The sequence below is a fragment of the Nicotiana tomentosiformis genome, chromosome 1 (genome assembly GCF_000390325.3).
Source record: "Nicotiana tomentosiformis chromosome 1, ASM39032v3, whole genome shotgun sequence".
Classification (NCBI taxonomy): Eukaryota; Viridiplantae; Streptophyta; class Magnoliopsida; order Solanales; family Solanaceae; genus Nicotiana; species Nicotiana tomentosiformis.
The window spans coordinates 66276748-66348836 of NC_090812.1; the positions used below are offsets into that span (position 1 = coordinate 66276748).

General features: G+C 40.5%; 2 protein-coding genes across 2 annotated transcripts; both read left to right on the top strand.

Moving 5' to 3' along the window:
* The first annotated feature begins 12844 nt into the window (after positions 1–12844).
* On the top strand, positions 12845–15314 carry LOC138906695 (uncharacterized). The gene is made up of 3 exons (XM_070196152.1): positions 12845–13397; positions 14329–14988; positions 15139–15314. Exons 1-3 carry the CDS (start codon positions 12845–12847, stop codon positions 15312–15314), a joined length of 1389 nt encoding a protein of 462 aa, XP_070052253.1.
* A 47469-nt stretch (positions 15315–62783) lies between these two features.
* On the top strand, positions 62784–63284 carry LOC138906696 (uncharacterized). Its single transcript, XM_070196162.1, has one exon. The coding sequence runs from the start codon at positions 62784–62786 to the stop codon at positions 63282–63284; it is 501 nt and encodes a 166-aa protein (XP_070052263.1).
* The last annotated feature ends 8805 nt before the right edge of the window (positions 63285–72089 follow it).

Genomic DNA, 72089 nt, shown 5'->3' on the forward strand with positions numbered 1-72089 from the left:
ATAATAACATGATTCATTAATTTTACAACTGCACAAGATTTATTCAAGACACAATTTCTATGGTGCACGTACGCATGCTCGTCACTTATCGCGTGTGTCACCTCCAAGCAATTTATATCATAACAATTTCGAGGATTCATACCCTCAGAACCAAGTTTAGAAATGTTACTTACCTCAACCCGTGTAATTTCTCACTCTGCTATGCCCCTACCTCGAGAATTGGTCTCCGAAAGCCTTACATCTAGTCACAAATAACTCGATTCAGTCAATAAAAATTATTGGAAATAATTCCATAAGAAAATACAAAATTCACAACAAAATCCGAAATTTAGCTCAAAAATCGCCCGTGGGGCCCACGTCTCGGAACCCGACAAAACTTACGAAATCTGGAAGCCCATTCGACCTCGAGTCTACCCATACTAATTTTACCAAATTCCGACATCAACTCGACCCTCAAATCTTCAAATTAAACCAAGAGGGTTTTCTAAATCTTCCCATTTAATTCACTAATTAAATGTCAAAAACAACCATGGATTCGGGTAATTTAACCAATATTGAGTTAGAAACACTTACCCCAATGTTTTCCTTGAAAATCTCCCAAAAATCCTCTCTCTAAGCTCCAAATCGGTAAAAATGGACGTCCAATTTTCAGAACATAAACTCTCTGCCTAGTGATTTCTTCTATGCGATCGCAGACCAACTCACGCGATTGCGAAACACAAATTTTCATTGCCCAAAAATAACTCTACGCGATAGCAGAAAATTCCTCGCGATCGCGAAGCGCAGTCTCTGCAAGCCTACGCGATCACTAACCTTCTCATGCGATCACGAAGCATTAAGCGTGTGGCCCAACTCCTCCCTCTGTTCCTCTTCGCGAACACGGCCTAGCCCATGCGTTCGCGATGCACATCCTAGCCAAACCTACACGATCGCGGTTAACGTCACGCGATCGCGAAGAACAAAAATCAACACTACCTCAAAAAGCCTACGCGATCGCCAGTGCCTTCATGCGATCGCATAAAACAAATTTTACCTCTGTCCAAACAATCCTATGTGATCGCGGACCTTCTCATGCGATCGCATAGAAGGAAACCAGTGACAGAAAACCAGCATTTTTAGCAGTTTACCAAGTCCAAATTTCGATCCGTTAAGCATCCGAAACTCACCCTAGGCCCCCGAGACCTCAACTAAATACACCAACAAGTCCTAAAACATGATACGAACTTAGTCGAAACCTCATATCACATCCAACAACGCTAAAACCATGAATCATTCCCCAATTCAAGCCTAATGAACTTTGAAACTTTCAATTTCTACAAATGACGCCGGAACCTATCAAATCACGTCCGATTGACCTCAAATTTTGCACACAAGCCATAAATAACATAATAGAGGTATTCCAATTTTTAGAATCGGGTTCCGACCCCGATATCAAAAAGTCAACCCCCAATCAAACTTCCAAAAAATCCGACTTTCGCCATTTCAAGCCTAATTTCTCTACGGTCCTCCAAATAATTTTCCGGACGCGCTCCTAAGTCCAAAATCACTATACAGAGCTATTGGAATCATCATAATTAAAATCCAAGGTCGTTTACACATAAGTCAACATCCGGTTAACTTTTCCAACTTAAGTTATCAATTATGAGACTAAGTGTCTCATTTCACCCCGAAATCCTTCCAGACCCGAACCAACTAACCCGATAAGTCATAAAACAATTGTAAAGCATAAAGTTAGCAGTAAATGGGAGAACGGGGTTATAATACTCAAAATGACCGGCCAGGTCGTTACATTCTCCTCCACTTTAACATACGTTCGTCCTCGAACGTGCCAAGAGTTATTTCCAAGCCACCAAATCACTATTCCATCTTACCACGCACGAACTCGGGGGTGATCCCACATCATCCTATTATATATAGGTCTGACAACACAATACAACTGAAAATCATTAATTTAACCTTAGCCCATAAACTTAGAACCAAAATTTCCGACATCTAGAATTCTTTTCAAGACACGAATCTCATCTCTACACATTGTATAAGTCTGAACAAGCTGTATCAAGCCATAACCATAACCCCATATATAATCACGTAACATACTACACAACTCACATGCTCGTAACACCATTTCTAATCACAGTAACTACTCAAACCAACCAGTTTTGGTATTAACCCCACATCAAACAAAACCTCATTACAAAACCTTCGTACACTGCTGAAAATGAAAGACGCGCGCGAAATCTCATAACCCTTTATCAGATCAACAAGTCGTGGAGCTTTCTTGCCCCAACCAGAATCATAATCTCCTTCTAAGACGAATTTCAATATTATCCTCCCAATAATCCGTAATAAATTCCGATAGTACCCATTCTTGGTCCAATGACCATATATTATTAAACACAACTATCCCACTGACATGCCACACAAATATAACTCAAGCAACAACTGTCCAACCTGGTACCCAAAATGGAAGATGTCTCAAAGTAGAAAACTATATTACAAGTTCAACAAGAACCACCACAACTGTAATGCTATAAGCTCATTATATATAGTGGAACCAATACACACAAATTTAATAATAGTAACTAGCTCTTCTAGAGCTCACATTAACATCACTCGCACAGACAACTCACGTGCTATAGTATCATTATCAGTATATGGATTCGTACGGACAACTCACGTGCCAATAATATAATATCTAGATCTGCACGGACAACTCACATGCTGCATGGACAACTCATGTGCTATAGTATAATATTTGGATCCGGACGGACAACTCACGTGCCATAACATAATCAGCCCGATATAGTCCCATGCCTCCATTCCAAACATATCATATGGGAGCATTTAAACAGGTATATATGTATAAGCTAAATGAAATAAGATTCACATACTCCTGGACTGGTATAAATAACACACTATAGTGTAGGCGCGAGCAATTGTGCTATCACAGCTCAAATCGGTAAGTTAACGCAGAATTAGTAACTACCCAATTTAATTAGTGAATTAGCCTCTTTGTAACCTCAAGTATAGTCCAGATAGTTCTCAACAAAGGTACGAATACGGGAAACATTATAACTTTAATCTTAACAATCAACTCTAGGCATATCATAACCTAACCATTTTTTTTCCGAGTAGGAATACTTGCCCCGATACCCGCACATGGGCTCCAACCTCACATATATGTGCACTCATAACGCGTAGCTATCACAAATAATTAACGCAACTAGTGCCTCCACTGAGTTTAAATAAAATATTCACCTCAACCAGGTCGCAACCCTGAAATAATATGCTTCTAAGAACTCCCAGTCTCCAAATTCGTATGACACATGAGTCACCGTAGTTGATCCCAACTCCAGCACTCGAATGACTAACATATCTTTCATGCACGATCCTCCCACTAGGAATACTTCCAAAATTCTTCCGTGCCACATAGCAATAATTTCAATATCAACAGTCTATCAACCAGGTGGGTACTACAATACCAATGAACATCCGTAAGTCAAAACACAATGCACCTTTTGAAATGCGCACCCTTCTCACGGATTATCGAGCAATTATAACATTCATCTAAATATCTGAAACTGACCATTCTGTCCAAAATTCGTGACCTTCCCTTCAAGAATGAACTGCCACCTTGTACATGTAAATCTTAATCCCGCACAACACACCACACCTATCGTGCCATCATGTGACAAGCATAAGAATCTCATTATCATCTTTGAGTCACCAGCAAATTACATAACCTATTAGTTAGAAACCTTTCTATTGCGTCTTTCCAGGAGGAAATCACAATACACAACACGTTCCCCAAATCGGTAGAAAATATCCGGTTTAACCATGGTAGAAACCATCAAGAACACTCTGAAATCCATTTGCACATAACCAAGCTATCAAAATTAAATTCCTCTAACTCGACTAAGCCACCCAGGTTGCCAAATCCGAGAGTATTGCCACAATACACATGTAAAGCCCCACCTCATCATAAGAACCAAAAGAAACGAGCATACCATTACCATACTGATATTGCATGTTACTCATTTGTCCTATTTTCTCTGAGTTTCTTCTGTACCCTCAAGTTGACATTTCTCCTTGTCAGAACGCTACTATCCTTACCCAAAGCTCATTACAAGACATCCTAACATAATACCACACCGCCCTAAGGCCCGTAAGCCATTGTATTCTTATTAAGCGCCTCTATAAATACCACAACCGTAACACTCTATCTGAAAATACCTTATGTGAATTTAAAATTATTCCTCTTTCCTTTTTTATACAGAAATGTAGAATTCATAGTCAAATAGAATTACCGCACGTCCCGATACCATGCAATGTAAGTAACCGATTCTAGCGATATACAAATTCGAAAGAATTTCAATTGCCACATATACATTTTGAATGCCTTAGAACCCTCTCGAGAGTCATCCACTCTGCTGAAATCAAATTTGCTCTGCCCCAAACGGGTCGAAAGACATGTACTCCTTTAGCACAATCAACACTGAAAGAAGTAACCATGCCTTAACACAACCAATCAAATTCATACTTCGTGCGCACCACATCTTCAAAATAACAACTTAATCATTCCATAACTTTCATATTTTCATAAAGTGCAATGTAACCTGTATCCAAGAATTTACTTACTCGAGTCATCCTCGATCTCCACCTCTGCAAGTCATAACTAACCCAAAAGTATGCCTCAGACCAAAATTAAAATTTAACATATATCCATGAAAATGAATTGTCAATAGCAGACTCCCCCACTTGGCTCAAAGCCATAGAACAAAACACTCGATAACTCACAATACCCATACTTTATTACTGCCATATACTGCAGTCAGTTCAACGAAAATTCTTCTCAAGCTTATGCAACACTCACCATAAATACCTCAATCATCCGCTAATTTCGTATTTATTCTCGTGACAGTCAAGTCAACTTTCTCAACATGATTCAAATATAAATATCAACACATACTCCTAGCTGGTAGAAAAGAAACTCTCCACTCAACATTTTAAGGAACACACCTACGTAGATTACTCCACAGGAGATAACCCACCTGCTTAGCCTCAAATTGGCATATTGCTATACACTTTCGCAGCCACAATTACCACGGAATCACTTAATATTTCTCAGTTTGAACTCATCAACACGACATAAAAGTCTACTTCGCTCCACAATTAAACAACATGATAGATCCCTCAACGCACACACAACTCAAGATTGTACGTCACATCAAACGGGAATCAAGTACCCAATAGCAAACTCTTAAGTCACAAGTTAAATTTATTTGTCTCATTCAACTCATCTGAACACATCCCGCATTCACATCATACTTATCATATAGTCATTCAACCACTCATCGAGCCACAAATTTCACTCATAGGAATACTACAGAACGCATAAGTCGAATTGCACAAGTTCTCACAACTAAAACTATCGAGCTTAAGCTACAGTCTAACTCCGGCCTCAAGTCCTCCAGACTGGCCCATCAACAGAACACAGAATACTCATCTCGAACCTCGTTCATGAAATCACAAGCCAGTGATACACAACTGATACTGAGCGCTCATATGCGCACATGAATGCGTGGAAGGCATTCAAAGAGTTATGTTTCAAGCTAAATCAATTTCGCACGATAGAATACAAGAAAGTGAAGTTTTACTAAGGGATTGGCAGCCTCTCGAATATAAGTACAGACGTCTCTGTACCGATCCGCAAGACTTTACTAAACCTGCTCATGACTCGTGAGACCAATATAACTTAGACCTCTGATACCAACTTGTCACGACCCAAAATCTCACCTTTCGTGTTGGTGCCTATCTCAATACTAGGAAAGCCGACAATCTCAATAAACCACCATATCTTTTAAATTTAAAAACATAATTATTAAATTCAGCGGAAGAAAACCTCACAAACACTCCCAAAACCCGGTGTCACTGAGTACACGAGCATCTAAATTAATACAAAGTCTAACTGATAAAAAACATCGCTGTCTAAAATATAGAACAGTACAATAAATAAACATGAAGGGAATCAAGTCTGCGAACATCAAGCAACTACCTTGATAGTCTCCAACAGAAATAACTCCAAAATCTAAGCAGCCGTCGTATCCGGAAGTACCTGGATTTACACACGAGATGCAGAGTGTAGTATAAGTACAACCAACTCAATAAGTAACAAGACTAACCTCTGGGGTGAAAGTAGTGACAAGCTCCACAGGTACAGTCCAGTATAAATAATGGTACAAAAATGTAGGCATGCTTTCCAGTTCAACAGTTAAACTCAGTACAAGTGAAATGGATCAATACTGCATGATATGAGGAATATGACATCTCAGTAGAAAGGCCTCATGTAAATACTGGTCACAAATTATTCGGTCACTCGGTACTGTTTATGGCCAATTCAGCCTAGGGATATTCCATCCCGTATATATATACACATCGACTGACAATCAGTCACTCAGTACCGTATAAGGCCAATCCAGCCGTGGGGTAATTTATCCCTTATGTAAATGATACGGACAAGATCCATGTCCGGGGAAAATTCATCACAACATATAAATAAGTAAGGCAAGTCCATGCCCTGGGAAGTCCATCTTGAATATATATAATCATCTACGCTCACTAGGGGTGTGTACAGACTCCGGAGGGGCTCCTTTATCCCAAGCATGATATAAAGCCTATATGGCCTACTGCAGGCGGGCAGTCCCAATTTGTATAATAATTAAGCCTTTATGGCATGCTGTAGGCGGGCAGCCCCGATCTATAAAATAGTAAAGCCTATAAGGCCTGCTGCAGGCGGACAACCCTGATCCATATAATAATAAAGCCTATAAGGCCTGCTGCAGGCGGGCAGCCCCGATCCATATAATAATAATGTATAAAGCCAATATGGCCTGCTGTGGCACGCGGCTCGATCCCATAAATATCCTCACAATGGATGAATATGACTGAGTGTGAACTGTATATTTTTTAAACAATTAATTCAATAGCAACACGACCTCATGGGTCAAAAAATATTGGCACGTAGCCTAAACATGATATTTAATAGGAGCCTCAAATCAATTTCTCTAACACGTGGAACATGTTCAGATAATAACATGATTCATTAATTTTACAACTGCACAGGATTTATTCAAGACACAATTTCTATGGCGTACGTCCACATGCTCGTCACCTATTGTGTGTGTCACCTCCAAACAATTTATATCATACCAATTTCGGGGATTCATACCCTCCGAACCAAGTTTAGAAATGTTACTTACATCAACCCGTGTAATTTCTCACTCTGCTATGCCATTGCCTCGGGAATTGGTCTCCGAAAGCCTTGTATCTAGTCACAAATAACTCGATTCAGTCAATAAAAATTATTGGAATTAATTCTATAAGAAAATACAAATTTTCCAACAAAATCCAAAATTTAGCTCAAAAATCGCCCATGGGGCCCACGTCTCGGAACACGACAAAACTTACAAAATCCGGAAGCCCATTCGACCACGAGTCTACCCATACCAATTTTACCAAATTCCGACATCAACTCGACCCACAAATCTTCAAATTAAACCAAGAGGGTTTTCTAAATCTTCCCACTTAATTCACTAATTAAATGTCAAAAAAAAAAATCAAGGATTCGAGTAATTTAACCAATATTGAATTAGAAATACTTACCTCGTTGTTTTCCTTGAAAATCTCCCGAAAATCCTCTCTCCGAGCTCCAAATTGGTAAAAATGGAACTTAAACTCTCTGTCCAGTGATTTCATCTATGCGATCGCGGACCAACTCACGCAATCGCAAAACACAAATTTTCATTACCCAAAAAATAACTCTACGCGATCACGGAAAATTCCACGCGATCGCGAAGTACAGTCTCTGCAAGCCTATGTGACCGCGAACCTTCTCACGCAATAGCAAAGCATTAAGCGCGTGGCCCAGCTCCTCCATCTGTTACTCTTCAAGAACGTGGCCTAGCCCACATGTTCACGATGCACTTCCTGGCCAAACCTACGCGATCGCGGTTGACCTCATGCGATCATGAAGAACAAAAATCAACACTGCCTCAACAAGCCTACGCAACCGCGAGTGCCTTCACACGATCGCATTGAACAAATCTCAACTATTTCCAAACAAACCTATGCAATCGCGGACCGTCTCACGCGATCGCAAAGAAGGAAACCATTGACAGATAACTAGCATTTTCAACAGTTTACCAAGTCCAAATTTCGATCCGTTAAGCATCTGAAACTCACCTGAGGCCCCCGAGACCTTAACAAAATACACCAACAAGTCCTAAAACATGATACGAACTTAGTCGTAACCTCAAAACACATTCAACAACGCTAAAACCACAAATCATACCACAATTCAAGCCTAATGAACTTTGAAACTTCCAATTTCTACAAACGACGCCGGAACCTATCAAATCACGTCCGATTGATCTAAAATTTTGTACATAAGTCATCAATAACATAACAGAGGTATTCCAATTTTAAGAATCAGGTTTCGACCCAGTTATCAAAAAGTCAACACCCGATCAAACTTTCAAAAAATTTGACTTTCTCCATTTCAAGCCTAATTCCTCTACGGACCTCCAAATAATTTTCCGGACGTGCTCCTAAGTCCAAAATCACCGTACAGAGCTATCAGAATCATCATTATTCAAATCCGAGGTCGTTTACACATAAGTCAACATCCGGTTAACTTTTCCAACTTAAGTTTTCAATTATGAGACTAAGTGTCTCATTTCACCCCGAAATCTTTCCGGACCCGAACCAACTAACCCGGTAAGTCATAAAACAACTGTAAAGAATAAATTGAGCAGTAAATGGGGGAATGAGGTTATAATACTCAAAATGACCGGCCGGGTCGTTACAATTATCCTCCCGAATATATCGTAATCAAATCTGATAGTACCTATCCTAAGTCCAATGACCTTATACTATTAAACACAACTATTCCACATACATGTCACACCAATATAACTCAAGCCACAAACTGCGCAATCCGTGTGCCCAAAATGCAAATTGTCTCAAAGAAGAGAACTGTTTTCGCAGGCTCAACCAGCACCACCACAACTGCAATGCTATAAGCTCATTATATATAGTAGAACCAAGACACACGAATTTAATAACAGTAACCAGCTCTTCTAGAGCTCATACTAACATCACTCGCACGGACAACTCACGTGCTATAGTATCAATATTTGGGCCCGCACGGACAACTCACGTGCCAATAATATCAGTATATGGATCTGCACGGACAACTCATGTGCCAATAATATAATCCGCCTAACATGATCCCAGGCCTCCAGTCCATCATATCATACATGAGCAATCAAATAAGTACACAATGTATATGATAAATGAAATAAGATTCTCATGCTCTTGGATTGGTATAAATAACACTCCATAGAGTAGGCAGGTGCAAAGTGTGCTATCACCACTCAAATCGGCAAGTTAACGCAGAAATAGTAACTACCCAATTTATTTACAAAATTAGCCTCTTTGTAACCTCAAGCGTAGCCCAGATAGTTCTTGACAAAGGTACGAATACGAGAAACGTTATAACTTTATGCTTAACAGCCAATTCTAGGCATATCTTTACCTAAGCATTCTTCCGAGTATGAATACTTGCCCTGATTCCCGCACATGGCTCAAACCTCACATATGTACGCACTCGTAGCGCGCAACTATAACAAATAATTAACGCAATTAGTACATCCACTATTTTTAAATAAAATACTCACCTCAAATAGGCCGCAACCCTAAAACAATTTGCTTCTTAGAACTCCCAGTCCCCCAAATTCATAGAACACATAAACCATCGTAACTGATCATAACTCCAGCACTCAAATGACTATCACATCATTCATGCACGATCATCCCACTAGGAATATTTCCATAATTCTTCCGTGCCATATAGCAATAATTTGAATATCAGCAGTCTATCAACTAGGTGAGTACCGCAATACCAATGAACATCCGTAAGTCAAAACACAATGCACCTTCTGAATGCGCACCCTTCTCAGGAAGTACCAAGCAGTTATAAAATTCATCTAAATATCTGAAACTGACCATGTTGTCCGAAATTCGGGACCTTCCCTTCAAGACTGAATTGCCACTTTGTACATGTAAATTTTAATCCTACACAACACACCGCATCTATCATGCAATCATATGAAAAGCACGAGAATCTCATCATCAACTCTGAGTCACCAGCAAATTACATACTCAGTTAGTTAGAAAACTTCCACTTGCTCTCATCCAGGAGGAAATCACGATACACAACATGTCCCCCACACCGCTAGAAAATATTTGGTTCGAACCATCTATCTTTCCTTCGACTCTTTGAATTCCTTCCACGCATTCGTATGCGCATGTGAGTGCTCGGTATCAGCTGTGTGCTGACGGCTTGTGATTCCATGGTTGAGGTATGAGATGTGATTTTGGCATGCTGATGATGGATCAGCCTGGAGGACTTGAGGCGGGCTTTTGAAGGTGGCTTGAGCACGGAGATTTTGATTGTGTGAGCACGTGCATTTGGACTTATACGTCCGATAGTGTTCCTATGAGTGAAATTTGTGGCTCGATGAGCGGTAAAATGACTATGTGGTGAGTATGATGTGACTGCGAGATGTGTTCAGATTGTTCGAATGTGACGAGAAGAGTTTACTTGAGATGTAGCAAGGACTACAGGGTGTTTGATTTTTTTCTTGATTTGGTGTATGGTCTCGAGTTATGGGTGTGTTGATGGATCTCTCATGTTGTTTAGTTGTGGAGTGAAGTAGATTCTCATGTCTTATTGAGTAGTTCAGAATCAAGAAGATTACGTGATTGCGTAGTAGTCATGACCGTAGAAGGGTATAGATAGATGTCAGTTTGAGGCAGAGCAGGTGGGTGATAAGTAGGAATTTTGACTACTTATTTGCACTCTTTTACTTGATTTTTAGCTCAAAATTGCTCAAAGGTATTCCCAAAATCTAACGAAATATGGTTGCTTGCAGGAGTGTTAGAATATGAGCTAAAGAAATTAAAATCAACTCAAGAAGGAGTAATATTGGAGAAGGACAACAACAAGGCTAAAAGGGCACTATGCGGACCGCACAATATTGAGTACGACCGCAGATAATGAAGAAAACCTTTGACAAGAAATGACATGTAAAGTGCGGACCGCACAATTCTGGTGCGGCCGCAGAAGACAAAGATCAGAGAGATGGGATTTCAAGTTCAAGAAGAAATGCGGACCGCACCATTTTTATGCTGTCGCATAATCAAGAGCGCGGCCGCACTCATTTTTATGCGGTCCGTAGAAGTCTCACACATCCAGAGCCTAAGATCAAGGAGTGCGGACCGCACTATAATTGTGCGGCCGCAGAAGTAAGAGTGCGGCTGCACTCACAAATGTGCGGTCAGCAATAGTTGAAGGAGTGCGGCCGCAATCCAGAATTGTGCGGCTGCAGAACTGGAACCTATCAAGACAAGTCTCGATGTGCGGACCGCACACATAATTATGTGGCCACACAACCTATACAGGGGCATTTTTGTCAGATATTTTCAACTTTGTATAAATAGAACTTTTTGTCATTTTTAGGGTAAGGTTTGTTTTGGGAGAGCACTTGAGCCGTTTTTCTTTACTTTTTTTAGTAATATTGTACTAGATTAGCTTTTAAACATTAGATTTTCTTTCCCTAATCAATTATTATGCATTCTATCTTAATTTCTTCTTGTATTTCTTCATTTTTCATGAGTAGCTAAATTTCTAGCTAGGGTTGTGGCCCAACCCTATTGTGGGTACTAAATGAGTATTTGATTTAGGGCTTGTTTGTGATTGGGTTAGTGATATTTAGCCTAGTTCTTGCTTGAATTCATTAATTAATGGTTGCAAACATTGATTCATGCCTAATTGACTTAGTCCCTACTTGAGAAAGAGAGACTAAGTCTAGGAAAACTTGACTAACAAGAAATTGGGGTGAACTCAAGATATTGTTAGCCCCAATTAAAGGGTTGAATCTGGAGATAGTAAGAACCGACTTGAGCATTTATCACTTGTTTTGTGCAATACCCATTTGGACTTGAGAAAGCCAAATTGGGCAAAACCACTCAAACTACCGAGAGGTATAGAGTGGGTAATTGCGTGTGATTTCTATATTACAACACCGACCAATCAAGCTTGTCCTAGAGTTTCCAACCCATTAGGTTACACCTAGGTGGAAGTGGCGACCCTAGATCTTTTATCATTTGGAAAACAACCAAAACCAAAAATATTGTCTCCTAGTTTTTTAATTGCAATCAATAGTTTAAAGTAGAAGTAGAAACAACAAACAAGAATGTGGAAGTGTAATCTAAGGAATACTGTACAATTACACTAAATATAAACCTAATCCCAATTCTAACTCCCTGAGGAATCGATCCCGACTTGCGTTGGGTTTTATTATTGGTTCGACCGCCTCACTACATATATTTGTGGTATGAGTTTGGGCGACATCAATTTTTGGTGCCGTTGTCGGGAGTTAAACGGATTTAGCTATATATCTAGGTTTTTGTGTGATTTGTCTTCTTTTCCTTATAAGTCACTAATTTTGTTTTTGAATTGCTTATAGGTACGAGAATGGCTCTCAACAATGAGCCCATTGGTAATTTGCCATTGGGGGAGGAAGTGGACGATGATCAAAAAGATGAGGTTCATCCCGAACCTCAAGCAAATAGGCAAGAACGACCGCCTCAAGATAATGTTCCCGTCCCTCAGCCACCTCTACCAAGAGCGGTAGTGCACCGGGTGTTTCCGAATTAGGGTTATCCAAGTGCTAAAGTCCCGCCCATCATTAAGGCTGGCAACTTCCAAATCACCAACCTGATGCCTACCCTACTTGAGCAACGGATATTCTTCACTGGGGCTCCAAATCAAAATGCTTACAAGCATCTCAAGGGGTTCATCGATACTTGTTGGCGGAGCAAGCAAACCAATGTTATTAAGGACGCACTGAGGTTGAGGCTATTTCCCTTTTCTTTACCGGGAAAAGCATTGGACTGGCTAGTGAGATTGCCCAATCATTCCATCCATACATGGGATGAGTTGGCCGAAAAATTCATTGCCAAATTCTTCTATCCGGGGAACATGGCTACACTACGAGATGAAATTCTAGCGTTCAAGAAAGAGCTCAATGAGCCATTGCACGAGATTTGGGAAAGATATCACACGATGGTTAAAGAGTGCCCAAATAATGATATGACTGAGGCCATGATCCAACAAACCTTCTACAGGGGGGTCAACTTAACAAATCAATGTGTGGTAAATCAACTCGCCGGCGGGAACTTCATGAACACACCTTATGCTGAAGCTTGTGAAATTATGGATGAGATGGAGGATACCTCATCGGCATGGCAAAGTAGGGATAATGTTCCGCAAGGTGACCCTAATATCATTCACCTACACAAGGAACTACATGATCTTGGGCAAGCTATCGCAGAGTTAACAACCACAATGAACTAATTGGAAAAAGCTCAGCTACAACAAGTTCAAGGGCCGAAACAAGTGAATGTGATGGAAGGTGTAAATATGATGATGAACAAGAGATGACAAAAAGGTCAACAAGGACAAATCCGTCTGGAACAATTCATGCAAGATGATAGTGAGTATGACCAAGGTGATTCGTATAATGAGCAAGAAGAAAAAGTGCAATACGTCACCAATTATCAAGGTCAAAGAAACAATGCTCAAAATCAACAACAATGGAGATCACAAGGAAATTGGAACAACCAAAGCCTCCAAGGCAATTGGAGTGGTGGCAACAACAATCAAGGCAATTGGGGAAATAACAATAATCAAAGCAATTGGAATAATCAAGGAAACCAAGGCAATTGGGGTGGCAACAATCAAATTAATTCGAGAGGTAATCAAGGAGGGTGGAATAACAACAACAATCCGGGGGTCGGGTTTTCAAAGGCCCCCGGTGTTCCAACAACCGAGCAATCCACATCCTTATCCTTCTCAAAGCCCTAGCTCTTCTAACAATGAGATGGGACGGATTGAAAATATGTTCCAACAAATGATGGAGAAAAATGCCGCCTCTGATGCTCAATTAGCATCCCACAACACTTAAATCTGCAATTTTGAGATTCAACTTGGAAAAATCTCACAAACATTGAACACTCGTTCTAAGGGGGCACTACCAAGTGATACAGTGGTGAACCCAAAGGGTGGAAATAATATGGGACATGCTAAGTCCGTGACTACGAGAAGTGAAAAAGGTGGAGATGCGACCACCTCAAATCAAAGAAGAATTGTGGACGATGATGTTGTGGTTCAAGAAGATGAAATTCCAAGCAATGTGGTTTAAGCTAATGATGAACTGAGAATTGATATTGATGAAAATGTGGAGGAGACGCAAGAAGAGGTGAACCCATCTAGGGAGCACATGACTGACATAGCGGAACTAGTAGTGCCAAAGGCTAAGGAGGCAATGCCATGGCCTCCTCATACATACCCTCAAAGGCTTGCAAAGAAAAATAGTGAGAACCAATTCAAAAGTTATATTGACATGATAAAGGGTTTGTCTATCAATGTACCATTGGTTGAGGCATTAGAACAAATGTTGGGTTATGAAAAGTTCATGAAGGACTTGGTCACCAAGAAGAGGTCGATGAATTGTCAAACTATCAAGATGACACATCAAGTGAGTGCTATTGTGCACTCAATGGCTCAGAAATTGGAAGATCCGAGTGCGTTCACAATCCCTTGCACTATTAGGAGCACCAACTTTGCCAAAGCTTTATGTGATTTGGGGGCCAGTATCAACTCGATTCCCTACTCTGTGTTCATAACTTTGGGAATTGGGCAACCAAGACCCATATCTATGAGGTTGCAAATGGCGGATCCGACTATGAAGAGGCCATTGGGAATTATTGATGATGTGTTTGTCCGAGTTGATAAGTTCATCTTTTCAGCGGACTTTGTGATCCTTGATTGTGAGGTTGACTACAAGGTGCCTATTATCTTGGGTAGACCTTTCCTTGCTATGGGGAAGGCTATTGTTGATGTGGAAGCCGGTGAGCTCACTTTCCGGGTGGGTGACAAAAAGGTGGTTTTCCATGTGTGCAAATCGATGAGGCAACCAAATAGCAACGAAGTATGTTCGTTCGTGGATTTAGTGACCGAAGTAATTGTTGATGATGCTAGTGCTGTGATGAATGTTGAGGATACCTTGGAAGTTGTGTTGCTCAATCATGATGATGATGAGAAGGAAGGCTTTGTGGAATGTGTCAATGCTTTTCAAGGAATGGGGTCAAATACTTATGAACCCCGAAAATTGTCTTTGGATCTTTAGAACCGGAAGACTCCTCCAACAAAGCCCATAATCGAGGAGCCTCCCTCTTTAGAGTTAAAGCCTTTGCCTTCACATCTCAAGTATGAGTTTCTTGGCCCTTGTTCCACTTTACCTGTTATTCTTTCATATTGCTTGACTAACGTGCAGGTAGATTCTACTTTGGCGGTGCTCCAAAAGAGGAAGAAAGCTATAGGTTGGACATTGGCGGATATTCGGGGTATAATCCCCACCTTTTGCATGCACAAGATTATTTTGGATGAGGATGCCAAACCTTCCGTGGAGCATCAAAGAAGATTGAATGAAACAATGCAAGAGGTAGTGAAGAAGGAGATCATAAAGTGGTTGGATACCGGGGTTATTTACCCCATTTCCGATAGCTCGTGTACTTCTCCGGTGCAATGTGTCCCAAAGAAAGGGGCATGATTGTGATAACTAATGACAAGAATGAATTGATCCCTACAAGAACTGTCACCGGGTGGAGAGTGTGCATGGACTATAGGAAGCTCAACAAAGTCACTCGGAAAGATCATTTTCCGCTTCCATTTCTTGATCGAATGTTGGATAGGTTGGCCGGACGTGCTTTTTATTGCTTCCTGGATGGATACTCCGGCTACAATCAGATTTTTATTGCTCTTGAGGACAAAAAGAAGACCACTTTCACTTGTCCATATGGTACCTTTGCATTCTCGAGGATGCTATTTGGGTTATGTAATACACCGACGACTTTTCAACGGTGTATGATGGCTATTTTCATCGATATGGTGGAAGATACTCTTTAGGTATTCATGGATGATTTCTCTGTCATTGGGAATTCTTTGATGATTGCTTGAACAACTTGGACAAGGTATTGGCAAGATGTGAGGACACTAACTTGGTTTTGAATTGGGAGAAATGTCACTTCATGGTCGAGGAAGGCATTGTCCTCGGTCACAAGATTTCAAAGTATGGTATTGAGGTTTATAAGGCCAAATTTGAAGTGATCTCAAAAATCCCCCCCCCCCCTCCTCCCCCACATCCGTGAAGGGAGTGAGGAGCTTTTTGGGTCATGCGGGGTTCTATCGCCAATTCATCAAGGATTTTTCTAAGGTGGTGAACCCTTTGTGTAAAACTTTTGGAGAAGAAGGCCAAGTTCCATTTCAATGAAGATTGCATGAAGGCATTCGAGTTGCTTAAGTTCAAGTTGACTACTACTCCTATTATTACTGCACTGAATTGGAGCTTGCCTGTTGGAGCGGTGTTGGGGCAATGTATCAACAAATTCTTCCATCCGGTCTATTATGCAAGCAAGACCATGAATGATGCCCAACTCAAGTACACAGTGACCGAAAAAGAGCTACTTGCTATTGTCTTTGCTATGGAGAAGTTCCGCCCGTACTAGATGGGTACAAAGGTGATTGTTCACACCGACCATGCGGCGCTTCAGTATTTGATGAGCAATAAGGATTCTAAGGCAAGGTTGATGCGGTGGGTGCTTATATTGCAATAGTTTGATCTAGAGATTCAAGACCGCAAGGGTAGTGAGAATCAAGTAGCGGACTACTTGTCCCGATTGCCGGAGGAGGGGAGGCCACATGATGGCCTTGAGATAAAAGATTCATTTCCTGACGAGCAACTCCTAGCCATTTATATGACCGAGATGCCATGTTTCGCCAATTTTCTTGTGAGTGGCATTATACCGAATGAGTTCTCTTCCAACCGAAGGAATAAACTCAAACGGGATTGCCTTGACTATTATTGGGATGAGCCGTATCTTTTCCGGATATGTACCGATGGTGTGATCCGACGATGTGTGCCGGATGAAGAACAAATGGGTATTCTTGAGTCTTGCCACTCTTCACTGTATGGTGGTTACCACGGTGGAGAAAGAATGGCAGAAAAGGTTTTGAGTTGTGGGTTCTATTGGCCTACTCTCTACAAGGATGCTAGTGAGCTTGTCAAGCAGTGTGATGAATGCCAAAGGGCCGGTGGGATCCCAAAGAAGAATGAAATGCCACTCACCACCATTTTGGAGATAGTTATTTTCGATGTGTGGGGTATTGATTTTATGGCTCCGTTTGTTAGCTCTTGTGGGAACACCTACATTCTAGTTTTGGTGGATTATGTATCTAAATGGGTTGAGGTAATTGATTTGCCTAACAATGAACCAAGGAGTGTGGTGGCATTCTTGAAAAAGAACATCTTCACGAGGTTTGGTACCCCAAGAGCCATTATTAGTGATGGGGGTTCGCATTTTTATAACAAGGATTTTGATACCTTACTCACAAAGTATGGTGTCACTCATAAAGTATCAACCCGCTACCATCCACAAGCAAGAGGACATGTTGAAGTTTCCAACCGGGAGATAAAGTGTATTTTGTCAAAGACCGTCAATGCCAACCAAACAGATTGGTCAAGAAAACTTGATGATGCTCTTTGGGCTTATAGAACGGCCTACAAAACACCGATCGGGATGTCTCCATACCGGTTAGTGTTCGAGAAGTCATGCCATCTTATGGTAGAACTTGAGCATAAGGCCATGTGGGCTTTGAAGAAGTTGAATCTTGAATGGGATGTCGCGGCAAATCTAAGGGTGTCACAATTGAATGAGCTTGATGAATTCCGGTATCATGCCTACACACGCTCGCCCCTTTACAAGGAGAAGATGAATTACCTCTATGACAAGTACATCCACAACAAGAAATTTAAAGAGGGTGATCTTGTGCTATTGTTCAATTCCCGGTTACGAATGTTTCCGGGCAAGTTGAAGTCAAAATGTTGTGGCCCTTTTGAAGTAGTGAATGTAACCCCCTTTGGTGCTCTAGCTTTGAAAAATAAGAATGACGAGGTGTTTAGAGTCAATGAGCACCAGGTTAAACATTATCTTGGCAAGGTTGATGATGGGCACATTGTGGCGGTCCTTCATTTCAAATGATTGGTAATCTGTGTCGTGCCGCGATGTTAAATCAGGTGCTTCTTTGAGGCAACCCATGTGTCTTTTTCTTTTTCTCTTTCTCCTTTGTTAGATAGGCTTTGTTTTGTGCTAACTAGTTTTGAAGTATATGCAGGAATGGGTGTGCATTGCAGGGACTAAGCAAGAAAAATTGGCTATGTGTCACAAAAGTGCGGATCGCACCAAAATTATGCAGTACTTCAATGATCAAAAGATGGAGCCGAGACAGTATGATACTAAGGTAAAGGCCAAGAAAGGCACATGGTACCACCTACAGGGTTCTGATAACCTGGAATTCAAGGGTAAGGCAACTACCTCCGCTGGCCACTCTGAGGAGCCAATAGTAGTAGTTACTGATTCAACTGCTGAGCCTTCCACAGATGCTATGCCTTCCACAGCAGCCGGACCTTCCACCGGGACAGCATACATGCCACCACCTTCTTCTTCCAGACCATTAGCTCCATTATAAGTGCCAGCTTCATCTACTTATCCACTGACTGCGCTACGAGTCTCCCACATATTGGCGAGTCTTAACAACTGGATGCAGGCAGCTAATTCAAAGCTGTCTGAGATATCTAGTGTTGTTGCAACACAGTCTTCTGCCCAGGCTGCACCACAGGTACCTCCGCCGGGGGAGGAAACATTGAAGAAGATTCTGGACAACCAAAACACCAGTATGGAGACTCTGGTGGCACATGGGGATGTCATTGAGGAGTTGGGAAAGCAGGTAAAGAAAATGCGGAAGTCTCAAGCTTTAAAGAAGTCGGTGGATAAGTTGACAACATCAGTTACCAATGTTGCATCTGCCGGAGATCTACCACTGGATTTACTCATAGAGACACCACCAGCAGTTCCAACAGCACAGGCAGCACCAGCAATACCCGAGGCGCCAGAGGCAGCTGCCGGCCAGTCTAAGGAGCCGGTTGCGACTGCCCACACTGCTGAGGAGATGATACAGATGCTCAGCAACCCTGTTGTCCCTCATCCAAGTGATGATGAGATACAACTAGAGGAGACCGAGGGTGCTGAGGATGCCATGCAGACTGAGACCACATAGGGAGTTCTCTTAACTCTCTACCCCTTCTTGTTCTTATTTTTGATAAGCATTGGGGACAATGCTCATATTTATTCGGGGGTGGTCTATTTTGATTGATTTGACATTGACATTTGGTCTGTAACAACTCTTATACTATTTTTCTTTTATCTTTATTTTCTCTTTGGTTATGTATATATTCTTCCCTTTCCCTTGATGTTCATATTCATTTTCCCCACGGTTTGTATATTCGTTTGCCATACTTTTCGTAGTTTTGCTTCTTTAGTTTGTCTTTCTTAATAGTATAACTTCTTACTTATTTTAGAAACTTCTTTTTGATTTGTTAGCTTCTTTTTTATGTTTGAGTGGACAATAAACCTTTGGTTTTCTTAATGCCACGATTCTTTCCAAAAGTGGATTTTGTGTGAACCGGGTAGCTCTTCCCAACGATATATGGCGTGACAACCTTCTTAAGGGATTGAGTTCGGTTTCTTTTATGTTTAGGAAAAAAATAGTAGTAATGAATAAAAGGGTCTCTAACATGCTTCACTTGGTACCAACACATTTACCCACGACCTTATGGTTAAAAACAAGTTGTTGGCAGAAATTAGCTCTAGTTGTGACCTTTTGACTCTTGTATTGACTTAAGCAGTCATCGAGTGGTTCAGTTGAGCCATTTGTGATTCGCAATCTCAACTAGGGTTATTGTGGGCCCTCGACTCCATTCCCTTTAGCAATCCAGCAGCGTGAGAGGTGATGTATTGAATTGCAAGTCCAAGTACCCGTGTTAATAGTCTAGAATTTGCCCCGAATGTTTTTCTAGGCGAAATTCTAAGTGTAGCTTGGCTTGAGAAATGATTGTAGGCTCTCCTTGGTCCAATTTGAAATTTGAAATCTTCCATAGCCTACCAATGTGATATCCCTAGTCAACCCATTTGAGCTTAAGCCCTTTTTCTTTCAATAACCACGTTACAAGCCTTTATCCGTTTGGTAATGACCCTCTCTTGGCACCTGATATTTCCTTAGTATTCTTGAGAAACAATTGGAAAATACATAAGTTTGGGGGGGAGACGAGGAGTTTTAAAGTGATATAAAGGTAGACAGAAGAGAAAGAAATGAAGTATAGGGAAGGCAAAGAAAAGAAAGAAAGAACAAAAAAAAATGCCAAAAAGAAAGTGAATAAAGTAAAAAGTTGAAGGGATTTAAAAAAAAGTAAGGATGAAAGGCATGGAGTAAATATAAAAGGAGAAAAATGAATGTCATGATCAAGAAAGAGTGACGTTACATCTCTCTAGTTTCCTCGAGGAAAAAGAAATTGACTCAATGTGTCGACAAAGTATGAGCCAAAAAGAGAAAATGGAGTGCTTAAGGAAAGATGAACCCATTCTAGTCCATGAAATCCTACCATGATCCAAAAAGCCTTCATTACATCCTAAAAAGGTCCAGCGTGATTTCAAGTTGAGTGAGCTTGCATTAGTGGTGATTTACATGAGGGAAAAGCCTATGGTACTTAAACCCCTACTTATGACATTCTTTTGAGAGAGATGAGCGAACTTTTCACTATCCTTGAATTGAATGTTTCATTCTAAAGTGAGATTTGCTAAAGGAGAGTAAAGGAGGAGGAGTTTGGGATCCACAATGACCTATATGAAAGAGCAAGCTTCCTTGATGAATAAAGTCAACTCTTGATGCTCTAGTGTCACATTAAAACTATGGTACTCAAAAAGTCAAATCATTGCATTGTTGATAATTCATTCGTGTTGTGAGTAATTGTTGCTCCCAATTGATGTGTGATTGATTCATCTTAGGCCAAATGAAAATAGCCCTTTTTCTAGTGGAGGTGGGAATTACCTTAATTGCTTGAGGACAAGCAAAAGCTTAAGTTTGGGAGAGTTGATAAGTAGGGATTTTGACTGCTTATTTGTACTCTTTTACTTGCGTTTTAGCTCAAAATTGCTTAAAGATATTCCCGAAATATAATGAAGTATGCTTGCTTGCAGGAGTGTTAGAATATGAGCTAAAGAAATGAAAATCAACTCAAGAAGGAGTAATATTGGAGAAGGACAAAAACAAGGCAAAAAGGGCACTATGCGGACCGCACAATATTGAGTGTGGCCGCAGATAATTAAGAAAACCTCTGACAAGAAATGACATGTAAATTGCGGACCGCACAATTCTAGTGCGGCCGCAGAAGACAAAGATCAGAGAGATGGGATTTCAAGTTCAAGAAGAAATGCGGACCGTACCATTTTTATGCGGCCGCATAATCAAGAGCGAGGCTGCACTCATTTTCATATGGTCTACAGAAGTCTCACCCAGCCAGAGCCTAAGATCACGGAGTGCGGACCGCACTATAATTGTGCGGCCGCAGAAGCAAGAGTGCGGTCGCACTTACAAATGTGCGGTCTGTAGTAGTTGAAGGAGTGCAGCCGCAATCCAGAATTATGCGGCCGCAAAACTGGAACCTGTCAAGCCAAGTCACGTTGTGCAGACCGCACACATAATTATGCGGCCGCACAACCTCCGCAGGGGAATTTTTGTCAGATATTTTTAGCTTAGTATAAATTGAATATTTTTTCATTTTTAGGGTAAGTTTTGTTTTGGGAGAGCACCTGAGCCGTTTTTCTTTACTATTTTGAGTAATATTGTACTAGATTAGCTTCTAAACATTAGATTTTCTTTCCCTAATTAATTATTACGCATTCTATCTTAATTTCTTCTTGTATTTCTTCATTTTTCATGAGTAGCTAAATTTCTAGCTAGGGTTGTGGCCCAGCCCTAGTGTGGGTACTTAATGGGTGTTTGATTTAGGACTTGTTTGTGATTAGGTTAGTGATATTTAGCCTAGTTCTTGCTTGAATTCAAGAATTAATGGTTGCAAACATTGATTCATGCCTAATTAACTTAGTCTCTACTTGATAAAGAGAGACTAAGTCTAGGAAAACTTGGCTAAGAAGAAATTGGAGTAAACTCAAGAAATTGATAGCCCCAATTAAAGGGTTGAATCTGGAGATAGTAAGACCCGACTTGAGCATTTATCACTTGTTTTGTGCAATGCCCATTTGGACTTGAGAAAGCCAAATTGGGCAAAACCACTCAAACTACTGAGAGGTATAGAGTGGGTAATTGCGTGTGATTGCTATATTACAACCTCGACCAATGAGGCTTGTCCTAGAGTTTTCAACCCATTAGGTAACCACCTAGGTAGAAGTCATGACCCTAGATCTTTTATTATTTGGAAAACAACCAAAACCAAAAATATTATCTCCTAGTTTTATAATTGCAATAAATAGTATAAAGTAGAAGTAGAAACAACAAACAAGAATGTGGATTACACTAAATATATACCTAATCCCAATTCTAACTCCCTGAGGATTCGACCCCGACTTGCGTTGGGATTTATTATTACTTCGACTGACTCACTACCTATATTTGTGATTTGAGTTGGGCGACATCAGCGGGTTACCTCCTGCGATGTGTCCTGAGGTTTTGTGGTCCTTATGATATTTTGTAGAGAGTTCTTTTTACTAGTGAATGATATATGTTGCAATTTGAATTTGGATCGCTTGTGGGAGTTGGCTTGACTATTACAAGGGTGAATGCAAGATTCACAGACGATTTGAGGTATTATATGGTTTGTGTTACATGGGCTTGTGAAGGATTTAGTTGAATTTTAGTGCGGGATTCTGGCAGTAATAGAGTATGGGTATCATGATGTTATCGACTGATTTGTTCTATGGCTTTGAGCCAAGTGGGGGAGTCTGCTATCGATGATTTATTTACATGGTTATGTGTCGTATTAGTTTCAGTTCGGGGTATACTGGTGAATCAGTTATGACTTGCAAAGGTCGAGATCGAGGATGACTCGGGTAAAGGAATTTCTGGATATAGGTTGTATTACGCTCTATGGGTATAGGGGAATCATAAAATAATTAAGTGGTTATTAGCGAAGGATGTAAGGTACATGGAGTAGGAATTTGCTCGATTGCTTAGGAGTTTGGACTACTCCCTTGGGTGTTGGTATACTAATGGGGCACAGGTCGTTCGGTCCCTTTTGTCAGTTCAATTGAGATTTGAGTAGAGTGGATGACTCTCGAGATTGGTTCTAATGAATTCAAGAATTATATGTAGAAATTGAGAATTTCGGATTGGTATATGGCTAGGATCTGATATTGCATGGGATGGTGTCGAGACTTGTGGTATTTTTATATCATTATGGATTATGCATTTTAGTATCAAGAAGGTGAAGGAAATAGTTTTAGGTTCACACAAGGTCACTTTAGAGTGGGTATCTCGGTTATGGTGCTTTGGGGTGCTTAAAAGGGAAATCGGCGGCTTGTGGGCCTTTGGGCGGGGTGGTTTTATACTAGGGCCTCTTGTGTGGTGAATTTTGGTTAAGGATCGTAGTGCTCCAGCAAGGAGAAGTATCAATTTGAAGGCAATTTGGAAGGGACTTGGAGAAATAGGACAGCGTGGTAGTAGGTTGGGTTAGCACAATAATGCGTATGATTGGTTCTTTGGATACTTATGACGTGGCTAGTCTTTACAGGTGTTTCGTGGCAATGGTCTTGGGCCTTGGTAACCTGCGTGGCTAGGTTGAGTTAGAGAGATTCGGTTCAGATTGCTTGGTTATGTGCAAATGGGTTTCGAAGAGTTATCAATTGTTTTTACCAAGGTTCGAGGGGTATATTTCCTGCTAGCGTGAGGAGCATGTGGTGTACAGTGAATTTCTCCTGTATGAAATCAAATGGAAGGTCCTTGGCTAATTGAGTATGTAGTTGCTTGTCACTCGGAGAAGACTATGAAGTTCTCATATTTTTCATATGATGGCATGATATATGCAGTGTGTTATGTGGGATTAAGATTTACGTGAGCGGGATCACAATTCTGTTTGGAAGCATGGACGGTTTTAGATGACTAGGTAAATCATATTACTATTTGCTATGGCTTGATGAGAGTATACATTTTCAGAAGGGGCAATGTGTTTTGACTTATGGATACTTTGCTGGTATTGTGGCACTCTTCTGGTTGATCGACTGCTGATATTCAAATTTTTCTATGTGGCACGGAAGAATTTTAGAAGTATTCTTAGTGGGATGATCCTGTATGAGAGATGTATTAGACATTCGGGTGGTGGAGATGGAATCAGATATGGCAATTCCTGTGTTTTATGGATTTGGAGGCTTAGAGTTCTCAGGATTAGATTGTTTCATGGTTGTGGACTGTGAAGTTATGGTCGAAGCTAGCCAGAAGATAGTACGTGTTCTGAAATGATCTATGAGTTACTCTTCTATGCTAGGAGGAGTTGTGATTTGTTGGTTGTATGCACACACGGTGCAGTTCTATTGGGGCCTTATGGCAGAATTTGCGTGAGATGGGTATTTGGGTGATGCATGATTGATTGCGCATTGGTTATGTTCTTTCGAGTTTGTGTGGCATTGTGTCATTTGTTTCTCCATGGTTATGATAGTGCACTTTGAGTACTTGATGTCTGACTGGGCGTGGTTATTGATTTTGAGCGCGGTGGCTGAGGTATTTCATATGGATCAGTGTTTGGATGGGGTCACGCATTGCAGTGGAGTTATGTTAAGATATGATTCCTTGTGTTAGATTCGTGTGTTATGGTTCTACGGTATGTGATGGGCTCTTACCATTGCATTGGGGTGGTAACCGTTGAGCTTGCGGGACGGTTCTCTTGTCTGGGGCATTTTTCCATGATTGAGTGCATTTGGAATGTTGCTTATTGGTGCACGGCTTGCACGGGTTGTGGCTTTAGATAGTATTGGTGTTGCATGTCAGTAAAGTAGCTAGTATTTTATAAGATGAAGTCGTCAGACCTAGAATGGATACTATCGGAATTGATTAGAGCATGGTTGGAAGGATAATATTGAAAGTGGTCTTAGAAATTTTCTATAGTTCTTGTCAAAGGAGACGGAGTACCATGACTTGTTGATCTGATGAATGGATATGAGTTCTGCATGTTTCTTCCATCATTGGCAGCATACGGAGGTTTTTGTTTTAATGAAGTCTTGTTTGATATGAGGTTTATTACCGGCATTGTGTTGTTTTGAGCAGCTACTATGATTAGAAATCATTGCTTCGAGCATTTCAGCTATGTGATATTTGAGTTTTGAGTGTCGGAGTTGTGGTTGTTGGTTTTGGTACAGCTTGTGTGTGTAGGTTGCGGGATTCACATCTTATAAGAAATTCTGGATGTTGAAAATTGGATTCGGAGGCTTGTGGGCTAGGTTGAATTGATAAATTTATGTTATGTTGTATTGTCGGGCCTGTATGGGATATGGTGATGTGGGGTCACCCCCGTGTATGTGCATGGTAAGGTTACATGGCAGTTTGTTGGCTTTGAGAACAACCCTAGACACGTTCGAGGACGAACGCATGTTTAATTGGGGAAGGATGTAATGACCCGACCGATCATTTTGAGCATTTGCACTTCGCTCGATAGTTTACGGGCATGAGTAGCTCTTTATGATGTATTATGACTTATGTGAATCATCAGTTTTCGTTTTTAGGTTATTCAGGACTGATTTGGAAAAATGATTCTCAACTAGGGATCTTTAAATTTTAAAGAGTTTACCAAGTTTGACTTTTTAGCATTTGACCTCGGATTGGAATTTTGATGGTTCTGGTAGGTTTGTTGGGTGATTTTGGACTTAGGAGCGCATCCAGATTGTGATTTGGAGGTCCGTAGTGGAATTTGGCTTGAAATGGCAAAAGTTGAAAATTAGGAAAGTTTGACCAGGAGTGGACTTTTTGATATCGGATTTGGATTATGATTCAGGGAATTGGAATAGCTTCGTAATGTTGTTTGGGACTTGTGCGCAAAATTTGAAGTCATTCCGTATTGATTTGCTATGTTTCGGCACGAGTTATTGAATTTGAAAGTTTAAAGTACATAGATTTCGATTAGAGGTGCGATTCGTCATTTCGATGTTGTTATGCGTGATTTGAGGCATCGAGTAGGTCCGTGTTATGTTATTGGACTTGTTGGTATATTCGGACGAGGTCCCGAGTGGCCCAGGTGAGTTTTGGACGAGGTTCAGATCATTTTCACTTCATGTGCAAAGCTAAAGGCTGGTGGTTCTGGTATGATCGCACCTGCGGTTGGTTTGCGCAGGTGCGATGGCCGCAGAAGCGACAAAGGCATCGCAGATGCGAGAATAGTGTTGGGCGAGGACGACCGTAGAAGCGGAGATTTCGGCGCATATGCGATGCCGCAGGTGCGGCAGCTCGAGCGCAGGTGCGGAGTTGGAGGGTGTCAGCTGAGGTCGCAGGTGTGATGGGATTTCCGCACCTGCGATGGCACAGATGCGGGAAGGGAGTCGCAGAATAAAAAATGGTGAGGAAGCTGGGCAGCGCGGCTACAAAGTGTTTCCGTAAAAGCAGTGGTCGCAGGTGCGACGGATTTTCTACAAATGCGGATATGGTGGGCAGAATGTTATATACAAGGGTTCGCGATTATGGCTTCATTTTTACTTTTTCAAGCACGGATTGAGGCGATATTTGGAGTAATTTTCACCATATGAATTGGGGTAAGTGTTTTCTACTCGGTTTTGGTTATATTCCATGAATCTATCTTTGATTTTAGCTTCTGGTTGATTAATTTTAAAAAGGAAATTGGGGGTTTTGGCCTAAAGTTTCATAATATAATTTTTTGAGTTTTGAACATCGATTTGGATTCGGAATTGAGTGAAACAAGTATTGTTGGACTCATAATTAAATGGGTTGTCGGATTTTGTGAGTTTTATAAGGTTCCGAGGCGTGGGCTCGAGTGTGATTTTTGGATGGTTTTAGGTTTTGATTGAGGAATCGATCAATATCATTTTGAATTGTTTCCTTAGGCTGCATTTGATGTATTTGAGTTTCTTTTGGCTAGTTTTGAGCCATTCGGAGGTCGCTACGCGTGTGATGGCATCTTTGGAGCATCGCTTGGCTTGCTCGGTATTTGGTATTGGCTTGTTCGAGGTAAGTAACTCTTCTAATCTTAGTGTTGAGGGTGTGAAACCCCGTAATACGTGTTATGTGATTGGTATTAAGGTGACACACATGCTAGGTGATGAGCGTGTGGGCATATACCATGTCAATTGGGACTCTATTGTTTCTATGGTACTGTATAGTGGTTCTATTTTGTTGATATCCGTGTTTTAACCGTATGATAAAGTAATTGAGTTGTCAATCATGCTAGATATTATGTTTAGGCATTATGCCGATACTGTTTGGACCCATAGTGATTGTTTCTTACCGTCATCTCATTGATTTCATTGATATTTCGTACTCAGTCATATTAATGCATTCATATCATATCTAAGTCTCAGTTGTTATTTATTGATACATCATATCATTTTTGTCGGGATAGTTTCAGGACATTGTGAGCCTGTGAGTAAGACTGGAGAGATTGATGACCGAGTGAGGCCGGGGGCCTATTGTGAGGATATTGATACTATAGCACGTGAGTTGTCCGTGCAGCACGTGAGTTGTACGTGCGGATCCAGATACTGATACTATAGCACGTGAGTTGTCCGTGCAGATCCAGATATTGATATTATGGCACGTGAGTTGTCCATGCAACATGTGAGTTGTCCGTGCAGCACGTGAGTTGTCCGTGCAGATTATAGTGCTTGGGTTGTAGGAGCCCCTCCGGAGTCTGCACACCCCTAATGAGCGCAGTCAACTATATATATGTTGATCGGGCTGCACGCCGCAACGGGTATTGTACGGCGCTGAGTGATTGAGTGTGCAGAGCATTTAGCATACTGAGAGAGGATGCGAGACAGTGAGATTGAGTACTCTGAGAGTGTGAGTACATGATTCATCTCTAAGATACATGACATTGCCATGCACACATGACATACATGCATATAGATGCATTTTGTTTTCTCATGTTGTACAGTATCACGCCATTCATGACTTTTTACACACATTGATATGTGGGCATAGAGAGGTATTTCACACTTGCTATCTGGAAAGAAAATGAAATATTTTATTTATTGTGGTAAGGATATTTGGAAAAATTACGGTTTTCAAACTTACTCGTATTTTTGGCATTTTCGATAAAAGATTTGGGTTTCACTAAGATACTTAAAAAGCATGACTATTTTCTGGAACTCTGAATGAACTGAGCATTTTATTTCTAAGATACATCTTTTATTACTTGTACTATGATGTTATGTTGAGTTGTGGAATATTGGTGTTGGATCCGACCTTCGTGTTAGCTCGTCACTACTTTCAACCTAAGAGTAGGTTTGTTACTTATTGAGTACATGGGGTCGGTTGTACTCATACTACACTTTTGCACTTTGCGTGTAGATATCGACTGCTGATGTTGCTGTGTTCGATGAGAGCTGGATTGAAGATGTACCTGCGTCCCGGTTGTAGCTGCCTCTTATTCGTGGTAGCTTTAGAGCTATAAAGCTCTGTTTATGTACTTTTCAAACAAACTATCTATTTGTTCCATTTCAGCATTGCAAACTCTATTCTTAGAAGCTCATGATTTGTACTACTAGTTCTTGGGGATTGTATTAGATTCAGATAATTTCTTTACTTATTTGCTTTATTTATTGTTATTGGAATTGGTTAGTGGTTAACTGGCTTACCTAGCGGGTTGGGTTAGGTGCCATCACGACTAGTTGGATTTTGGGTCGTGACAAATTTGAATAGATTTGAGCTATCCGGAGGATTAATTCAAGAAAGACGGCTATTTTGGAATATCAGCATAACTTCAAAAAGGTAAGTATCTTGCCTAACCTTGAGTGGGGGAAATTACCCCTTAGGCATTGAGTCTTATGTGTAAATTATGTGATTTAAAAGCGTGTACGTAAGGTGACGAGTACGTACTTGGTTTATATGTGAAAATTATATCGGTTGAAATTCATAGACTCCCTTATGCATTAAATTGGAAAATTGTTGGAACTTAGTAAATCCTTGAATTGTAATGCCCCATTTCTTGTTTGTCGAATTTGTATTTTTTATGATAATTTGGTGTTATTGTCACTTGGGCTTTTATGTGAATTCCATGTGTCGTTGATTTGATAATTTTCTTGGAATTAAATTCAATATGGAATCCTTATCCGCAAATGATTATTAAGAAAGTTTAAAATGAGGCATTAATTTATATTTATTAAAAATTTAGATTAATGAAGGTGTTGTCCTAAGCTGAGTTACTTTTCCATCTATGTTGTTGTTTTGAGGTTTTATAAACGTTGTATGGAGCCTTGGGCTATTTTTTTGAGAAATTTATTGATTTGCTATATCTTTGGAATTGGTTGTGGGCATTGGGTAAATTGTAATAAGAATTGATAGTGTTGTGTTGTCTTGATAATAGTTCGTGTAAATTATTGTGTGATTTGAGTTATTATTATGAGGATATAAGGATTGCATTCCACTGTTGATATTATTTGGGTATAAGGGTGGTATTTCACTATGGTTATGTGTGTTGGGATATTGTCTGAGTGGAGTGATAAGGGTGGCTATTATACGGAGTGATAAGCATGGCTATTGATATTATCAGGGCGGAGGGATAAGGGAGGCTATTATAGGAGTGATAAGGGTGGCTATTGTCAGGGATGATATGTGATGGTGTGGGGTTATTGTGTTGATAATTTTTATGTGATGATGTGGGGTTATTGCGTTGGTAATTTTCATGCGATGTTGTGATTTTCCTTGTGTTTATTCTTATATCTTGTGCAACTTGTCTTGTTATTTCAGTAAACTTGATAATAGTCTGATCTATGTCGAAATCGTGAGCCCATGGCTATTGCCGGGCAGATTATATTATATGGGATCGGGTTGCACGTCGCATCATGTATGATTAATGTCATATGAGATCGGGTTGCACGCCGCAACAGATATGAAAGTGGACTGAGACCCGTGTGTTTATGATTATGAAATGAGGTGTCACAGAGTGACTTTTATTTGAAAGAAATATCTTCGGAAGGTATTTATTCGAAAGAATTATATGTGAAAGATTTAAATTTTAAGGACTTGTTTAATTTGTTGTACTTGTGTTCCTTATTCATTTGAGTAATAATTATAGCGTTCTTGTTGCCTTACTGTTTATATCACTGGTTGATTTTTGTTGCTATCACTGCAAGTTATTTTTCAGTACTATTGTATACTGCTATATTGCACAGGTTATTTGACTAGTGAGTATCTTGAATGTACCTCGTCACAACTCCACCGAGGTTAGTCTTGATACTTACTAGGTACCGACTGTAGTGTACTCATACTACACTTTTGCACATTTTTGTGCAAAGCTAGGTATTCAAGGTAGGGTTGTTTTGTCGTCGTAGTCCCTTGGAGCCAGGTATTCGAACAATATTGTATATTCGATCCTTGGGATCACTGCATGTACTCAGTTAGAGTTTGTGACTCAGTATTACCAGTCTTGGGAGGTTGTTTATATTTGTTTCCGCTTTTGGTTTCAACACTTGTATTAAATTGTATGTTCTAAAAAAATGGATTAAATTGTTATTATAATCAGCTTACCTAGTTTTAGATACTAAGTGCCATCATGACGCCTGTGGTGGAATTTTGGGTCATGACAGAAAAATACCACAAGGGCGACTTCAGCACCACATAGTGTACAAAGTTCACTAGCCTTCTTGAAGAAACCAGCACGACGCTTAGAGAAAGTCACTTGCAAATTACTCTCGTTCTGCATCTTCACCATATCAACCTTTTGGCGACCCTTACTCCTTTTTGCCATTGCTAATTAAACACTCGAGATTGGAGAAACAAAGAAATTGGTGATTTTAAGTCTCAACACCAAGAGCTTTATGTAAGAAACTGTTATTTTTCATTCTCATTGTAATTGTTTTAGGTAAATGAATTCAAATAACTTTGGAGTCTAGAAACTTATGTTGTTTCTTTTTTTGAAGGATTTGAACCAACCCCATTTTGCCTCCATTCTTTGTTTCTTTGTCTCGCTAGCGCCAGTGTTTAATCATCATAATTAGACAATAAATATTTTCTTACTTTGAGTATTGCAGTTGGCCACCATTTTATTTGAGAACAAGATGAAAAATAATATTAAAAAGAAAATACTAAATGATCTGTATAACCTTTTGTTTTGATACGATGTTGTTTAACTAGGCTATTCTATTGTTTGAGGAAAATGAAATCAAATAACTTGGGCGTGCAAAAATTTATGTTCTTTCTTTTAAAAGGACTTGAGCCAAATGGGAACCAAACCCATTTGGCCTTCATTCATTGTTTCTGTCTCGACAGCACTAGTCCTTAATGATCATAATTAGACAATGCATATTTTTTCTTAATTAGAATTATGTTATTGGATTGCACTTGACCACCATTTTATTTGAGTAACAAGTTAAAAAATAGTTTCAGAAAAGAAAATATTAAATAATTAATATAACGTTTTATTTTGCTAATATGTTACTGTTTACCCTAAAATTTCGAGTAACAATTAAACTTATTTAGTGTTTTCAAGGATACGTGATTTAATCCAATACTAATTGATAAACAAGGAATTAAATAGATAATCTGAATAGTAAAAAATAGCGAACCAGTGTTCTGGCAGTGCTTTCGACTTCGATTCGAGATGGTCTTGAGGTTGGGTAAAAAGAATGATAAAGAACAAAAAATAAACAGTGATGAGCAGTAATAGATAGTAAGTGAAAGAAAGAAAGCAGTGTATGTGTATGTGTTTATCAGTGAATCAATCCCCCTTACAAATGAACGGGGTCCCTCTTTTTATAGTAGAGGAATCCTAAATAAGGTACAATTCTAATAACAGAAACAAATCCCATGATTGGCGTCAATAACCGCTTGATTCGATCTGTTCCGGAATTTCCGCCGAGATCTTCGGTTGGTTGCTAATATCTCGCCATTCGGTTATTATGCCTTACTCGAAGTCGGTCATGCTCGGTCTCGATCTTCAGCGAGAACTTCGATCTTCGTGCTCCATACTCTGCCATTGAGCTCGAGCCTGGTCTATTACGAGCTTACTCTCGAGGCAGCTCCTCGTGCCTATGAAATCGGACATGTCCGATTTCGACCGTATACAGATAGTCCTCGCGTTTCTTGAAAAAAAAATGATAAGAAACGATTTGAGCCTTGATTTTCTGAAACCTCGATCATGACATCGTCCTCATGACGTAAGTGACGGATGTGATCAAAACATACTGTCGGTTCAGTTTCCCAAATCATTAATGCCTATCAGTTAACGGTCGGCCACTAGCACCACCGAACCGTCGCTGCAAGCCTATAAATACTCGCTCCTTCATTGAATCAAACTTTACTGTAGAGCCACCTTCGTTAGCACCAAAACCACCAGTTTTTCATCTTCCTTCACTCTTCTTTACTTATACAAATGGCGAAAACCTCAAAGACCGTACCGCAGAAGGAGAAAACTTCATGCTCCTCTTCCCGGCCGTCCGGCGGCAAGGCGCCGATGGAACTGCTTCCCCACGAGTATGTTCCCGGCCTGTGTACACTAAAATCTAACTTCAAGATCGAAAACCCTTCATCGATCCAGGGCCGATGTGAGCATGTGTCGATGTACATGTGCTCAATAACAAAGAGCTATCTCTAGGCCATGAAGAGGGACTGGAACTGTGGTCCCGAGGTCGTGGTGCAAATTCCTGCTCCCGAAGAGAGCATCACCGCTTATGTGGAAGGGTTCCTAAGTGTTTACACTTACCCCTTCACATTGGGTCCCCTCGACCGAGTGATTATTGATATCTGTAAAGATATAAGGTCACCCTCGACCAAATTCACCCCTCTCTATGGAGCATAGTAATCATGTTGTGCTTCTTCTCTAGCAAGGTCGAGGGGCTAGAGTTTACTCTAAATCACCTCATGCGGTTGTACCGGCCTCGAATCTATGAAGGACTAATCAGGCTCCAATGCCGGGCAACGAAGGCATTGATCTCGAGCATCGACGAGGACAAGGATCAAGGTTGGATGAGCTGTTTTATATGGGTGAGGACCAGGGACATTATCCCGGAAGAGAAGATGAGGTTCCCTGAGAAGTGGAACTTCGACCATAAGTTATCTTTTAAACATTGTTCTTCGTACCTTCTTCGACTTTTCCTGATATTCCTTTTCAGCATGAAAATATTCCTTGGATGCCTCAAGCGGTACTTGACCTCGAAGATTGGGTTCGTAAGTTAGCCTCAACTTCCACTTATGTCGAACGCGCATGGCGTGATTTGGCAAGGGGCAGATGGGAGGCCAAGAACCACGGTAAGGATCTCCTTTTTCACGTTATGAAACACTTTTTATACTTTATTAGTCACTAATTTTCTTTCATGCAGGCCTGAAAATCGCTCTCATGATGCACTCGGTCCAAAAACTGAGAAACGAAGAAGAGGAAGAAGAGGAAAATGCCTCGGCACTGACGGTTCGACCTAGGAAAGCCGTCGAGGTCACCAAACCTTCTGAGCCGATAGCGGCCGCTAAAATCAAGCCTCGTGTCGAGGAGGCTTCCAAAAAGAAATCAGGTGAGGATCCTGAATTACCAGAGGTCGAGATCGTTTCTCGGCCATCTGCAACTACACCGGACGGGGCCGATTCTGAGACCCCGAAGATCGATCAGGGCATCCCAAACGACTTGCTCGGGACCATGACAGCAGGTCACTTACCTTCTCTTCTGACTTTTTCTGAGGAAGCACTAAGGGAAGCTCGAGAGTTGAAGACCCCTGATATAGGTGGAGGCTCTAGTGTAGGGGATCCCTTTCGGGATTTCTTTACTGGAGTCGATGATGCCTCTGATATCAGCGACACTTCTATTCTTTTAGAAGAGGCCCAACGCCTCTTATCTCAGGTAAGAATTAGTTTACTGCACTTCTTTTCTTTACTCTTTTTTTTTCTCTAAATCTGACTTGTGTTTTCCTTTTTTGTATAGGCTTCTCCAAGTTTCGAGTTAACCTCAACCAGTGTGAAACCGAGCTCCAAAAGGTCTCGGAGGAGAGGAATGCTCTGAAGCTTCTTTGCGGCCAAAAAGATGAAACTATAAAGGACCTTCATGCAGATTTGGCCAAGGCTCATGAGGAAGAGGCCGAGCTAGATAAGAAGGTGATCATCCTTTTGATAATGTATGGACTCGACCCAACTGTGGAGGCTAATACTTCACTATCTCAGCTGCAGCAAAAGGTTGAAAGGATCGAGCTGCTTTGGGGAGAAGTCGATCAGGTCAAGGCCGATTTGATCAGTGGAAGGAGAATATGGACCGCCTGGCTGCGGAAAAAGAAACTACCTTGGCCAAAGTGTCATCGGCCGAGGCGCAACTTTGGGGCATCAAAGAGAAAAGTTCGGCCCAAGCCAAGAGAATCAAGGAGCTTGAAATCGGGTTTGCTGAGGCCAAGGCGGAGATCGAGAAGACAAAGGTCATGGCGGAGAAGTCCATTTCCATGTACCGGGCCGATGCTGAGGCTGCTCAAATGTAGCTAAGGGAGGCTTCTGACCGATAGCAATGGATCATTGCTCAACAAAGTGTCAATCTCGGAGGGAAACCCTTGAGGAAATCCATACTCAAGGTTTTGACCTCTCCGAGGAGATAGCCCGAGCCAAGGTGCTTGAAGCTAAAGCCAGGCAGCTTGCCTCCTTCGATGACGAAGACGATGATAAAGAAGGCAGTCGAGGCGGATCCGATGAGGGTCCTGAAGGAGAAGTTGATCCCGGAAAAACTTCTTTTGAATGTCTTCTCAGTTTTTTGTTCAAACATGTTTTGTGCTTTTGCCTAGTGAAAATTTTGTTGTCGCAACCTCTGTAATCGAGTGAACACTAATTCGAACTTAGAACAAACCCTTAGGTTTTTTTATCAAATAATGGGTAATTTTCGAATTTATAGTAACATACATCTTAAGGTTTTATGGTGGATCCTTGAGCTAAATTCAAGTCAACTTTATTTGAACTCGGAATAGTGGAAACCTTAGGTCCGAGTTGAGTGAGAAAAAAGTCTCGAACTCTAAATGTATTGGCCCTTAGGCCCTTTTAGGTTGGGCCCATATGACCTCTAAATGACGGCTATTATTTCCCCCTTCGGCTTAAAAGATTTAGTAAACATTTCTTTATGCCTTAGAATGCATTTTTTACCCATTGGGGTTTTTGAGGGTCCGATATCTGTTGAAATCCTTTTGATTTTTGTGCCTTAGCACGTTTGTGTTAAAGATAATTTGATACCTCTTAAGGTTTTTCGAGGGCTGATTTTATCGAAGCCCTGTTGATTATTTACCGAGGGTAGCCTTTTTTAACCGGTTTTTCAGAGAATTTGAAGGCCTATCGTTATGGCGGAATTCGGACATCTCTTAGCTGCGTTATTTAGGCCGTAGCCTTTAGTTTGGCTACGGCCTTTAGTTTGGACGTAGCCTTCGGGTATGCCTCTTGGGCTTGTTTCCCAATAACATTTCGAACTTGTTTGAAATGTCAGTCCCCGACAATGGTGGCCTTGGCCTATAGATCGAGGGGTTCCTCTCTGAGATCTTATGAATTTGAGTTTAGATAACTCGAATATGCCTATCATCGATGGTAGTCCCCGAGTGTATATTTGCACTTTGGCTCTTGAGCCGTTTCTCACAATATCATAAGCATGAGGTTTGTATAGTAGAGGATTTTCTTCGAGACACAAAATATTTAAATGAGAATGCTTCTTGGAATAGTTTACATATGCGCACATGTTTTACCATTGGGGCTCGACTAATTTATATGGACATGGTTCACTTGACCGTTTGGCCCATTACAAAGCTTCCCTATCAAGGCCTTTTGATATGAAGTACTATTCTCGAGAATACAACATCCGAGGGTGATGCCCTCCAGTATTCGAGGTTTATTGCAAAGAAGCCTTGGATACTGTTGAATTGTCCTCAGGTAGCACATAATTGTTGTCTCGTTAAACACCTCGCCGGAAAAACCCATTTGGGATTAAAACCGATCTAAAGGAAAAAGAGTGAAACGCGTACTTTAAAACCCGAGATCTCGATGTCTTTGGTCGAACTCCTGAAATGAGTTAGCGTCGAATATATATAAACCAAAGAAGGGAGAAATTCATACCTTAACAATAATATCGTTTGAGAAGTGATATGTTCCAGTAGCTTGGCAGTGGTTCGACGTCCATCGTTTCGAGTTTATTAGACCCTTTACCAACTATATTGAGGACTTGATAGGGTCCTTCCCAATTCAGGCCGAGCTTCCATTCATTAGGATCTCAAGTGTTGATGGTGACCTTTCTTATAACTAAGTCCCCGACCATGAAGTGGCGAAGGTTGGTTCTTCTATTGTAGTACCTTTCGATTCGTTTCTTTCGTGCAGCCATTCAAACGAGTGCCGCTTCTCATTTTTCATCTAATAATTCGAGGCTAGTATTCATAGCCTTGTGGTTCGATTGCTACATTGCATGTCGAAACCTGGTGCTGGGTTCTCCGACTTCGACTGGAATCAAAGCTTCGGAGACATATACTAAGGAAAATGGAGTTTCCCTTGTACTGGACTTCGATGTTACTCGATATGCCCAAAGGACTTCGGGTAGAATTTCTCTCCACTTCCCTTTAGCTTCGTTCAACCTTTTTTCAGGTTTTGGATGATAGTCTTGTTCCTTGATTCGGCCTGTCCGTTCCCAATAGGGTGATACGGTGTTGACAATATCCTTTTTATTTTATGGTCTTCGATAAATTTTGTCACTTTACTGCTGATAAATTGTTTACCATTGCTGCATACTATTTCTGCGGATATCCCAAATTGACACATGATGTGATCCCAGATGAAGTCGATAACCTCTTTTTCTCTCACTTTCTCGAACGCCTGTGCTTCAATCCATTTAGAGAAATAGTCATTCATAAATAAAATGAACTTAGCTTTACCTGGGGCTGATGGAAGAGGGCCGACGATATCCATCCCCCATTTCATGAGTGGCCATGAGGATAGGACTGAATGAAGTTATTCTCCGGGCTGATAGATCATCGATGCAAACCTTTGACATTCATCGCATTTTTGAACAAACACCTTAGTATCTTTTTCCATGCTATCCTAGTAGTATCCTAATCTAATGATTTTGTGAATTAGTGATTCGGCGCGGGAGTGGTTCCCACAAGTGCTTTCATGGACCTCTCGTAAAACATAATCAGTGCCTCCTAGTCCCAAACACACTGCCAATGGTCCATCGAATGTTCTTCTGTATAATGTTCCATCTTCAGCCAATGTGAATCGAGCAGCTTTGGTTCGTAGGGTTATCGACTCTTTAGGGTCCGACAGGAGCTTTCCATTCTACAAGTATTCAATATATTTATTCCTCCAATCCTAGGTTAAGCTTGTAGAGTTTATCTCAGCATGACCTTCCTCGATCATAGATCTCGAGAGTTTAACTATAGTCCCCAAGCTGATCTCATCTTCCTCGACCGATGACCCCAAGTTTACAAGTGCATCGGCCTCACTGTTTTGTTCTCGAGGTACATGCTGTAAAGTCCATTCCTTGAAATGGTGCAAAGTTACCTACACCATGTCCAAATACCTTTCCATTCTATCCTCTCGAACTTCAAAGGTTTTGTTTACTTGGTTCACCACTAGTAAAGAGTCACACTTGGCTTCAATGACTTCTGCCCCCAAGCTTTTAGCTAGCTCGAGACCTGCAATCATGACCTCGTACTCGACCTCATTGTTAGTCAACCTAGAAGTTTTGATAGATTGCCTAATAGTACTACTCGTGGGCGGCTCCAAATGATGCCTAGCCCAGACCCCTTCACATTTGAAGCACCGTTTGTGAAAAGGGTCCATACCCTCGATGACGTACCCGATTTTTACAAGAGTTCCTTTTCAACTTCGGGTACGAGGGTTGGCGTGAAATCGGCCACGAAGTCCGCTAAAATATGAGACTTGATGGCCGTCCGAGGTTGATATTTGATGTCGTACCCAGTGAGTTCGACGGCCCATTTGGCCAATCGGCGCGACAGTTCGGACTTGTGTAAAATATTACAAAGTGGGTAAGTGGTTAATATGCATATTGGGTTACATTGAAAGTATGGTCTTAACTTTCTAGAGGCGCTTATCAGTGCAAGTGCCAATTTTGCTAAGTGTGGATATCTAGTTTCGGCTTCTCCTAAGATTCGACATACATAATAAATAGGAAATTGCATACCTTGCTCTTCTCGAACTAGGACACCACTTACTACGATTTTCGATAATGCCAAGTACAAGTAAAGCTTCTCATCTGCCTTTGGAGTGTGAAGCAATGGTGGGCTCGATATGTATCGCTTCAACTCTTCCAATGCCTGTTGGCATTCCGGGGTCCAGGCAAAATCGTTCTTCTTCTTGAGTAAAGAGAAAAATTTGTTGCTTCGATGCGATGACCTTGAAATGAATCGGCCTAAGGCAGTTATCCGTCCAGTTAGCCTCTGTACGGCTTTTACACTATCCACGATGGCGATGTCTTCGATGGCCTTGATTTTATCGGGGTTGATCTCGATCCCCCGATTTGATACCATGGAGCCAATGAACTTGCCCGAACCAACCCCGAAAGCACATTTCTCGGGGTTGAGCTTCATGTTGTATTTCCTTAAAATATCGAAGTTTCCTGCAAATGAGCCAGATGGTCCTCTACGTGCAGAGACTTAACTAGCTTGTCATCAATATAAACCTCCATTGATTTACCTATTTGTTCTTCGAACATTTTATTCACTAGGCATTGGTAAGTAGCTCCTGCACCTTTTAGCCCGAAGGGCATTACATTATAACAATATGTTCCATACTTGGTGATAAATGAAGTCTTTTCTTGGTCTTCCAGGGTCATTTGGATTTGATTGTATCCGGAATAGGCATCGAGAAAAGTAAGGATCTCGTGGCCAGCCGTGGCATCGATCATGCGATCAATGTTAGGCAGTGGAAAAGAATCTTCGGGGCACTCCTTGTTTAAATCCTTATAATCTACACACATTCTAACTTTATCCCCTGTTTTAGGGACTACAACTACATTGGCTAACCATTCGGGATATTTCACCTCCCGAATGGATCCTATTTTGACAAGTTTAGTTACCTCGTCCTTTATGAATGTGTGCTTTACTTCGGACTGTGGTATTCTCTTTTGCTTCACCAGTTTAAATCTAGGGTCCAGGCTTAGCCGATGTGTCGTTACCTTCGATGGAATCCATGTCATGTCTAAATGGGACCAAGCAAAATAATCTATGTTATCAATTAGAAATTGAATAAGATTTTTCTTGAGTTCAAGGGTTAATATCGTTCCTAGGTATACCTTTCACTCGGGAAGGTATTCGATCAATACAACCTGTTCCAGCTTTTCGACTATTAATTTGGTGGCGTCAGTATCTTCGGGAACAACAAAAGTTCAAGGGGTCAGAAATCCCTCCTCTTCTTCTTCTATCCCCCGCTTCCCCGATTCGGTCGAGGCTGGAGGCTGTGATTGCTATTTGACGTCCTGTTTATATTTGATGTTCGACCTTTTCGAGGTTGATAGTGTCGATATCGATGTTACCATCGACTGCGCACATTTTCTTTATAGCTTGCTCCTCCCCGTATACTATTTTTACACCGTCTGATGTCGAAAATTTTATCATTTGGTGGAGAGTCGAAGGGACTGCTCTCATATTGTAGATCCAAGGACTTTTGAGTAGGGCATTGTACCTCATGTCACCCTCGATCACGTGGAACTTAGTATCTTGAATGGTTCCAGCCACGTTCACCGATAGAATAATCTCCCCTTTCGTTGTTTCACTGGCCATATTGAAGCCGTCTAGGACCCGAGCTGCGGGCACGATTTGATTTTGTAGGCCAAGCTGCTCCACGACCCTCGATCGGATGATATTCGCTAAGCTACCTGGATCCACTAAAACACGGTTAACTTGAACTTTATTTAATAAGATAGAAATTACCAGAGCGTCATTGTAGGGCTGAGAAATGCCTTTTGCCTCTTGTCATTGAATGATAAAGTACTTTCGGGCATATAATCTCGGGTTCATTTTTTGCTAGTGATTGATACCTTAGTGCCTTTGAATATGGGTCCCTGTGGAATGTCGACCCCACCGACGATCATATGAATGACATGTTGGGGTTCCTCCTGTTCATTTTTGCTGTTGACGTCTCTTTTTCTAAAATGATTCTTGGCTCGATCGCTGAGGAACTCTTGAAGGTGGCCCTCATTGAATTGACGGGCTACCTCCTCCCTTAATTTCCTGTAATCCTCGGTTTTTGTGACCATGCGTGCCATGATACTTGCATATCAAATTTGGGTTTCTTTGAGAAGGATCAATTTGTATGGGTCTGAGCCACCTAGTATCTCTGATCCTTCCGATTGTCGATGTAATGCCTGATGCATCAATGCTAAAGTTATATTCTGATAACCGAGGTGCTTTTGTCGGATTGGCGTACTTATCAAAATCACTCTTGCTCATAAGTCCCCGAGAATTCTGGCCTCGATCACTTCTCCGGTCGTTTTGGGTGGAATTGCGTCCTGAACCATTATCCTTATTGTTCCCTCGATTTGTGGTATATGGTTGATATTGGTCTATGTTTGACCTTGGCTCCCTGTCGACATCCCTCTGGTTTTTAACTGCCAACCGGTTTGGATGTGCTGAACCGGAAGGGGCTCCCAATTGTTCGTCCTCGACCCTGATCTTTGATTAGTATCCATTGTGCACATCTGCCCAAGTTACTGCTAGATATTCGATCAAATTTTGTTTCAACTGACGTGATGTTATCGAACTCCGCTCGTTCAAACCTTGGGTGAAAGCTTGAACAGCCCAATCATCTGTGAATGGTGGCAACTCCATGCATTCTATTTAAAATCGGGAAACGAACTCCCTCAGCATTTCATTATCCCTTTGTCTTAGCTTGAAAAGGTCTGATTTCCTCGTTGCGGCCTTTATGGCCCTGACGTGTGCCTTTATGAAAGAATCTGCTAACATGGAAAATGATTTGATGGAATTTGGTGGCAGGTTGTGATAACAAATCATTGCTCCCTTCGAAAGGGTCTCTCCGAATTTTTTCAACAGCAAAGATTAAATTTCATCATCCCCTAAGTCGTTACCCTTGATGGCACATGTATATGAAGTAACATGCTCGTTGGGATCGGTGATACCATTATATTTGGGTATGTCTGGTATACGAAACTTCTTTGGAATAGGCTTCAGAGCCGCACTTGGAGGAAAGGAATTTTGTACAAACTTTTTTGAATCCATCCCTTTCAAGATTGGCGGTGCCCCCGGTATCTGATCAACGCGAGAGTTGTATGTCTCCACTTTTTTATCGTTTGCTTTGATTCTCTTCTCCCCTGATTCAATTCTTTTGGTGAGCTCCTCGATCATTTTAATTATCACAGGATCAGTCCCTGATTCATTACCATTCAGCCTCTCTGGTACTGGCTCGGTATGGCGAGTAATTTTCGGCTTGACCTTATTCGGAGCTCTATGTTGATTTTGTAACTGAGCAATAACGGCTTGTTGAGCCTGAAGCATTTCAAATATTACTTGGAGACTGACTCCCTCGTCTCCTCTGCCCTGTGTTCCTTGGCTATTAGATCATCCTTTTCTGCGTACACTCCCATCGAGATCTACGCCTAGATCCGTATTTAGAGCAACGTGTGAACTGACATCGACATGGTTGGCAACCGGTGATCCCCCGTGATTAGCCTGTGGCACTTTGATTCCTGGAGCAATTATATTTTTGTTTTCACCAGAGGCCATTGTCACCGTGTGTGGATGCGTTTTGTGAGTTTGACATGTTTTAACCTGAAAGCAAAGATTCTTGACAAGAACAAGCATAAAATAGTGTGTTTCACCAGAATCAGTACTGAAAAATCACTATTATCCTCATCCCCACAGTGGGCGCCAAACTGTTTACCCTAAAATTTCGAGTAACAATTAAACTTATTTAGTGGTTTCAAGGATACGTGATTTAATCCAATACTAATTGATAAACAAGGAATTAATAGATAATCTGAATAGTAAAATAAATCGAATTAGTGTTCTGGCAGTGCTTTCGACTTCGATTCGAGATGGTCTCGAGCTTGGGTAACAAGAATGATAAAGAACAGAAAATAAACAGTGATGAGCAGTAATAGATAGTAAGTAAAATAGAGAAAGCGGTGTATGTGTATATGTTTATCAGTGAATCAATCCCCCTTACAAATGAATGGGGTCCCTCTTTTTATAGTAGAGGAATCCTAAATAAGGTACAATTCTAATTATGAAAACTAATCACATGATTGGCGTCAATAACTGCTTTATTCGATCTGTTCCGGGATTTCCGCCGAGATCTTCGCTCAGTTGCTAATATCTCGCCATTACGTTATTATGCCTTACTCGAAGTAGGTCATGCTCGGTCTCAATCTTCAGCGAGCACTTCGATCTTCATGCTCCATACTCTGCCATTGAGCTCGAGCCTGGTGTATTACGAGTTTACTCTCGAGGCAGCTCCTCGTGCCTATAAAATCGGACATACCCGATTTCGACCGTATACAGTTATTTACGTAATTGTTGAGATATTTGATGTGTGAGATCAAGTGTAAGAGGGCGTTTATAAAAGTTATAATTTATTCCAAGTTAATGTTTAGGTGTTTTTAATTACAAAATTCTTTCACTTATCATGAGTATTAGTATTAGGTTTTATAAGGGGAGTCATAGAAATATATAATATTTTCCAGAGTATCTAAAGCATCAATCGTGAGGAGTTTATTTTGTAAAAGTTTTCAAATTACTCAACAATTACTTTAAGATTTTAAATCGAAATGCTCAAATATTTTTATACTTTAATATGAGTAAGAGAATAGATACTGTCACACTATCTAAGGCTTATGAATTTGTAAGGTCATTTTCTAAGCAAGACTAACAAGAAAATATCCATAGAACTAGACCAAACTTCGAATGTACAGAAAATTAAAGCATGATAGGAAATATTTTTTTACCTTCATTTTACATATGAACTTATTAAAACTTATACGATAAAAGTGCTATGTATTTTCATCACTTCCGTATATAGAATGATGGTAATATGTATTTTATGGATATTTTCTTGAGTAGTCTTGCTTAGCTAAACCTTGCGTCATAAGCCTTAAATAATATGAAAATATTTATTCGCTTACTCATATTGAAGTATGAAAATATTTGAGCATTTCGATTGAAATATCAAGGTAATTAGTGAGTAATTTTGAACTTTTACAAAATAAACTCCTCATGAGATGCTTTACAAAATAAGCTCCTCATGAGATGCTTTAGGCACTCCAGAGAGAAATATTATATATTTCTACCGGCTTTACTCGTAAAACCTAATCCTAATACTCACGACAAGTGAACGAATTTTGTAATCCAAACCATAGGTTATGTAATCCTTGGATTAACTTGTAACCTTTATATACTCGTAAATATTTTGATACTTGTTGTGACACATTGTACATGTCTAAAATGAGGGAGCAAATTATGTCAAAAAGCATAGTATCCAACTCATCAAACCGATCATTTTAGGGAAAGTTACTGACAAATGCAAAACTCGTGTTATTAAAATAAAAGCTTATATTGATCATTTAACATCTTCTTTTTTAATTCTAAGGTTAAATTCCTAGAATTGTACATAACTCAAAATCCCTACAACTTAGGAGCAAACATCTTGGTTTTAGAGCGTCCAGTCCTTAACTAATAGGTTCTAGAGCAATTCTTTTAGACGAGGTGGAACGATTTCACAAATGCGAAATCATCAGATTGTAATTAAATAAACTTATTTTTAGACTTAATTCAGCAACGAAAACCTCATTTTGATTGTGTTCCCTATGCAATTTCCGCAAAAATAGTGATTTTTGTTTTACTCTATTTTGATATACCTCTTTCCAACTTGCATTTCTGGCAGTGAATTTAAAGAGGCTGGTTTGAGATACATAATAACAAGAAGAATAGAAGAAAATAATGTAAAATGTTTCACCTGAAAGTGACTGCCTTATTAACGGATGACAGCGGAAAGCATACTCATCAGCAAAAAAAAAAACAGAATTGACAAGAGCAGATAGATGCATAGCCAATAATCAAGTAAAATAAAAAAAAATAAAAAATTACTTTGATTCTCGGGCAAGACAGCAGTATAAGTACCAAATATTCCAAGGTCGAATAATTATCTACATTATTGAAAAGACTCACTTTCCTTTATCAATATGTTTACAAAGCAGATATTCAGAAAATCAGAGTAACATCTTTTCTCTCAGCAACGGAAAACTGTAACCTAACGATTTTGTTGCTACAATGTAATATTTCAAAGAAAAGCTATGTGTGGAATGATAGTGTAATGATCCAACCGGTCGTTTTGACGTTTAGAATCCCGTTCCCCTAAATAAGACCCCTCCCCCCATATGTACTTTTATTAATTTATGACTTGCGGGGATGGTTGGTTCGGAATTTGGAAGTGATCGGGTTGAAATCGGGACAATTGGTTCCTTAGTTTGGCTTTAAAAGGGCAAGTTTGACTTCAATCAATATTTTGAGAAAATGACCCCGGAATCGGGAGTTGAAGGTACCAACAGGTTCGAATAATGATTTTGGACTTAGGCGTATGTCCGAATCGAGTTTTGGATGACCCGGGGGCATTTCGGCGCCTATTGTGGAAGTTGACATTTTTGAAAAATTTCATAAATTTGGGTTGAATTACATTTCAATGTTATTGATATCCGTTTGGGATTCTGAGTCTGGGAATAGCTCTGTATAATAATTTTGGTATTGGGAGGGCATCCGGAAGTGGATTCTGAGGTCCGTAGATCATTTTGGAGTCATTTAGCGAAAGTTGGAAATTTGCATAATTTTGGAAGTTTGACCGGGGAGTTGACTTTTTGATATCGGAGTCGGAATCCAGTTTCGAAAATTTTTATAGCTCCGTTATGTCATTTATGACTTGTATGCAAAATGTAAGGTCAATCGGGCTTGAATCGATAGGTTTCGTCATCGAATGTAGAAGTTAGAAATTTCATAAGACTAAAGTTTCAAGTGAGTTCGCACGAGACCTAACTTTAAATAAGCATAACTCTCATGATACGAAGTGTTATATGATGTATTACCTGTCCAACGAAATATCTTTGAGTCTCGTTTCTAACGCTTCAAACCGTTCGTCAATTGGACATTCCTACAAGAAGTTATGACCCAATTACCAAAGGCTGGGAAAATGCGATTATGCGGCAAATTGCTTGTGACCGCAAATCAATTATGCGATCCGCAAAACATGTTTCTGACCCGCAAAATGGTCGCCGATATGCCCGGCACACACCACTTCTGGACATCAGTTTTGTGATCCATTGTGCGACCCGCATACCTATTGGCGGTGCATTGTGCGATCGCCTATCTGTTTTCGGAGGGTTAATTTTTTAATTTTCATAACACGACACCATTTTGATAAATAGGTTTTGGGGCTTGTTTTGGGACAATTATCTAATGATTTTAGAGAGAAGTGAGAGTGTTCTAGAGAGAGGAAGTAGATAAAGTGTCTTGTTCATCAAATTCTTAACCAAGCCTTGAAATCCAACAAGAAATCCCTCAAGTTCTTCATAAAAAAGGTAAGGTTATAACCCCTAATCTTCAATTTCGAGTTTGGGTAATGATGAGTGATTAAGAGTATGATTCTTGGGTATAAGAGTACTATTTATATGTATCAATAAGGTTTATGGAAAGAGTGTTATGTTCAAATGGGTAAAGATTGGGTTGAAAATGATAGAAATCTTCAAAGACTTTAATTGAAGATTTGAGAGTCGAGTTGATATCATATTTTGGTAAAATTTATATGGATGGACTCGTGGTTGGATGGACGTTCATATTTTATAACTTTTGTTGGGTTTCGAGATGTGGGCACCACAGGCGATTTTTGAGTTAATTTCGGATTTTATTAAAAAATGTAATATTTTCTTATGAAATTAATTCCTATAATTTTAGTGATTGTATCAAATTTATTTTGGCTAGATTCGAGCCATTCAGAGTTGGATAATCGAGGAAAAGGCCTTCTATTGGATTAAATTAGAGCAAATTGAGGTAAGTCTCTCGTCTAATTTTGTGAGGGAGAAATTACCTCATAGGTGATTAAATTAATAATTATTGTTAATTGTGAGGGCTACGTACGTACGAGGTGACGAGAGTCCGTGCGTAGCTACTATTAATGCTAAAGTCCGGGTAGTTTAGGACTCAAAAGCATGAATTACTTGTATAAATTATATTCTTTACCTAATTAAATTATTTGATATATATGTATATATATTGTGAATGGTTAGGGAAGATATTAAAAGATGAAAATCTCATATGCTTAATTTTTTGTTTAAATTAATTAATTGTTAAAAAAAATTGTTCATTCTCCCGAATTTATCTTATAATAAGTATACTCTCCTTCCAGAGATACATAAGAAAATGTCCTCTTTTCTTGTGGAGCGGTCTGAACGCCTTGGCAGGATTTATGCATCTATGGATCGTGTCGCACGTCCGTCGGCAGTGTACACGACACTCTGGATCGGGCCGTACGACCTCGGCAGAAATCGTGCCTAATAATAATAATTACACGATAATTTAATAGTTTATTGCAGCTTGTGAAGCTAATTGATAAATTGAAAAACTTTGAAATTTAAAGAATTAATTATCTCTGCTTGTTAAGAAAATATTGTTATTCCTGTAAATGAGGCTAATTGATAAATTGAAAATTTATTGGAATTGAAGGAATTTAATTAATATATTGAGAATTGTTGCATTTGACTGGTTAAAGAAAATCATTGTAAATTCTATAAATCATGTTGAACTAGATATTGCTATTTTTATTTCATTTATTATTATTGACTCTTACTGAGTGTCAAAGTCGGCCATCTCGTCTCTACCTCTTCGAGATTAGGCTTGATACTTACTGGGTACATGTTATTTTTCGTACTCATGCTGCACTTGTTGCACATTTTATTGTGCAGGTATATATATGTCTAGCGGCCTTGTGGGTGCAGAGGTGTGGTTACAATCATGGGGACATATGTGAGCTGCATTCTGTATTACGATCCGCAACCAACAGAGTCTCTTTCAGAGGTTTTATATTTTTCCTGTCTAATTTGTATTCTGGACAAAAGCTGTATTTTATTTTAACTCCCTAGTAAATGCTTATGCACTTGTGACACCGGGTTTTGGGAATGGTTGTGAATTATTTAGAAATTTAGTTACTAAAAGTATTTATCATTTACTCTATGAGTTTTATCTTTATTATTTCATTGAAGAAATTTTGATTTTAAAAATACTAAAATGGGTAATTAAACTAAGTATGTATTGTTGCCTTGCCTGACAGTAGTGTCCGACACCATCACGACCTTTAATGGATTTTGGGTCGTGACAGATGGCAGATCAACACTCTTTGCACTATGTATACTTAAGAAATTTCATGGGAGAAAACCTCCAACTTCATTCCAATTCAGGTTTGAGGTTCCACTTTATAATTGATAGTTGTAGCTGCCTAAGCAAGATTATAGCTTTGTGTCCTATGTCATCCTAGCTTTGCCTTTGGCAGTTTTTTAAAAAGTGTTTTTTGGACGAGCCCTGGGGCGAAGCGTACCAAACGCTGAGGCGTACTAGTGGAGCGAAAGTACCGTGAGGTGTACGCACCAACCTTCTGGGTGTTTGGATAGGCGTAAGCCCCAAGAAAGTTTTCAAATTTGAGCCAAAATTGCTTGATAAATCCTTTTCTAAAATTTAAATGTTCAAAAATTAATTCTTAGTGAGTTCTCAAACTAAAAATTTCAAAAGTCAACATATTTTTAATTGTTTATTTTAATTTCACAATCTTTTCTCTTTGTCTTTTACTGAGAAACAAATACACTTTTGACCTTTGTCTGCAAAATACAAAGTACAAAAAGTTTGTCCTCTAATTCCTACTGTCATAACCCGAAATTCTCACCTTCGGGACAGTGATGGCGCCTAACATTTCACTTGCTAGACAAGCCAACGTTAAAATATAATTAACAATTTTAAACAAAATTTTAAATTAATTAATAACAAGAAAACAACTACGAAAATAAAGTCTGAAATAAAGTGAATATTCCATAATAATCGCGATATCTAAATACCATCCCAGAACTGGAGTTACAAGTGCACGAGCTTCGAGAATAATACAAATAAGGGTCTGAATAAAATAAAGTTATCTGAAAGGAAACACACAACTAAAATAAAGTAGACAGGGACTTCAAAATTGCGGGCGCTATGCAGTTATACCTCAAGTCTCCTCTGGGTGGTTGAAATCCATGCAAGTCTATAGTACGCCACAGGAACCAACTCTGAAATCTACACAAGAAGTGCATAGTGTAATATCAGTACAACTGACCCCATGTACTGGTAAGTGCCGAGCCTAACCTCGACGAAGTAGTGACGAGGGTAAGGCAAGTAACTTACATTAACCAGTACGCAATAGTAGTAATAACAACAATAATAGAAATAAATCAGGTAATCATTTTAACAGTTGAAGCGAACTGAGCAATCATAACCAATTATTATTCCAATCAATTTCCGTTGCGGCGTGCAACCCGATCCCACAATATATTCATATTTAATTCTATTGCAGTGTGCAACCCGATCCCACAATATATTCATATTCAATTCTGTTGCGGCATGCAACCCGATCCCAATATATCTTTTCAATCAATTTTGTTGCGGTGTGCAACCCACTCCTCCAATATATTCATTTCAATCAATTTTGTTGCGGCGTGCAACCCGCTCCTCCAATATATTCATTTCAATCAATTCTGTTGCGTTGTAAGTTGGTATCATAGCATTAGGTTACATAGGTCTCACGAGTCACGAGCAAGCTTAGTAGAGTCTGAAGGATCGGTACAAAGACGTCTGTACTTATCTTTCAGAGGCTATGGAGTTTAGGAACAATTTCACTTCTATTCTACTCTGTCGTGAGATATTATTCTATCATTGACGATTAAACTCTTCTATTCTTGTCCTATCACAAATGGCGATAATACGCATTGCGTCTACAACCGGACAGGAGCCAGAGCACCCAGTGACAGCTACGACTAGGGGCAGAGGTCGAGGCCGAAGTCGCTCCAGAGGCGTACCGCAAGGTATTCGAGCGCCTTCAGTAGGGTAGCATGATCGTCACCCAGTATAAGACTCGATTTGTGGACTTAGCACGTCATGCCATCATCTTGCTTGCTACTGAAAGGGAGAGAGTGTGGAGATTCATTGACGGACTCACTTATACTATTAGGCTTCAGATGGCCAAGGAGTGAGGGAGTGATATTTCCCTCTAGACGGCTGTAAATATTGATAGGTGAATCGAGTTAGTTCGTGCTCAAGAGAGAGGGCCAATGTCAGATAAGAGGCCCCGTCATTCCAATAATTTCATAGGCACCTCATCTTAAGGTAGGGGTACTTATGGTAGGGGTCAGGAACCTAGAGGTGGAGGTCAGACTATTAGAGGTGGAGGTCAGGCCGTTAGAGGTGGAGGTCAGACCGTTAGAGGTGGAGGTCAGGCCGTTAGAGTTGGAGGCCAGCCAATTAGAGGCCGTCCTAGAGACACGGTTCAGAGTGGTGGGACCCAACCCTGATTCTATTCTTTCCCTGTTAGGCCTGAAACCGAGTCATCCAATGCCGTGATCACAGGTATTGTTCCCGTTTGCCATAGAGTTGCTTCAGTTTTATTTGATCCATGATCCACTTATTCCTATATGCCCTCCTACTTTGCTTCATATTTGGTTGTGCCTCTTGATTCTTTAAGTGCTTCTGTGCATGCTAGTATGGGATTTTATCATTGTAGATCATGTCTATCGTTCGTGTGTGGTTACTATTGGAAGTCTTGAAACTAGCGTGGATCTTCTACTTCTTGATATGGTAGATTTTGATGTCATCTTGGGTATGGATTGGTTGTCACCTTATCATGCTATATTGGATTGTCAAGTCAAGACGGTGACCCTAGCCATGTCGGGGTTACCTCGGTTAGAGTGGAAAAAGAACTTTTTGTCATTCTACCAACAGGGTTATTTCATATATGAAGGCTCGGCGTATGGTCGAGAAAGGGTGTCTAGTCTATTTGTCTTATATTCGCTATCCCAGTGCGGATGTTCCTTCTATGCACTCAGTACCATTTGTTCGTGAATTTCTAGAAGTATTTCCTGCAGATTTGTCGGGGATGCCACCCAACAACGATATTGACTCTTGTATTGATTTAGCTCCGGCCACTCAGCCCATTTCTATCCCACCATACTGTATGGCCCCGTTGGAGTTGAAAGAATTGAAGGAGCAGTTACAAGACTTGCTTGATCAGGGATTCATTAGACCTAGTGTATTGCCCTGGAGTGCACCGGTATTATTTGTAAAAGAAGAAAGATGGTTCAATGCGAATGTCTATAGATTATTAGCAGGTGAACAAGGCTACTATCAAGAACAAGTATCTACTGCCAAGAATTACAAATTCCTAGTGATGTCTTTTGGGTTGACAAATGCCCCAGCAGCATTTATGGATTTGATGAATCGAGTGTTCAACCCCTATTTGGATTCTTTTGTGGTTGTATTCATTGATGATATCTTGATTTACTCCAGCAGTCGAGAGGAGCATGAGCGGCATCTTCGGAGTGTGCTTCAGACTTTGAAGAATAATCAGTTATATGCTAAATTTTCAAAATGCGAGTTTTGGTTAGACTTAGTTGCCTTTTTGGGGCATGTTGTATCGGCAGAAGGTATAAAGGTGGATCCTAAGAAAATTGAGGTTGTTCAGAATTGGGCTAGACCTACTTCACTTACAGAGATCTGGAGTTTCCTGGGTTTGGCAGGTTATTATCGTTGGTTCGTGGAAGGGTTTTCATTTATAGCAAACCCATTGACCAGACTGACCCAGAAAGGTGCCCAATTCAGATGGTCAGACGAGTGTGAGTTGAGCTTTCAGAAGCTCAAGACTGCTTTGACTACGACGACAGTGTTAGTATTACCCACAGGTTCAGGATCTTATATGGTATATTGTGATTCATCTCACATTGGGCTTGGTGCAGTATTAATGCAAGATGGCACGGTGATTGCATACGCATCGTGGAAATTGAAAGTTCACGAGAAGAATTATCCTGTTCATGACTTAGAATTGGCAGCCATTGTTCATGCGCTGAAGATTTGGAGGCATAACCTTTACGGTGTCTCGTGTGAAGTATTTACTGATCATCGTAGCTTACAATATCTGTTCAAACAAAAGGATCTAAATTTGAGGCAGAGAAGATGGTTGGAGTTGTTGAAGGACTATGATATCACTATTTTGTATCACCCCGGAAAGGCCAATGTGGTGCCCGATGCTTTGAGTAGAAAGGCTGTGAGTATGGGCAGTCTTGCGTATATTCCGGTTGGTGAGAGGCCGTTAGCTCTAGATGTTCAGACTTTGGCTAATCAGTTCGTGAGGTTAGATGTTTCAGAACCCAGTCGGGTTCTAGCTTGCACAGTCACTCGGTCTTCTTTATATGAGCGCATAAGAAAGCGACAGTATGATGATCCTCATTTACTTGTTCTTAAGGATACGGTGCGGCACGGTGATGCCAAATAGGTTGCTGTGGGGGAAGATGGAGTTCTACGAATGTAGGGTCGTATTTGTGTGACTAATGTGGATTGGATTCGTGAATTAATTCTGGAAAAGGCCCATAGTTCCAGGTATTCTATTCATTAAGGTGCCGCCAAAATGTATCAAGATTTGTGGCAACATTATTGGTGGAGGAGAATGAAGAAGGATATAGTTGCATATGTAGCTCGGTGTCTAAATTGTCAGCAAGTCAAGTACGAGCATCAGAGACCTGGTGGTTTGCTTTAGAAGTTGAAAATTCCTGAGTGGAAGTGGGAGCGTATCACTATGGATTTTGTTGTTGGGCTTCCATGGACTCAGAGAAAGTTCGACACAGTATGGGTCGTCGTGGACGAGTTGATCAAGTCAGCACATTTCATTCCAGTGGCAACTACCTATTCTTCACAGTGGTTAGCTGAAATTTACATTCGTGAGGTTGTCCCCCTTCATGGTGTGCCCGTGTCTATTATTTCAGATCAATGTACACAGTTTACCTCACACTTCTGGAGAGCTGTACATCATGAGTTAGGCACGTGGGTTGAGTTAAGCACTTCATTTCATCGATAAACAGATGGATAGTCAGAGCGCACTATTCAATTATTGGAAGATATGTTTTTTGCTTGTGTTATAGACTTTGGAGGTTCTTGGGATCAGTTCTTACCACTTGAGGAGTTTGCTTATAATAATAGCTAGCAGTCAAGCATTCAGATGGCTCCATATGAGGCATTATATGGAAGGCGATGCCGATCGCCAGTTGGCTGGTTTGAACTGGGAGAGCCTCGGTTGTTGGACACTGATTTGGTACAGGATGCCTTGGATAAGGTCAAGGTTATTCAGGATCGACTTCGCACAGCTCAGTCTAGGCAAAAGAGTTATACCGACCATAAAGTTAGTGATATTGCATTCATGGTTGGAGAAAGAGTATTGCTCCGGGTTTCACCTATGCAAGGTGCAATGAGGTTCGGAAATAAGGGCAAGTTGAGCCCTAGGTATATAGGACCCTTCGAAATTCTTGAAAGGGTGGGCGAAGTAGCCTACAGGCTTGCATTACCACCTAATTTATAGGCGGTTCATCCGGTGTTCCATGTGTCTATGCTACGTAAATATCATGGTGATCCGTCCCATGTGTTAGATTTCAGCTCAGTCCAATTGGACAAAGATTTGACTTACGAAGAGGAACCGATAACTATTCTAGCCTGGCAGGTCCAACAGTTGAGATCTAAGAGTTATCCTTCAGTTGAGGTCTATGTTCTAAGACCTCGAAAAGAACTATTCATCATTCCTCGACTTGCGTGCGCATTCTCTATAATTTTTCGGAAAGTTTTTATATGCAAAATTCATTAAAATATAAAATAGAGCCTTAGAACTTAATTGAGTTGACTTTGGTCAACATTTGGACAAATGGACTCGAATCAGTGTTTTGACAGTTCTGGTAGGTCTGTATCGTGATTTGGGACTTGGGCGTATGCCCGAAATTTAACTTGGAGGTCCTTAGCTTGAAACTAGATGACTTAAGGCTTAAAGATTTCAAAGTTTGACCATAAATTGACTTTTATTGATATCGGGGTCGGATTCGAGTTCAAAAAACTTTTCATAGTCGGTTATGTCATTTATGACTTGTCTGTTGAATTTGGTGAGAAACGGAGTTGATTTGACATGATTCATACGTTCGATTGTGAAAATAGAAGTTTTAGAATTTTCTTGAAAGTTACATTTGATTTGGTGTCTGATTCATAGTTCTAGGCATTATTTTGGTGTTTTGTTCACGTGAGCGAGTTCGTATGATATTTTTGGACTTTTGTGCATATTGAATTTGGAGTCCCGAGGACTCGGGTGAGTTTCGGATAGCCTACGAACCTTAATTCTTTGAAAAATCTGGTTTTTAGGACTTCTGCTAGTTTCTGGTGTCATGTGCTTCGCGAACGCAATGCCTTTATTGCGAACGCGAAGAGGAATTTGGGACAGGGGGATTTTCTTCGTTGCGAACGCGATCGTTGGGTCGCGAAACTGAAGCAATGAGGGGCCTTACCCTTCGCGAACGCGTAGGCTTGTGATATGAGGAGAGGGAATCATTGTTTCTTCTACGTGAACGTGAGTATTGGATCGCGAATGCGAAGGCCAGGGGGGAGAAGCCTTTGTGAACGTAAAGGAGGACTCGAGAACGTGAAAGCCACTTAGGCTGCTGCTCATTGCGAACACGACAGGCCCTTCATGAACGCGAAGAAGGCCTGACGCCCTGACCTTAAAACATAACCAAAATGGGATTTACCCCATTTTTCACAAACCCTCAATTAGAACTCGGTCTAAGGCGATTTCTAAGGAGTTTTTCATGATTTCAAATTGGGTAAGTGTTCTTTATCATGTAGTGATTATATTTCTTAAATCTAAGTCTATATTCATCAATTATTTCGGATTTAGATGGGAGAAATTGGAATTTTTGTAAAACTTTCCAAAAACGAAAATGTAAGATTTGAAGGTCCATTTGACATTTGAATTTATTAATTTTTGTATGGTTGGACTCGTCTTGGAACGGGTGTTCGGATTTTGTAAGTTTTTCCAAGATTCGAGACGTGGGTACCACTGATGATTTTTGAGATAAATTTCTGATTTTAATCCGGAAAATTAGTAAGTTCATATGAAATTAATTCCTACGATTTATATTGAGTATATTGAATTGTTTATGACTAGATTTGAGGATTTCGGACACGAATTCCCCAGGCAAAGCTTTACTGGATTCTTGAATTTGGTTGCAAAGCGAGGTAAGTGTCGTGGTTAACCTTGAGTTGAGGGAATAAAACCCTTAAATTATTTGTTATGTGAAATGCATGTGAATGACGTATAGGCGAGGTGACAAGTGTCTATACATCGTCAAAGTAATTGTTTGCATAATTACTTGAAAAAATCATAAATTATTTTGAATCATGAATTAATTATTATATTAATTGTTTCTCTCGTGTTCTTTACTCAATATCATGCCTTGAATCCATGCTATAATTGCCACATGCTTATTTGATTTATTTGACTTAATTGACACTTGATGTTTAACATAGTAATTATTAAAATGCCTATTACATCCTTAATTTCCACAATTAATTGCTACTTGTCATCACTTATTTCTAATAAATCATAACTATTGTATGCGTGTTGTCTTAAAATTTCATATTAACTATTGCATTTATTGGAGTAATTTCTTTTATAAGAATTGGTAAATGAAAGTGAATTAGTATCAATGATAACTAAAGTTCTTACGCACGAGGGCGACACCTAGTGTAACTGGCACACTTCGTCCTTTAAGGTTAACTTTGCTCACAGTGCTCGCTTTAGGGAAGCGTCTTCCTGAATGACCTTTAAAGGTTATTCTTTTGTTGTCCATTCTATTATTGCCGCAATGTGATATCTAAAATTCTCATGATGCCAGCTATTGTCAAATCATTCGGTCCCTAATTCATATTCATTTTATCTTGTTCACCAGCTCATACAAATTTCTATTACTCCGGGGTCTAACGTTTCAATCTGGTAATCACGTTGGAGTCACCAACTTATTTCTCGAAAGAAGGATATGATTTTATGGCTTATACTCTTCTATTGTTTCAAGACATGTCTCCTCTTGTCTTTTCCTTCACTTGACTATAGACTCTGTCATCGTGTCATATTTTGATTTATCGTTATCACCAATATATCACATCTTACTCATGATGTTTCATTTACTCTCTTCTTATTCTCCGGATAATATTTTTGTCTATCACTTTATTTTGAAAACTTCAACAAAACATTCTTTCACTTTTAGTTCCCCTTGCTTCATATCACTGGATCTTCGGAATGCCTAACATTCTCCTTTTTTTTACTCAGGGCTGGAGTCATACTAAGGTAAATATTTATCGATTCTAGGATTCCACTGCCTATCTTCTGAAATTTCTGAACATTCTAGTATTCATATCTGACTGTACTATTCTAGAGTTCACCATCTAGGTATCTCACAAGGAGATCTATTACCACATTTGCACTATCTTCTTAAATGATAGCTAATGATAACAATCTATCCACCATTTTTGGGTTACTCTAACCCCAACTGGATTCTGATATCCTATCATTCTCTTAAACTATATATGTTGGCTCCCATAGGGCATAATTAAGATGAGTGTGGCCAATTGTATATAAATCTATTACTGTTGAAAGTAACTCATAATGCTTGTATTTCTCTGTCTGGATTGCAAATACTGATAATCTTCATTAACTAGGTACCTCGTGCCCTTCTTCATCTTGCTTCTTTTACTTGCTGAAACGTATATCTACCTTCTGATTCTCTTATTTGTTTTTACCATATAGGTGGATAGATATTCTTGCCTTAGGGTTCCTTATCAAGAAACTTACACATCTTAGTACACATGATCTGCTGAAGATCTCACATTTACTCATCATAAGCAAGTGAAAATTGAGTTCCTAAGATTCCTTACCACCTGTCTTTCTGGATGTAGGTATCGCTGTATTACAAATAAAATAAAATTTAGGAGTTTGAATGCTTACAACTGAGCTGTACCACACGATCTAGAGTAAGAAGAAAGAGTGACAGTCCTAAATGCCCTGTAGCCTCCTGCTTATAAGTGTGGTGCAAAACACACCCATAAACAAGACTCTACTAGACACAGCTTGTAGACTCCCTATGATAGAACTGCTCTGATACCACTTTTTGTCACGACCCAAACCATAGGGCCGCGACGGTTACCCGGCGCCTAACGCCACCGAGTACCAATGTAACGTATCATTCTTATCATACTATCATGGATAAATGAACCGAAAAGGCCGTCATGAGATAACTAGAATTAAACATAAGAGAATACTCGACATAGGATGACCCAACATGATATAGAAGCTTATGCATGCGACATACGTGCCTATAAGGCCGACATGATCATTTGTATATTCAAAACATAGGCGTCCATACAAGTATCCATATATATGACATCTGTCTACAAGCCTCTAAGAGTACATAAACATCATAAAGGTCGGGACGGGGTCCCACCATACCAATTAATATATGTCCAAATCATAATAACCAAATTGGTAACTCCGGAGCAAGTGGAGTGCACCAACACCTTCCGCTGAGCTGATAGCCTACTAGGAGGAATTTCCACCTATCTATCAGGACCTGCGGGCATGAAATGCAGCATCCCTAGGAAAAAGGGACGTCCGTACAAATAAAGTACCGAGTATGTAAGGCATGACAATAGTATATAAAGGACATAAAAGAAACATAGAGTAAAGAACTCAACCTGTAATTTTGAATAGCTCTGTGAATCATGAAAAATTTATAACGTCATGCATGTGCGTATAAATACAATACTATGCATAGGTATATGTGTACATAACATCATCAAGTCTCTGAGGGCATCCCAGCATATCATCTCAGCCACTGTGGGCAAAATCATGAACGTATACCAGCTGATCAGGTGGTGGTGCGTATATAATGCCATAACCTTTTATCACATCCCATATACATATAATATACGTGTATATTACGCCATCTCGTCATGGTCAATGTACATGTATTAATGAATGTAATGCATAATGAAGTAAGTCAGTAAGATCTCTCAGAATGTCATAGGATCAATATGCCTTCGGTTAATATCATGGAATAAACTTTATCAACTTACGTATTTTTTGAGAACCATGAACAAACAATAGAATAATAGGACACATGGGGAATCAAGAACATAGGCACCCCTAGTACTTCTAAGAATAGAATCATTTGTGAAAGTTGCGTGCTTGCTCGTTTCGTTACATCATATGGATCATGCCAAAAAGAAAGAAGGGATAGCCTTAACATACCTTTGCAATCTTCTCTCCAATCGTCAACCAAGCTCAATCTGATCTTCTTACGTCTACAATGAGTAACCCAACTTCGTCGTCATCATATAAGCATTGTAACTCTCATATTTAAAAACCAATATTCTATAACAAAACGGACAACACCTCCCCTATTTTTACTACATCCCATACGTTACTAAAAGTCACCAAACAACAACAATATAATTCACAATAAGCTCTCTGATTACTTCAACAACCATTTTGAGCGGCAAGCTCGATTTACAATTAACAAAATATAATTTAATCCAATTCCTTTTCCATGAATCTGCCTACAACTTATATAACATCATACGTATGCTTACCATATCATTTTCATCCCAAAACATCATAAGAATAATTTTCAAAAATAGTCCACACGCCTAGCACCTTAACCTTTATCGTCAACCTCTTGTTTTTCATGTTATCTTCTTCAATCCACTAAATTAGCACATAGATAAGCTTAAAAATAGTAGCCACAACATAATCAAAATATTTGTAAAAATTTCGAGGCATAACAAACCATATATATAGCCTCAACACAGCCCACAAAAAAATCAATGATTCCTTATGCCATGTCAATTACTATCTTGAAGATTTTAACTCAAACAACTCAAACAACACATGATTAACCTTAAGCACAACCAAGAACATGATTTACATACCTTAGGCAGTAGATAAAACTTGCAATTCCCAGCTGGTGTAGCTCACAACAACCTTCATTCACACCACAACAATATAGAGACTCTCTTCTTCACTTAGGCTAACTTTGATGTTTGATTATGGTGTATTTCTTTAGAATTTGTTTGGAGCCTTTGGGGAACTATTTGGGAGGGTTTGCAGAGTGTGAGTTTGGAAGTAGGACAAAAAATGAGCAAAGATAATCCCAAAAACGAGATGAGAATAAGTGAAGGTCGGTCCCCGACCAAGTGGGTGCCATAGGGGCTTCCTACGCAGTCTCGCGAAAACGCAAATATCTCTCTACACCGATGTCGTATTGACAAACGGTTTGCGGGGTTAGAAACTAGATACATGGGGCTTTCCCTATAACTCTCAATATATTGGGAGAAAACTGCCTCTCAACCTGGCCTATAAACCTGCCAGTTTCTCCGAAGTGCGGTGACATCACTTGACGACCCTACTTTAAAAAACTATATTTTTGTACTCCGATATAGTATGAAAAAATGGTTTGGACCATTGGAAAATAGGTTCAAATACCTTCATTGTCGTATGATATATCTCCCAAAATGACATCATAAACCTTACGAATTAATTTCTCAAAACGGCTCGTTACAAGGCAAATCTTAGCTCGGTTTTTCCGCAATTTAAATCCGATTTTTCCCAAAGTTTATATTTTATATCCAAACATCATATATAATCATATCATGACTTTAAACTCATTTTAATCATGATTAACAAGTCTCATATTCATCTTAACTTACTTAAGATTTCAATAAACGTTTCTTATCCTTGTAGAAGGATTTCGGCCTTTTTGAGCTTACATTAGATAATCCTATAATGAAAGTGACGCCTGAAGTATGTGTAATAACATGTCCCCTTAGAAATATTTTTCCCCGAATGATAACTCTTAAAATATTGCAAAAAATAGTACGTAACATCATTAAATTACTTTATATACTTTCAAAGAGGATCTCATTTTCAAGATTACATCAATTGACTTACGACGTACTTTCACGTACAAAAATATAGGGTGTAACAATTAGGAGGTTCATTGATGGCCTCACATATTAGCTGTGGTTACTTATGACTAGCGAGAGGGTATCTGGTGCTACTTTTGATGAGGTAGTTGACATTGCTCGGAAGATAGAAATGGTCTGTAGCCAGGAGTGTGGGGAGACGGAGGCTTGGAGGCCTCGTAGACCAGGTGATTTCAGCAGTGTTCCTTCAGGGGTCAGTTTTACCGCGGAAGGGGTCATCCTTACAGGCACGCTCAGATGGGTCATCCCGTTCACCGTGGTTCATCATCCAGCCGTGGTTCATATAGTTCTCATCAGGGTCAGTCATCTCTCAGTGCCCTTCTAGCCCAGAGTTCGTCCCATGCTCCTTCAGTTCAGGATTATTTGCACCGGGTGCTTCTAGCGGTTATTCTAGTTCTCGGGCCCCAATTCGGTCCTCACCACCACCAGTACCAGGGAGTTTCTTTGAGTGTGGGGAGTTTGGACATATGTGGAGGCAGTGTCCTTGTCGCCCGGGAGGTCTAGTGCAGCAGAGGAGTCAGACTATGACTTCAACACCAATTACTTCACCACCCGCCCAGCCAGCTCGGGGTGGGGTTCAGTCAGATATGGGTCACCCAAGAGGGGGAGGCCGATCCGGTGGCAGTCAGGCCCGATTCTATGCTTTTCCTGCCAGGCCAGATGTTGTTTCTTAAGATTGAGTGATCACAAGTATTTTCTCAGTGTGCCACAGGTAAGCTTCTATGTTATTTGACCTTGGTTCTACTTATTCGTATGTATCATCATACTTTACTCATTATCTGAATATGCTCCGTGAGTCCTTAGTTTCACCTGTTCGTGTATCTATGCCGGTGGGCGATACTATTATTGTGGACCGTGTATATCAGTCTTGTGTGGTAACCATTGGGGGACTAAAGACTAGAGTTGATCTCTTATTGCTCAGTATGGTTGATTTCGATGTAATCATAGGTATGAATTGGTTGTCTCCATGTCATGCTATTCTGGACTGTCATGCAAAAACCGTGACGTTGGCGATGCCGGGGTTGCCAAAGGTTGAATGGAGAGGTTCTTTAGATCAAGTTGCCAGCAGGGTAATTTCTTATTTGAATGCCCAACGTATGGTTGGGAAGGGGTGTTTGTCATTTTTGGCTTTTCTGAGAGATGTTGATGCAGATACTTCTACTATTGATTCAGTACCGGTAGTAAGACTTTCCGAATGTATTTCCTGTAGACCTGCCGGGTAAGCCACCCGACAGGGATATTGATTTCGGTATTGACTTGGTGCAAGGCACTCAGCCCATTTATATTCTTCCGTATCGTATGGCACCAGCTGAGTTGAAAGAATAGAAAGAGCAACTTCAGGAACTTCTTGATAAGTGGTTTATTAGGCCTAGTGTGTCGCCTTGGGGTGCACCGATTCTGTTTGTGAAAAAGAAAGATGGTACTATGTGGATGTGTATCGATTATAGGTAGTTGAACAAAGTTACAATCAAGAATAATTATCCTTTGCCGCGTATTAATGATTTATTTGACCAATTTCAGGAAGCGAGGGTATTCTCCAAAATTGATTTGAGATCCGGGTATCACCAGTTGAAAATTCAGGATTCAAATATTCTGAAGACGGCATTCAGGACTCGTTATGGTCATTATAAATTTCTTGTGATGTCATTTGAGCTAACCAATGCCCCACCAGCATTTATGCACCTGATGAATAGCGTATTCTAGCCATATCTTGACTCATTTGTCATGGTATTTATTGATGATATCCTGGTGTACTCACGTAGCCAGGAGGAGCATGCACAACACTTGAGTATTGTATTGCATAGGCTGAGAGAGGAGAAACTATATGCCAAGTTCTCTAAATGTGAATTGTGGATTAGTTCTGTGGCATTCTTGGGACACATAGTGTCCAGTGAAGGGATTAAGGTGGATCCAAAGAAGATAGAGGCAATTTAGAGTTGGCCCAGACCATCTTCAGTTACTGAGATTCGGAGTTTTCTCGGCTTGTCCGGTTATTATCGTCTCTTCGTGGAGGGTTTCTCGTCTATTGCATCGCCTATGACTAAATGGACCCAGAAAGGTGCTCCGTTCAGGTGGTCGGATGAATATGAAGAGAGCTTTCAGAAGCTCAAGATAGCTTTGACTACAACCCCAGTATTGGTGTTGTCTACAGGTTCAGAGTCTTATATTGTGTCTTGTGACGAATCACGTATTGGTCTCGGCGCAGTGTTGATACAATATAGTAGGGTGATTGCCTATGCGTCCAGACAGTTAAAAGTACATGAGAAGAATTATCCAGTCCACGACCTTGAGTTAGCAGCTATTGTTCATCCCTTTAAGATTTGGCGCCATTATTTATACGGTGTCCATTGTGAGGTTTATACCGATCACCGGAGTCTACAACATCTATTTAAATATAAGGATCTTAATTTACGGCAGCGAAGGTGGTTGGAGTTGCTTAAGGATTGTGATATCACCATTCTCTATCATCCCGAAAAGGCCAATGTGGTGGCCAATGCGTTGAGTCGTAAGGCGGAGAGTTTGGGCATCTTAGCAAACTTACCGTTAGCAGAGAGGCCTTTAGCCTTGGATGTTCAGGCCTTGGCCAACCATTTTGTTAGGTTGGATATTTTTGAGCCGAGTCGAGTTTTGGCTTGTGTGGTTTCTTCGTCTTCTTTATATGATCGCATTAGAGAGTGCCAGTATAATGCTCCCCATCTGCTTGTCCTTAAGGACACGGTTCAACACAGTGATGCCAAGGAAGTCACTATTGGGGATGTCGGTGTATAAGGGATGCAGGGTAGGCTATGTTTGCATGATGTAGATGGTTTGCGTGAGTTGATTCTCCATGAAACTCACAGTTTGCGGTACTCCATTCATCCAGGTGCCGCGAAGATGTATCAGTATTTGAGGCAGCACTATTGGTGAAGGCGAATGAAGAAAGATATAGTTGGGTTAGTAGCTCGTTGTTTAAATTGTCAACAAGTGAAGTACGAGCATCAGAGACCGGGAGGGTTGCTTCAGAGACTTGAAATTCAGGAGTGGAAATGGGAGCGTATTAACATGGATTTCGTAGTTGGGCTTCCACGGACCTTGAGGAAGTTTGATGTTGTTTGGGTGATTGTGGATCGGTTGACCAAATCCGCGCATTTTATTCCAGTTGGTACTAATTATTCTTCGGGGCGGTTGGCTGAGATTTATATCCACGAGATTGTGCGCCTACACGGTGTGCCAGTGTCCATCATTTTAGATTGGGACATGCAGTTTACATCACAGTTTTGGAGCACAGTGCAGCGAGAATTGGGCACACAGGTTCGGTTGAGTACAACATTTCACCCTCAGACGGACGGACAGTCCGAGCGCACTATTCACATATTGGAGGATATACTACGCGCTTGTATCATTGATTTTGGGGGTTCTTGGGATCATATTCTGCCACTCTCAGATTTACTTACAATAACAGCTACCAATCGAGCATTCAGATGGCTCCGTATGAGGCTTTATATGGGAGGCAGTGTCGGTCTTCGGTGGGTTGGTTTGAGCCGGGTGAGGCTAGGCTATTGGGTGGTGACTTAGTTCAAGATGCTTTGGAGAAGGTTAAATTGATTCAGGAGTTGCTTCTCACGACACAGTTTAGACAGAAGAGTTATGCCGACAGGAAGGTCCGTGATGTTGCTTACATGGTTGGGGAGAAGGTTCTGCTCATGGTTTCACCCATGAAAGGTGTGTTGAGATTCATGAAGAAATGCAAGTTGAGTCATAGGTATATTGAGCCTTTTGAAATACTTAAGAAGATTGGAGAGGTATCTTATGAACTTGCTTTGCCACCTAGTCTATCAGGTGTTCATCCAGTATTCCATGTATCCATGATCCGAAAGTATGTCGGGGATCTGTCTCGTATTCTGGATTTTAGCATAGTGCAGTTGGACGGTAATTTGACTTATTATGTGGAGTCGGTGGCTATTTTAGACCGGCAGGTTTGAAAGCTGAGGTCAAAGAACATAGCATCAGTGAAGGTATAGTGGAGAGGCCAACCAGATGGAGAAGCTACTTGGGAGATTGAGCAGGATATGCGGACCAAATATCCACACCTACTTGAGACTCCAGGTATGATTCTAAACCCGTTCGAGGATGAACATTTGTGTAAGAGGAGGAGAATGTAACGACCCAGCCGATCGTTTTGAGTATTATAACCCTGTTCCCCCATTTACTGCTCAAGTTATGCTTTACAGTTGTTTTATGACTTACCGGGTTAGTTGGTTCGGGTCCGGAAGGATTTCGAAGTGAAATGAGACATTTAGTCTCAAAATTGAGAACATAAGTTTGAAAAGTTAACCGAAAATTGACTTATGTGTAAACGACCTCGGATTTGAATTCTGATGATTCCATTAGCTCCGTATGGTGATCTTGGACTTACGAGCATGACCGAAAAATTATTTGGAGGTTCGTAGTGGAATTAGGCTTGAAATGGCGAAAGTCAAATTTTTGGGAAATTTGACCGGGGCATTGAATTTTTGATATCGGGGTAGGAATCCGATTCTGGAAATTTGAATAGGACCATTATGTCAATTATGACTTGTGTGCAAAATTTGAGGTCAATCGGACTTGATTTGATAGGTTTCGACTTTGAAAGTAGAAGTTGAAAGTTCTTAATTTTATTTGGCTTGAATGGGGGTATTATTCGTGGTTTTAACATTGTTTGAGGTGATTTGAGGGATCAAATAAGTTCGTATGATGTTATGGGACTTGATGGTATGATTGGTTGAGGTCCCGGGGGCCTCGGGTGAGTTTCGGATAGGTGACAGATCATTTTTGGACATGGCTTGGTGGCTGAAGACTGCTGGTGTATTTTTCTGGTTTCCTTCTTCCCATTCGCGAGTGGATCCTCGCGTTCGCGAAGGGGAATTTGAGGCAGGCAAGATTTGCTCTTCGCGTTCGCGAGGGGTCTCGCATTCACGAAGAGGAGCTGGGGTCAGGCGAGGTTGTTCATCGCGTTCGCGATTGGGTGTTGCGTTCGCGAAGGGAAAAATAGTTGGTATGGGTTTTTGCCTTCGCGTTCGCGAAGGGAAGCTCGCATTCTCGAAGAGGATCTCGGTAAAGCATCATGTTCGCGAGCAGTGTCTCGCTTTCGCGAAGAGCAATATTTGGCAGCACAATTTTGTGCTTCAAGAACGCGAGGGACCTGTCGTGTTCGCGGAGAAGAGAGGTCTGGACAGAAAGTTTAAGTTCTGAATTTAGACGGATTGGAGCTCGGGAAGAGGCGATTTTTGGGAGATTTTTAAGGAAAACAACGGGGTAAGTGTTCTTAACTCATTATTGGTCAAATTACCCGAATCCATGATTGTTTTTAACATTTAATGGGTGAATTAAGTTGGAAAGATTAGAAAACCCTCTTGGTTTAATTTGAAGATTTGAGGGTCGAGTTGATGTCGGAATTAAGCAAGATTGGTATTGTAACGACCCGGCCAGTCATTTTGGGTATTATAACCCCGTTCCCCAATTTACTGCTGCAATTTATGCTTTATAGTTGTTTTATGACTTACCGGGTTAGTTGGTTCGGGTCCGGAAGGAATTCGGAGTGAAATGAGACACTTAGTCTCATTATTGAAAATTTAAGTTAGAAAAGTTGACCGGATATGGACCTATGTGTAAACGACCTCGGATTTGAATTTTGATGATTTCAATAACTTCGTATGGTAATTTTGTACTTAGGAGCATGTCCGAAAATTCTTTTGGAGGGCCGTGGTGGAATTAGGCTTGAAATGTCAAGAGTTCAATTTTTGGAAAGTTTGACCGGGGGGTTGACTTTTTGATATCGGGGTCAGAATCCGATTATGAAAATTTGAATACCTCCATTATGTCATTTATGACTTGTGTGCAAAATTTGAGGTCAATCGGACGTGATTTGATAGGTTCTGGAGTCATTTGTAGAAATTGGAAATTCCAAAGTTCATTAGGCTTGAATTGGGGTGTAATTCATGGTTTTAGCGTTGTTTGAGGTGATTTGAGGGTTTGACTAAGTTCGTATGATGTTTTAGGACTTGTTGTTATATTTGGTTGAGGTCCCGAGGGGCTCGGGTGAGTTTTGGATGGTTAAGGATCAAAGAATTTGGACTTGAACAGCTGCTGGAAGTTTCTGATATCTGATGATGTTTTCCTTCTACGCGATCGCGTGAATGAGTTTGCGATCACGTAGGCTTAATTGGTCAGTGGGGGTTTTGTTCTACGCGATCGCATGTGGATATCTGCGATCGCGTAGGGTTGATTTGAGGCAGTGACATTTTGTGCTTCGCGATCGCGTGAAGCGGGATGAGATCGTGTAGCTATGTGAGTTTGTTATTCGTGAAAGCGTGAAGAAGGTTGCGTTCGCGTAGAGGAAATTGGGCAAAAATGGAAATCACACATTTGTGCTTCGCGATCCCGTGGTTTGATCCGCGATCGCGTAGGTCGGTGATGTTATGCATCGCGATAGCGTGGGAAAGTCCGCGATCGCGTAGGGTTAATTCTGGCAAATGGAAAAGTGTTCTTCGCGATCGCGTGGGAATGTTCGCGATCGCGTAGAGAAAATGTCTGGGCAGAGAGTTTAAGTTCTGAAAATTGGACTTCGTCCCATTTTCAGTTTTTTAATGGGTTGGAGCTCGGGAAGAGGCGATTTTCGGGAGCCTTTCAAGGAAAACAACGGGGTAAGTGTTCTTAACTCAATATTGGTTAAATTACCTGAATCCCTGGTTGTTTTAATTATTTAATTGGTGAATTAAGTTGGAAAAGTTTGAAAACCCTCTTAGTTTAAATTGAAGATTTGAGGGTCGAGTTGGGGTCGGATTTTGATAAAATTGGTATGGTTAAACTCGTGGTTGAGTGGGCTTCTGGATTTTGAAACTTTTGTCGAGTTCCGAGACGTGCAGTGTTTGAGCTAAATTTCGGATTTTACGAAAATTTTGTATTTTCTTATGGAATTAATTCCAATAAATTTTATTGACTGAAACGAATTATTTATGACTATATTCGAGGCGTTTAGAGACAAATTCACGAGGAAAGAACATTCCAGAATAAGAACTTCACAGCTTGAGGTAAGTAACAGTTTTAAATCTGGTCGTGAGGGTAAAATTTTGTGTCATGTGATTATTTTGGAGGTGACGCACATGCTAGGTGACGGGCGTGTGGGCATGCACCGAGGCGTGGTCCGTCCCAGGGAAACTGTAAAGCTAAATAACTTGTTGATAGTTATGTTCTCTCTATGTGTTGTGGAAACTTTACTATACGTCGTGCTAGAAATCATGTTTAGGCTATATGTTGGTTTTGTTGGGACCCACAAAGGTCGTGTACATGTGAATTATCTACTTAAATTATTGTTTTGCACTCAGTCACAATTACTCGATTATTTTATCTCACTCTCTATTATTCATTATTGATGTATCATATCATTGTTGTTTGGGCTGATTTTATGATTGTGGATAGCCCTGGAGACTAGAGAGCTTTATGACTGAGTGAGGCCGAGGGCCTGATTGTCAGATATTATACCATAGCACATGAGTTGGCCGAGCAGCACGTGAGTTGTTTGTGCGAATCTTTATATTATACTATAGCATGTGAGTTGGCCTTGCAGCATGTGAGTTGTCCGTGCGGATCCTTAAATTATACTATAGCACGTGAGTTGGCCGTGCAGATCCAAATATTTATATTATGGCACATGAGTTGTCCGTGTAGCCCGTGAGTTGTCCGTGCAGATTATAGCGCTTGGGCGGTAGAAGCTCCTCCGGAGTCTGTACAACCCCAGTTAGCGCGGGTACCCATTGAGTGTAAGTGCTGAGGGCTGAGAGCCGAGTGGATGATTTGTTGTGACGAGTGGAGTGATTGTTGGCCTAAGGGGCTGTACTTGTTTTCCATTTGTTATTGCACTTACTTGCTATCTGTCATTGTTGTGAAATTCTCTGAAAGATTTTATATCTGGATTTCATGAATTTGAACAGTATAAAATTGATTTGACTTAAACTGTCGAATTTGAAAGCATGTCTATTCTTTGCTGGAATTAGTGAAAAATGAACTGTAATTGTGTAGCTCATCATTATCTTCAGTTCCTTATTTATTATTGTTACTTGCTGAGTTGGTTGTACTCATACTACACCCTGCACTTCGTGTACAGATCTAGGTGTTTCCGGATATAGTGGGTGTTGATTCTTCCGCACAGCTTATTTTCTGTCGATTTAGAGGTAGCTGTCGTGTTTCATAGACCTTGTCTCTCTTTTCCTATCTCCTTGTTTACTGTATTTTGGTCTTAGACTATTATAGACCTTATGTTCTAGATTTGTATCCATATTAGATACACATGTACTCGGTGACACCAGGTTTTGAGGAGTGTTCGTATCAGTATTTGTGGGATTATATATTGTATTTAAATATTATATTTTCAGACTTAAAAGAATTTGTGGTTTATTGAGATACGCGCCATCACGACGGGTGATATTTTGGTATCAGAGCCTAGGTTACATAGGTCTCACGAGTCATGAGCAGGTTTTGTAGAGTCTTGCGGATCGGTACGGAGATGGGTTGTTTCGAGTGCGGAGAATTTGGTCATTTCAAGAGAGAGTGTCCAAGGCTGTTGAGTGGGGCTCCTCAACAGAGTCCTCGACTGACGGCACCAGCACCAGTAGTTACACCACCCTCCCAGCCATCTCGGGATAGGGGTCAGGCATATAGTGGCCGCCCAAGAGGGGAGGCCGATCGGGAGGCGGGCAGGCTCGATTCTATGCTTTTCCTACCAGGCCAGAAGTTGTTGCCTCAGATGCAGTGATCACAGGTATTGCTTTAGTGTGCCACAGGGAGGGTTCTATATTATTTGACCCTGGTTCCACTTATTCATATGTATCATCGTACTTTGCTCATTTTTTTGATATGCCCTGTGAGTCCTTAGTTTTACATGCTTGTGTATCTACACCGGAGGGCGATATTATTATTGTGGATCTTCTGTATAGGTCGTGCGTGGTAACTATTGGGGAACTGGAGACTAGAGTTGATCTCTTAATACTAGGTATGGTTGATTTCGATGTAATCCTGGGTATGGATTAGTTGGCTCCATGTCATGCTATTCTAGACTGTCACACAAAAACCATGATGTTGACGATGCCGGGGTTGCCGAAGGTTTAATGGAGGTATTCTCTAGAGTTTGTTCCTAGCAGGGTAATTCCTTATTTGAAGGCCCAACGTATGGTTGGAAAGGGATGCTTGTCATATTTGGCCTTTGTGAGAGATGTGGATGCTGATACTCCTATTATTGATTCAGTACCAGTCGTGCGAGACTTTCCAGATGTCTTTCCTGCAGACCTGCCGGGTATGCCACCCGATAGGGATATTGATTTCGGTATTGACTTGGTGCAGGGCACTCAGCCCATTTCTATTCCTCTGTAAGGTATGTCACCAGCTGAGTTAAAATAATTGAAAGAGCAACTTTAGGAACTCCTTCAGAAGGGGTTTATTAGGCTTATTGTGTCACCTTGGGGTGCACCGATTCTTTTTGGGAAAAAGAAAGATGGTACTATTAGGAGGTGCATTGATTATAGGCAGTTGAACAAAGTTACAATCAAGAATAAATATCCCTTGCTATGTATTGATGACTTATTTGACCAGCTTCAGGGAGCGAGGGTGTTCTCTAAAATTTATTTGAGATCAAGGTATCACTAGTTGAAAATTCGGGATTCGGATATTCTAAAGATGGCATTCAGAACGCGTTATGGCCATAATGAATTTCTTGTGATGTCTTTTAGGCTAACCAATGCCCCATCAACATTTATGCATTTGATGAATAGTGTGTTCCAGCCGTATCTTGATTTATTTATAGTGGTATTTATTGATGATATTCTGGTGTACTCACATAGTCAGGAAGAGCATGCACAACACTTGTGTATTGTATTACAGAGGCTGAGAGAGGAGAAACCTTATGGAAAATGCTCTAAATGTGAGTTCTGGCTTAGTTCGGTGGCATTCTTGGGACATATAGTGTCCAGTGAAGGAATTAAGGTAGATCCGAAAAAAATAGAGACAGTTCAGAATTGGCCCAGACCATCTTCAGTTACTGAGATTCGGAGTTTTCTTGGCTTGGCCGGTTATTATCGTCTCATCGTGGAGGGTTTCTCGTCTATTGCATTCCCTACGACTAAATTGACCCAGAAAGGTGCTCCGTTCAGGTGGTCAGATAAATGTGAAGAGACCTTTCAGAAGCTCAAAATAGCTTTGACTATAGCTCCAGTATTGGTGTTGTCTACATGTTCAGAGTCTTATACTGTTTATTGTGACGCATCACGTATTGGTCTCGGCACAGTGCTGAAGCAAGACGGTAGGGTGATTGCATATGCGTCCAGGCAGTTAAAGGTACATGAGAAGAATTATCATGTCCATGATCTCGAGTTAGCAGCTATTGTTCATGCCTTGAAAATTTGGCGGCATTACTTATATGGTGTCCAGTGTGAGGTGTATACCGATCATCAGAGTCTGTAGCATCTGTTCAAACAAAAAGATCTTAATTTGCGGCAGTGGAGGTGGTTAGAGTTTCTTAAGGATTATGACATTACTATTCTCTATCATCCAGGAAAGACCAATGTGGTGGCCGATGACTTGAGTCGTAAGGCGGAGAGTTTGGGCAGCTTAGCATACTTACCGGTAGTAGAGAGTTTGGGCAGTTTGTTAGATTGGATGTTTTCGAACCGAATCGAGTTTTGGCTTGTGTGGTTTCTCGGTCTTCTTTATATGATCGCATTAGAGAGCGCCAGTATGATGATCTAGATCTGCTTGTCCTTAAGGACACAGTGGTGATGCCAAGGAAGTCACTATTGGAGATGATGGTGTATTACGGATACAGGGTAGGCTATGTGTGCCTAATGTAGATGGTTTGCGTGAGTTGATTCTCCAGGAAGCTCACAGTTCACGGTACTCTATTCATCCAGGTGCCGCAAAGATGTATCAGGATTTGAGGCAGCACTATTGGTGGAGGCGAATGAAGAAATATATAGTTGGATTTGTAGCTCGGTATTTAAATTATCAACAGGTAAAGTATGAACATCGGATGCCGGGTGGATTGTTTCAGAGATTTGAGATTCCGTAATGGAAATGGGAGTATATTACCATGGATTTCGTAGTTGGGCTCCCACGGACTTTGAAAAAGTTTGATGCTGTTTGGGTGATAGTAGATCGGTTGACCAAATCTGCGCATTTTATTCCAGTTGGTACTAATTACTTTTCGGAGCGGTTAGCTGGGATTTATATTTGTGAGGTTGTTCGCCTACACGGTGTACCAGTGTCCATCATATTAGATCGGGGCACGCAATTTACATCACATTTTTGGAGAGCAGTGTAGCGAGGATTCGGCACACAGGTTCAGTTGAGTATAGCATTTCACCCTTAGAAGAACGGACAGTCCAATAGCACTATTCAGATATTAGAGGATATGCTACACACTTGTGTCATTGATTTTTGGGGTTCTTGGGATCAATTTCTGCCACTCGCGGAGTTTACGTACAATAATAGCTGCTAGTCAAGCATTCAGATGGCTCCGTATGAGGCTTTGTATGGGAGACGGTGTCGGTCCCCGATGGTTGGTTTGAGCCGGGTGAGCCTAGGCTATTGGGTACTGACTTGGTTTTGGGTGCTTTAGAGAAGGTCAAAGTAATTCAGGAACGACTTTGCACGACACAGTCTAGACAGAAGAGTTATGCCGATAGGAAAGTTTGTGATGTTGTTCATATGGTTGGGGAGAAGGTTCTGCTCAAGATTTTACCCATGAAGGGTGTGTTGAGGTTCAGGAAGAAAAGCAAGTTGAGCCCTCGGTATATTGAGCCTTTTGAGACACTTAAGAAAATTGGAGAGGTGGCTTATGAACTTGCTTTTCCACCTGGTCTATCAGGTGTTCATCCAGTGTTCCATGTATCCATGATCTGAAAGTATGTCAGGGATCCTTCTCATATTCTGGATTTCAGTACCGTACAACTGGATGGTAATTGACTTACGATGTGGAGTCGGCGGCTATTTTAGACCGGCAGGTTAGAAAACCGAGGTCAAAGAGCATAACATCAGTGAAAGTGCACTGGCGAGGCCAGCCAGCTGGAGAAGCTACTTGGGAGATTGAGCAGGAGATGCAAAGAAAAGATCCACACTTATTTGAGACTCCAGGTATGATTCTAAACCCGTTCAAGGACGAACGTTTGTTTAATAGGGGGAGAATGTAATGACCCAGCTGATTGTTATAGGTATTATAGCCCCATTCCCCCATTTACTGCTCAATATATGCTTTATAGTTATTTTATGACTTACCGGGTTAGTTGGTTCGGGTCCGAAAGGAATTCGGAGTGAAATGAGACACTTAGTCTCATTATTGAAAATTTAAGTTAGAAAAGTTGACCGGATATGGACCTATATGTAAACGACCTCGGATTTGAATTTTGATGATTCCAATAGCACCGTATGGTGATTTTGAACTTAGGAGCGTGTCCGAAAAGTTTTTTGGAGGGCCGTGGTGGAATTAGGCTTGAAATGCCGAAAGTTTAATTTTTGAAAAGTTTGATCGGGGGGTTGATTTTTTGGTATCTGGGTCGGAATCCGATTTTGAAAATTTGAATACCTTTGTTATATCATTTATGACTTGTGTGTAAAATTTGAGGTCAATAGGACGTGATTTGATAGGTTCCGGAGTCATTTGGAGAAATTAGAAAATCCAAAGTTCATTAGGCTTGAATTAGGGTGTAATTCATTGTTTTAGGGTTGTTTGAGGTGATTTGAGGGTTCGACAAAGTTCGTATGAT

Excerpts from the sequence above, each read along its gene's own strand:
- LOC138906696 (XM_070196162.1), top strand. The coding sequence starts at position 62,784 with ATGGCTCCGTATGAGGCTTTATATGGGAGGCAGTGTCGGTCTTCGGTG.
- LOC138906695 (XM_070196152.1), top strand. The coding sequence starts at position 12,845 with ATGCCTACCCTACTTGAGCAACGGATATTCTTCACTGGGGCTCCAAAT. Across the intron at positions 13,398-14,328 it reads TAGGGATAATGTTCCGCAAG|CTAATGATGAACTGAGAATT; the intron begins GTGACCCTAATA and ends ATGTGGTTTAAG. Across the intron at positions 14,989-15,138 it reads CAAGGTGCCTATTATCTTGG|TGACCGAAGTAATTGTTGAT; the intron begins GTAGACCTTTCC and ends TCGTGGATTTAG.